The sequence below is a fragment of the Heterodontus francisci genome, chromosome 24 (genome assembly GCF_036365525.1).
Source record: "Heterodontus francisci isolate sHetFra1 chromosome 24, sHetFra1.hap1, whole genome shotgun sequence".
Taxonomy (NCBI): domain Eukaryota; kingdom Metazoa; phylum Chordata; class Chondrichthyes; order Heterodontiformes; family Heterodontidae; genus Heterodontus; species Heterodontus francisci.
Genome location: NC_090394.1, coordinates 28609659 through 28681747, shown reverse-complemented (window position 1 = coordinate 28681747; position 72089 = coordinate 28609659). Strand labels below are relative to the sequence as shown.

The 72089-nt window shown below is 44.1% G+C and overlaps 1 pseudogene; it reads left to right on the top strand.

Annotated features, from left to right (window-relative positions):
• Positions 1–24856: 24856 nt before the first annotated feature.
• Positions 24857–71562, top strand: LOC137383604 (cytochrome P450 3A9-like; annotated as a pseudogene).
• The last annotated feature ends 527 nt before the right edge of the window (positions 71563–72089 follow it).

The following is a 72089-nucleotide window of genomic DNA, read 5'->3' as shown; positions in this document are numbered from 1 at the left end:
TCCTGCAAGATGAATTTAAGGAGTTAGGAGCTAAATTAAAAAGAAGGACCTCAAAGGTAGTAATCTCAGGATTATTTCCTGTGCCACTTGTTAGTGAGTATAGGAACAGGAGAATAGACCAGATGAATGTGTGGCTGGAGAAATGGTGCAGGAGGGAGGGATTTAGATTCCTGGGACATCGGGATCGGTTCTGGGGAAGGTGGGACCTGTACAAGTGGGGGATGGGTTACACCCAGGCAGGACCTGAACCGATGTCCTTGCAGGGGTGTTTGCTAGTGCTGTTGGGGAGGATTTAAACTAGAATGGCGGGGGATGGGAACCTGAGCTGGGAGACTGAGGAGGAGGAAACAAGGATAGAAAGGAAAGACGGGAAACAAAAAGACAAAAATGTAAGGCATAGAAATCAAAGGCAAGAAGCAAATAGGGCCATAGTGCGAAATAATGCTAAGATGACTAAGAATGTTAAAAAGACAAGCCTAAAGATATTGTGTCTCAATGCGTGGAGTATTCGCAATAAGGTAGGTGAATTAACCACGCAAATAAATGTAAATGGATACGACATAATTGCGATTACGGAGACATGGCTGCAGGGTGGCCAAGGATGGGAACTGAACATCCAGGGGTATTCAATATTTAGGAAGGACAGGCAAAAAGGGAAAGAAGGTGGAGTAGCGTTGTTAGTAAAAGAGGAAATCAATACAATAGTGAGGAAGGATATTAGCTCAGGGAATCCTGATGTGGAATCTGAATGGGTGGAGCTAAGAAACACCAAGGGGCAGAAAACATTGGTGGGGGTTGTATATAGACCCCCAAACAGCAGTGGTGATGTAGAGGATGACATTAAACAGGAAACTAGAGATGCATGCAATAAGGGTGCAACTGTAATTATGGGTCAATTTAATCTACATATAGATTGGGCAAACCAAATTAGCAATAACATTGTGGAGGAGAAATTCCTGGATGCGTACGTGATGGTTTTTTGGACCAATACACTGAGGAACGAACTAGAGAACAGGCCATCCTAGACTGGGTATTGTGTAATGAGAAAGGATTAGTTAACAATCTTGTTGTGCGGAGTCCCTTGAGGAAGAGCGACCATAACATGATAGAATTTTTAATTAAGATGGAGAGTGAGAGAGTTAATTCTGAGATTAGGATCCTGAATCTAAATAAAGGAAACTATTAAGCGTGAGTTGGCTATGATAGATTGGGGAACATTACTTAAAGGCTTGACGGTGGTTAGGCAATGGCCAGCATTTAAAGAGCACGTGGATGAATTTCAACAATTGTTCATTCCTGTCTGGCGCAAAAATAAAACAGGAAGGGTGGTTCAACCGTGGCTTGCAAAAGAAATTAGGGATAGTATTAGATCCAAGGAGGAGAAATATAAAATGGCCAGAACAAGCAGCAAACCTGAGGATTGGGAGCAGTTTAGAATTCAGCAAAGGAGGACAAAGGGATTGATTAAGAAGGGGAAAATAGAGTATGAGAGTAAGCTTGCAGAGAACATAAAGACTGACTGTAAAAGCTTCGCTAGATATGTGAAAAGAAAAAGGTTAATGAAGACAAATGTGGGTCCCTTACAGTCAGAAATGGGGGAATTTATAATGGGGAACAAAGAAGTGGCAGACTAATTAAATACATACTTTGGTTCTGTCTTCACAAAGGAGGACACAAATTACCTCCCAGAAATGTTGGGGAAGATAGGGTCTAGTGAGAAGGAGGAACTGTATGAAATCAGTATTAGTAGGTAAATGGTGTTCGGGAAATTAATAGGATTGAAGGCCGATAAATCCCCAGGGCCTGATAATTTACATCCCAGAGTACTTAAGGAAGTGGCCCTAGAATTGGTAGATGCATTGCTGGTCATTTTTCAAGATTCTATATACTCTGGAACAGTTCCAACAGATTTGAGGGTAGCTAATGTAACACCACTATTTGAAAAAGGAGGTAGAGAGAAAACAGGGAATTATCGACCGGTTAGCCTTACATCAGTAGTGGGGAAAATGCTAGAGTCCATTATAAAAGATGTAATAGCAGAACACTTGGAAAACAATGACAGGATCGGATAAAGTCAACATGGATTTACGAAAGGGAAATCATAGAGTCGTAGAGCTATCCAGCACAGAAACAGGCCCTTCGGCTCATCGTGATCTGGAATTTTTTGGGGATGTAACCAGCAGAATAAATAAGGGACAACCAGTAGACGTGGTGTATTTGGATTTTCAGAAGGCTTTCGATAAGGTCCCACATAAGAGATTAGCGTGCAAAATTAAAGCACATGGAATTGGGGGTAAGGTACTGACCTGGATAGAGAACTGGTTGGCAGACAGGAAACAAAGAGCAGGAATAAACGGGTCTTTTTCCGAGTGGCAGGTAGTGACTAGTGGGGTACTGCAGGGATCAGTGCTAGGACCCAGCTATTCACAATATATCTTAATGATATAGATGAGGGAATTAAATGTAATATATCCAGTTTAGCAGGCGACACAAAGCTGGGTAGGAGTGTGAGCTGTAAGGAGGATGCAGAGAAGCTCCAGTGTGATTTGGACAGGTTGAGTGAATGGGCAAATACATGGCAGTTGCAGTATAATGTGGATAAATGTGAGGTTATCCACCTTGGTGGCAAAAACAGGAAGGCAGATTATTATCTGAATGGTGATAGATTGGGAAAGGGGGAAGTGCAGCAAAACCTGGGTGTCCTTGTGCACCAGTCGCTGAAAGTAAGCATGCAGGTGCAGCAGGCAGTTAAGAATGCAAATGATATGTTGGCCTTCATAGCGAGAGAATTTGAGTACAGGAGCAGGGATGGCTTGCTGCAATTAGACAAGGCCTTGGTGAGACCACATCTGGAGTATTGTGTGCAGTTTTGGTCTCCTTATCTGAGGAAGAATGTTCTTGCTATGGACGGAGTGCAGTGAAGGTTCACCAGACTGATTCCTGGGATGGTGGGACTGACATATGAAGAGAGGTTGAGTCGATTAGGATTGTATTCACTAGAGTTTAGAAGAATGAGAGGGGATCTCATAGAAACCTGCAAAATTCTAACAGGACTGCACAGACTAGATGCAGGAAGGATGTTTCCGATGGCGGGGGAGTCCAGGACCAGGGGCCACAGTCTAAGGGTAAGGGATAAGCCATTTAGGACTGAGATGAGGAGAGATTTCTTCATCCAGAGAGTGGTGAACCTCTGAAATTCTCTATCAGGGAAAGCAGTTGAGGCCAAATCATTAAATATATTCAAGAAAGAGTTAGATATAATTCTTAGGGCTAATGGGATCAAAGGATATGGGGAGAAAGCGGGAACAGGTTGCTGAGTTTGGATGATCAGCCATGATCATATTGAATGGCGGAGCAGGCTCAAAGGGCCGAATGGCCTACTCCTGCTCCTATTTTTCTATGTTTCTATGTTTCTAAATGCATATGAGCTGGTACCAGAAGCATTTAGACAGACATTCCGACACACAGACTTACTTTCAATTTGAAAGAATTGAACATATTGCTTTTGATTGCTGGATATGATCTCCAAAGCTAGAACCTTCTTATGAAAATTTGAGAGAAGTGATATTGCTGGAAGAATTTTTCAAAAATCCCTAATAGTATAAGAACCCACAATGAAAAACAAAGAGTCACAAGAGTAAGAGAAGCAGCTAAAAGGGCCGACGACAATGAATTAATGCACAAATCCCTAACTCCGAATAAATTTGGGTCTAGTAACTTGTACAAACAAAGGAGAGATAGCAGGGATGCAGAGGAAGCAGAAATGGGCTCGAGAAAAAAAGGAGAGTAGGGAAGGAAAACCCAAACAGTCTCTAACTTTTAAAAGAGGGAATCCAGGGGATAAACCAGTAGGGGTCTGCCCGACATGTTTCCAGCGTGGCAAATCTGGGCATGGCAGGCCAATTGTTGGTATGGTAAAATCCAGCAGGAAGTACTGCAGTGAAAGCCGTGTTTTTTTTAAATTCATTCATGGGATGTGGGCGTCGCTGGCCAGGCCAGCATTTATTGCCCATCCCTAATTGCCCTTGAGAAGGTGGTGGTGAACTGCCTTCTTGAACCGCTGCAGTCCATTTGGGGTAGGTATGCCCGCAGTGCTGTTAGGAAGGGAGTTCCAGGATTTTGACCCAGCGACAGTGAAGGAACGGCAATATAGTTCCAAATCAGGATGGTGTGTGACTTGGAGGGGAACTTGCAGGTGGTGGTGTTCCCATGCATTTGCTGCCCTCGTCCTTCTAGTTGGTAGAGGTCGCGGGTTTGGAAGGTGCTGCAAAGCATCTTGCAGATGGTACACACTGCTGTCACTGTGCGTCGGTGGTGGAGGGAGTGAATGTTTGTACATGGGGTGCCAATCAAGTGGGCTGCTTTGTCCTGGATGGTATCAAACTTCTTGAGTGTTGTTGGAGCTGCACCCATCCAGGCAAGTGGAGAGTATTCCATCACACTCCTGACTTGTGCCTTGTAGATGGTGGACAGGCTTTGGGGAGTCAGGAGGCAGGAGCCGTGTCTGTGGCTTTGAAAGTGGTAAGCCTGTGTGCTGATATAGTCATAGAGTTTTACAACACAGAAACAGGCCCTTCGGCCCAATGTGCCTGCGCCGACCATCAAGCACCCGTCCAAACTATCCCATTTCCCCGCACTTGGCCCATAGCCTTGTATGCTATGGTGTTTTAAGTGCTCATCTAAATAATTCTTAAATGTTGTGAGTGTTCCTGCCTCTACCACCCTTTCAAGCAGTGTGTTCCAGATTACAACCACCCTCTGGGTGAAAGAATTCTTCCTCAACTCCCCTCTAAACCTCCTGCCCCTTACCTTAAATCTATGCCCCCTGGTTATTGACCTCTCTGCTAAGGGAAAACGTTTCTTCCTATCTATCCCATCAATGCCCCTCATAATTTTGTATACCTCAATCAGGTCCCCCCTCAGCCTTCTCCGCTCCAAGGAAAACAACCCTAGCCTATCCAGTCTCTCTTCATAATTGAAATGCTCCAGCCCAGGCAACATCTGGCGAATCTCCTCTGCACCTTCTCCATTGCAATCACATCCTTCCTATAGTGTGGTGACCAGAACTGTACACAGTACTCCAGCTGTGGCCTAACCAGCATTTTATACAGCTCCATCATAACCTCCCTGCTCTTATATTCTATGCCTCGGCTAATAAAGGCAAGTATCCTATATGCCTTCCAATGGACAAGCACCCCAAGGTCCCTCTGACCCTCTATTCTCCCTAGGGTCCTACCATCCATTGTATATTCCATTGCCTTGTTCGACCTCTCAAAATGCATCACCTCACACTTCTCAGGATTAAACTCCATTTGCCACTGCTCTGCCCATCTTACCAACCCATCTATATCATCCTGTAATCTAAGGCTTTCCTCCTCACTATTTACGACACCACCAATTTTCGTGTCCTCCGTGAACTTACTGATCATACCTCCTATATTCACATTTTAAATCATGAATGTACACTAAAAACTGTAAGGGTTCCAGCACCGATCCCTGCAGTACCCCACTGGTTGCAGGCCTCCATTCACAAAAACAACCCTGGACCATCACCCTCTGCCTCCTGCCACTAAGTCAATTTTGAATCCAGTTTGCTAAATTCCCCTGGATCCCATGGGCTCTTACTTTCTTAACCAATCTCTCATGTGGGACCTTATCAAAAGCCTTACTGAAGTCTATGTAGATGACATCAACTGCTTTACCCTCATCTACTCCTCTAGTCACCTCCTTGAAAAATTCAATCAAATTTGTTAGACACGATCTCCCCCTGACAAAGCCATGCCGACTATCCCTGATCAATCCCTGCCTCTCCAAGTGGAGATTAATCCTGTCTCTCAGAATTTTTTCCAATAATTTCCCTACCACTGACATTAGACTCACTGGTCTATAATTACCTGGTTTATCACTGCTACCCTTCTTGAATAATGGTACCACATTCGCTGTCCTCCAGTCCTCTGGCACCTGTCCTGTGGCCAGAGAGGATCTGAAAATTTGTGTCAGAGCCCCTGCCATCTCCTCCCTTGCCTCACCTAGCAGCCTGGGATACATCTCATCTGGGCCTGGGGATTTATCCACCTTTAAGCCTGCTAATACAGCTAATACTTCCTCCTTTTTGATGCGAATTTGATCAAGTATATCACAGTCCCCCTCCCTGATCACTACAGCTACATTGTCCCTCTCCATAATGAACACAGATGAAAAGTAATCATTCAAAACTTCACCTATGCCCTCCAGCTCCATACACAGATTGCCTCTTTGATCTCTAATGGGCTCCACTTTTTCCCTGGTTATCCTCTTGCCCCTAACATACTTATAACATGCCTTGGGATTTTCCTTTATCTTGTTTGCCAGTGATTTTTCATGCTCCCTCTTCGCTCTCCTAATTACTTTTTTAAGTATTCCCCTATACTTTCTATACTCCTCTAGGGCCTCCGCTGTTTTCAGCACTCTGAATCTGCCATACACCTTTTTTTTCCTTATCCAATCCTCTATATCCCTTGACATCCAGGGTTCCCTTGACCTGTTGGTCCTACTCTTCACCTTTACAAGAACATGCTGCACCTGAACCCTCACAATTTCCCTTCTAAATGACTCCCACTGGTCTGACACAGACTTTTCTATAAGAAGCTGCTCCCAGTTCACTTTGGGCAGATCCTATTTTATCATATTGAAATCTGCCTTCCCCCAATTCAGTACTCTTATTTCTGGTCCCTCTATGTCCTTTTCCATAACAGCCTTAATCCTTACAGAGTTATGGTCACTATTCCCGAAATGCACCCCCACTGCCACTTCTACCACTTGTTCATTCCCTAGGTTTAAGTTCAGTACTGCTCCCCCTTTTGTAGGACTCTCTATGTGCTGGCTCAAAAAGCTCTCCTGTTTGCACTTGAAGAATTCCACCCCCTTTAAGCTTTTTATACTAATACTATCCCCTCGAATATAGGGGGAGTTGAAATCCCCTACTATTATTACCCTATTATTTTTGTACCTCTCTGAGATTCGCCGACATATGTGCTCCTCTACCACTGCCTGACTGGAGGCCTGTAGTACTCACCCAGCCAAGTGATAGCCCCCTTTTTGTTTTTAAGTTCTACCCATATGGCCTCGTTAGAGGAACCTTCTAAGATATCATCCCTCCTTACTGCAGTAATTGTCTCTTTAATCAACAGTGCAATGCCACCACCTCTTTTACCCCCTCCTCTATCACGTCTGAAGATTTTATACCCAGGGATATTAAGCTGCCAGTCCTGCCCTTCCCTCAACCATGTCTCAGTAATAGCAATAATATCATATTCTCATGTGTTGATCAACGCCCTCAATTCATCTGCCTTACTAGTAAGACTCCTTGCATTAAAATAGATACAATCCAGCCTTGCATTATTTGCCTGAGCTTTAACAGATCTACATTTACTCTGTCCTATGGACTGACTTAGCTTCACATTTATATTTGATTGTACATCACCCCTACTGTGCTTCCACTCTGTATCCCATCCCCCTGCCAAATTCGTTTAAACCCCCCCAACAGCACTAGCAAACCTTCCAGCAAGGATGTTGGTCCCGTTCCTGTTCAGGTGCAACCCGTCCATCTTATACAGATCACACCTTCGCCAGAAACAGGTCCAGTGATCCAAGAATCTAAAGCCTTCCCTCCTGCACCATCTCCCCAACCATGCATTCATCTGTTCTAACCTCCTATTCATATACTCACTAGCCCGTGGCACTGGAAGAAACCCAGAGATTACAACCTTTGAGGTCCTACTTTTTAATCTGCTGCCTAACTCCCTAAATTCTTTTTGCAGGACCTCATCCCTCTTTCTACCTATGTCATTGGTACCAATGTGGATCACGACCTCCGGCTGTTCACCCTCACCTTCAAGAATACTTTGTAGACGTTCAGTGATATCCAAGACCTTTGCACCAGGGAGGCAACATACCATCCTGGAATCACTTCTGTGACCACAGAAACGTCTATCTGTTCCTCTAACCATAGAAACCTCTACCAATATTGCCTTCTTGTCCCTTTTTCTCTATCACAGCACAGCTGTCAGCCATGACATTCTGGTCATGACTGTCGGTGCATTCTCCAGAGGAACACTCTCTCTCATCGGTACTCAGAACTGAATACCGGTTAGAAAGTGGGATGTCCTCTGGGGACTCCTGCACGACCTGCCCTGACTTCTTTGTCCATCCAGCAGCCACCCAGTCACCCCCCGACTGTGCTCGCTTAGGCACCAGCTTGACAACCTCTTGAAACGTGCCATCCACGTAGTCCTCCACCTCGCGGATGCGCCACAATGACTCCAGCCACCGCTCGAGCTCTGAAACCCGAAGCTCAAGCTTCTGCAACTGGAGACACTTTCCACAGACATGTTCACCAAGGTCACATCGTACGTCCACGACTTCCCACATTGCATAGGAGGTACATTCACTTGGCCAAGCTGCCTTGCCATTACTTACTTTTACAATGAGAAAAAAAAAACTTGCTAGTGTAATAACTTACCAACTATTTACAATCAACTTATATCCCCTGTACCTTTGAGGCTGAGAAAGAAAAAGACCAAAGAATACCTTCCACCGTCCCCAGCCAATGAAAAAACCCATACTTAACTTACAGCCTCACTCCATGCAAACAATGCTAGTATAGCCAGTAAATACTAAAAATTTACAGGTAGCTATCCTAGGGCTTTAATTTAAAAGGAACCTTTTCTTTAACTCCAATCAATCTCAGTTTTTCTCTAGGCAATAACAGCTGCTGCCCACTGACCAATTAGTGCAGAGAACTTCAGTGATGTCACTGTTCGTTTTTTTTTACACCAAATCCAAACAGAGCGCGTGCAGAAACAGTCACAGAGTTCACAGCTGCCCCAGACTTCAGGTTAGTGAAGGGCCTCGAGCCCCGCTCTTTATATAACTCAAGAGCAGAGCACATATCAGAACTTTTTACACAAAGGAAAAAATGACTCCTTTTGTGTCCCAGGTACCAGACAGGCGATAACCATCCTCACAGACAACAGTTGTTTTCAAACCCTACTGGCAGCCAAACGGACAGAAATGCCACCTGAAAGCAATACAAATACCATGTATTGGTAAACGGGCTTACTGGCAAATGCTTGAAGGCTCCCTTAGTTACAAATTAGCTACAGAGTAAGTTGGTCAATGGGGTAGCGACAGTCAGAATCATTCCAAGCTTGCCCATGCAGCGGATAGATGGATAGACCTATTGCTGGGCAATGGCTTGGCAGGAAGCATAGTATTGCACCCAGAGGGTCCAGAGCAGTCCACGAAGGCTGGAGAAACTGAGGGGAGAAAACAAAATTCTGTGCAACTGCAGAGGGCTAGGGAAGTATCAAAATCCCACTGGGGCCGATAGAGCCAGATGAATTTAAAAGGGCTTAGGTCGAGTCAAAAAGACTTAAAGGAGCTAAGATAAAAGCCACAAAGTTGAAGGAAAAGCAACCAAGATATGGTTAGCTGAAACCATTTTTAAAGATTTAAATAGGCATTAGGAAACTTCCCAAACAGGAAAACCAAGAGTGAGGGAGATGCCTCACTTAGTTGAAATGCCACAGGGGCATGCAGTGGAAGCTGGACAACCACCTGTGAGCAGTAGTATCCCAGAGGACATGGGGAAGCTTAGGGAAAACACCTATCTCTGAAGTGAAAGGGAAGGTAACAATCCCTAAAATGAACCACACTTGTGAAAATCACAAGAAAACTAAAAGTGAAGTTGGTATGGATCTACCCACTAAAGAAACACACGATCTGGTTCCAAATCCAAAACTAGCCAAACCCAACAATTTGTAGTCAGAACTGAGCAAAAACAAGGGACAGGAAATAACCCCAGGTGCCTCGCAGGGGCTAAAAAACAACAGATCGCCCACTATCACCCTAAAAATAAGAACTATCAATGTGCCAGAACCTGAATGGTTAATGCCATGTATTGTGGAAGCAGTAATTAATGGGTTAAAGCTGGTACAAACAGGGAACATTGCCTTAAGCAGTAACAGAAATTTGCATGCTACAAACTTCACCAACGATCACCTGGTTCTGATGATTAACATTCCTAAAGTAGTACAAACTGGTGTGGGAAAAACTACAACCCGATTTGACATGTAACCAAAAAAAATACAATTTTAATAGTGTCTCATCCAAAGGAAGGAAAAACTTAAACTTGAACCTCGAATGGGTGCCACAAACAATGCCAACTGGAGCAGTTGTTAGATGGAGGAGTGAATGAAATGACTGTGTATGGTGGTGTGACCCTAAACATTCTTACTGTTTCTTTTTCCATCTTGCTGAAGCCAAAAACCAAACGTAAAAATGAAATCCAAGGAATTTTTTTTCCCTTTTAGGGGAGGTGTCACACACGGAAGTATGATGATGCAGCAATCATGGACTAACTCTGAATAGTTATGAAAAATAGACTTTGTGTTTGAAAAAAATGAATTTTATTTTAAAAAGAGAAAGGTGGTCCAAAATGGCCACCCAAGATAAAGGGATTGGCCTTCTGTGTATTCAAACTATCTGACAAAGGACAAATCTTCAAATCTAGGAGGTGTCAATTGAACCCATCCTGTACCTATCCTAAAACATTCCAGAATGGAATACCTTCTTCTGAAACAAAGGAGGTGTGAAGTAGCGACATCCTGGGCCATTGTGCAATCACCATGGTGAAGAGACCAGAGTGTCTCCTAACAGGAAGTGAGAGATAACAGCTTTGCCTTAAAAAAAGAGAGCCCGAGAGAGAGTGAAGCAACATCCTGACAGCTTGTGTTTGGCCTAGCCAGAAAAAGCTTGTGCCCTGCTGAAGAATTCAACATCTACATTACACAGCAGTGAGATCTAGAAGTAACCCATTGACTTCAATTGAACCTTCAATAAAGAGAGAAATCTACACTCATCTCAGGCCAGCATACATCTAGCACATGATTTCTAAGAGAATTAAACAAGTTTATCATAACCTTTCCCCCCACTAAAAGTCACCTTTTTTCCCTTCTCTATCTGTTTCTTCTTGTGCATGTATGTGTCTGTGCGCATGAGCAAATGCATAATTGGATGCAGTTGTGACAATTTTGGGATAAGCCATATCGATCAATAAACAATTGATTTTCTATTTTTAAAACTTAGAAGAAAACCTGTCGCTGTCTATTTATCTGGCAAATAAAACACCAAGGGGCTAAACTCTAATGCAAATACATTTGCTGCAGTCGGGTGGGGAGTGGGAACTGTGGGAACCACCCACGTCGCACCATGTGGTAGTAACACATGTAATCAAAAGAAACTGATGATACAATGAATTGCATAACTCACATGTGAAGCGTGCCCATTTCCTATTGAAATAATTTGCTTTAGCTTAGATCCAGTCCAGGGGTGGGGTGGGAACCAACATCTTGAGGGCAAATTCTTGATTTGAGTGTATGAGGCGGTTGCATCTTGTCCACTATTTAAAGGGGCTACTCCTCAGTTTCTGGCTGCACTTCAGTCTCCTGCACTCCTGATCTTTGTCCACTTGTTGTGGGGTTGGGGGTTGAGAATAGGTGGGATGGGTAAGTCAAAGGACCTGCTTGTGAGTCTGGGCCTGGTAGCCATTGTGATGTTGTGAGGAGCAAGGTTTGGCCGAATTTAGTAAAAATTATGAGGCAAGGAGCGAGCCAACATGATGTTGAACATAATTCTTTATTCTGTTTTTACTTTCATTTTCTCTTTTGGCTCCCTCTGCTGGTTCATCTGTGCATGGTAGCCTCAAGTTAACAATATGTACAATGCAATTGTCAAAACACTATGCCATCCATGTTGGACATGGCTGATAGGAGTGGCACTCTGCCTCACTCCCTTCTACAGTCTTGTCCGGGCCCAGGAGCCTGGAGCAGGAACACACAGTGTCCATCGGTACAGTTGAGGCCTTCCGTGGCTGCTGGGCAATGCATGGACTGGACAGTGCAGTCAACACTGGGAATAATAATATTATTTAAATGTAATGGAGTTTGCAAGTTCTCCCTGTGTCTGCATGGGTTTCCTCCGGTTTCCTCCCACATGCCAAAGACTTGTAGGTTGATAGGTTAATTGGCCATTATAAATTGCCCCTAGTATAGGTAGGTGGTAGGGAAATATAGAGACAGGTGGGGATGTGGTAGGAATATGGGATTAGTGTAGGATTAGTAAAAATGGGTGGTTGATGGTCGGCACAGACTCGGTGGGCCGAAGGGCCTGTTTCAGTGCTGTATCTCTAAACTAAACTAAAACTAATCATGTTTCCTTTCTTTTGTATGATTTGGGTTTTATCAGTTGTGCATTTCTAAAAAGGAGAAACTTGTTTTTTTTTTAACTTGATACTGGGGCACAATTGGGTAGATTGAAAGAAGCACCTTGTCCATATGTAATGTTTCAGGACCTCACATTGCAAAACACAGATATCGGATATCAACCAATAACTCATTGCCTCCATGGAGAATATTCAGGCATTAGAGAGGCTGCAGAAAAGATTCACGAGAATGGTCCCAAGGATGAGGAACTTCAGTTATGTGATAGGTTGGAGAAGCTGCAGCTGTTCTCTTAGGAGAAAAGATTGAGGTGATTTGATGGAGGTGTTCAAAATCATGAGGGGTCTGGACAGAGTATATCGGGAGAAACTGTTCCCCTGGTGGAAGGGTCGAGAACCAGAGGACACTGATTGAAGGTGCTTGGCAAAAGAAACAATGATGACATGAGGAAAAACTTGTTTATGTCGCGTGCGTGGTTAGGATCTGGAATGCACTGCCTGAGAGTGTGGTGGAGGCAGATTCAATTGAGCCATTGAAAAGAGAACTGGATAATTATCTGGGGAGAAAAAAATTGCAGGGCTACAGGGGGAAAGGCAGGGGAGTGGGACTAGGTGAGTTGCTCTTGTAGAGAGCTAGCAGGAGACGACAGGCCGAATGACCTCCTCCTGTGCTGTATCCAGTTACGAAGTAAACATCCCGCTCTCTCTCTCCCTGCTTTGTGACTGACACTCCCTTTAAATACACCAAAATCCCAGGTCAGGCTCCCAGTCGCTCTCTGACTTCTCTCAGGATGACTGTCCTTTTCCCAGAGAGTCTGGGGCTGATCCGGGGCGCTCTGTCCGACCAGACCTGGATCCTTCTCCTCACTTTCCTGCTCCTGCTCGCTTGGTAAGTGTCTGATTGATTTCTTTAATCGCTGTCCTGTTTCCAACCATGTGAGAAATAGTCACAAAGTTTAACTGCATTCACTGTTTGAATGAGGAAGGTTGACAGCATTTGTCACTAGTTTCTGTTTGTTTCTAAGTGTGTGTGTGTGGGGTGGGGGCTCCTCAGTCTCCCCCCTCCCCCAATGCCCACAGAGTGGGTGTGGGCTGAGCCGCGGACGGTGCTGGAGAATCGGTGCTGATTCCGGGGCATTTCCCCCTCCTCCTGCTCACTGCCCGCGGCTCACAGCACATCAGCCTTTTGGGGCTGGACCTCCGAGTTAATGCAAGTGATGCCAGGGTGGAGGTGGCATGGAAGCTGATCCCAGTGGGATTTTATGGGGGCGGGGGGAGAGGCTGATTTTAATGGGATTTTGCGGGACAGACAGTGTTTGGGGTGGGCGGGGTCTTCAATGATATCAGAGAGTGTCTGTCCCGGAAATCCATGGAAATCTGCAGCGCCGGGAGAAGCAATTTCACCCCCTTTATTATTTTTATTGGAGGGGAAGCTGATCCTGGTGGGATTTTATTTTGGGGGAGGAGGATATCGATTCACATGGGATTTAAATGTAGGTGGGAATTGGTCGCTTTTTACTTGTTTTTCCAGTTTCCACTTTAGGACAAAATGAACCTCAGGACTGGTGAGATTGAAATCCTGCTGCTTTATTGCTATTTACACCAAACTGGGAAATCTTGTAATCTCAAGTCTGCTCTGTATAAAAGGGATATATTTCATTTCTGTACAAACAGGGGCGATCACAATAAGAAATACAAGACACTGTGTAGGTGTGCAAGGACTGTTTTACCTGGGTTCAAAATTACATAATGCACTAGCAAGGGGTAGGTTGAAGGTTACAGAGAGGGATTTGAGGCCACGCTGTTAAAAAAAAATGAAACCTTTGTGCAGTACATAGTGAAATTTTATTTTATTCTTTCATGGGATGTGGGTGTCACTGGCAAGGCCAGCATTTGTTGCTATCCCTCATTGTACTTGAGAAGGTTTTAGCTGGTATGAAATGCTTTCGTTAGGGGTCATGACAGTGTAGTGGTGTATGGTGCATTGGAGGAATGATCTCGATAGGCTGAATGGCCTTTTCCCACTTCATGATTTCATGTTCATGTGAAAACTTGTCGAAGTATAATAAATGTAACTTGATATAGAAAATCTATAATTGATAGTTTTTGAGGGTAATTTACTTCAGGCGTTAAAGAGCCTCCAAGGTGGCCTTAAACTGGCTTAGTTTAGAGCACAAGATGCCACCTTCACAGAATCATTGCAGCACAGAAGGAGGCCATTCGGCCTGTCGTGTCTGCACTGGCTCTTCGAAAGAGCAATTTACCTATTGCCACTCGCCCACCTTTTCCCCGTAGCCCTGCATATTCTTCCTTTTCAGATAACAATCCAATTCCCTCTTGAATGCCTCGATTGAATCCCCTGTGGCACTTCAACTAGGTGAGGAATTTCCCTCACTCTTGGCTTTCCTGTTTGGGAACTTTCCTCGTCCCTATTTAAGTCTTTAAAAATGGTATCAGCTAACCATATTTCGATTGCTTTTCCTTCAGCTTTTGTGGCTTTAATCTTAGCTTATTTAAATCTTTTTAGCTCTATCTGGGCCCTTTTTAAATTCCCCTGGCTCTATCGCCGGCTGTGGGATTTCTGGGACTTCCCCACCCCTCAGAGTTTTGTTTGTTCCCCTCGGTTTCTCCAGCCTCCTTGGACTGGTCTGAACCCTCTGGGTACAATATTGTGCTTCCTGCCAAGTGATTGCCCAGCAATAGGTCTACCGCCTGCATGGGTAAGCTCGGAATGATTCCGACTGTCACTACCCCGGTGACCAACTTACGCTGTAGGTAAATTTTAAGTAAGGGAACCATCAAGCATTTGCCTGTAAGCCATTTAGCCAATACCATGGTATTTGCTCTGCTTTCCAGTTGCATTTCTGTCAGTTTGGCTGCCAGTAGGGTTTGAAAACAGCAGTTATCTCTGAGGATGGTTATCTCCTTATCTTGTGCCTGGGACACAAAGGGAGTCAATTTTCCTTTGTGTAAAAATGTTCTAATATGTGCTGTGCTCTTGAGTTATTTTAGAACACAGGCTTACCACTTTCAAAGCCACAGACGCAGGCTTGACTGCAGCACCTCCTGCTGGTTTTATTGGCATACCAACAATTGGCCTGGACATGCTCAGGTTTGCCACACTGGAAACGTGTTGGGCAGACCCCGACTGGTTTATCCCCTGGGTTCCTTCTTTTAAAAGTTGGAAACTAGTCGGGCTTTCCTTCCCTATTCTCCTTTTATGTCAAGCCAATTTCTGATTCCTCTGCATCCCTGCTATATTTCCTTAGCTTATATGAGTTTCTAGACCCAAATTTATTCAGAGATAGGGATTTGTGTATTAATTCATAGTTGTCGACCATTTTATCTGCTTCCCTTACTCTTGTGACTCTTTGTTCTTCGATATGGGTTCTTATACTACTTGGGATGCTATTTTTTAAGTCATCCAGCAACATCACTTCTCTCAGATTTTCATGAGGGTTCTAGCTTGAGAAATCTTATCCAGCGACCAAAGCCATATGTTTGATTCTTTGGAATTTAGTGTAGATCTGTATGGATCTTTTCCAGGTGTGTCACAATTTCTATCTATATGCTTCCAGTGCCAGCTCATATGCATTTAGAATTGCAGTTGTAGTTTGTTCATAATCAGAAGAATTTTTTTCTGATACTGGGAAATAAAATCACGAGCCCTACTCACGAGCTCACCTTGTAAGAAGAGAGTCCAGAATTATTTTGGCCATTTTGGCCTGGTAGCTATTTTCTCAAATGAGATAACATATGTCTCAACTTTCTCCTCATTAAATGTTGGCGCTAGTGTTGAGTGTCTCAGCACATCAAAGTTTTGCTTTGAATTGGGGATAAGGTTTGAGTGGCTGGTAACATGTTCACCTTGTGCTTGTAGCCTTTCTAGCTCAAACTTTCTGGCTGCGTCCTCTCCTTCTGAAACTGCATCTTTTCCCTTTTCAACTGCAACTGGATTCTAGCGAGAATTATTTCTTCAAACTCTGGTTCTAGTCTTTCTTCTTCTAGTTTAGGGTTAAGTTTAAAATGGTTGACTAGACTTTTCAGCAATTCAAGTTTCTTTGTGTTTTGTCTGAAAGTGTCTCTGTAACTAAGCTTTTTCATTCTTCAACGCTCAGTTTGTTTTACTTATCATGGGCTATCTCTTCCTGCTCTACAAACACCTTAGCAATAAATGTGACCATGTCTTTTGTTTCTAGCATTGTACAGAAAAAACAGAAGAATACAAGAAAACCTGTTTGTTTATTTTTCCACAATTTTTCGAAGTCAATTTTAGTCCCATTTTCCAAATCTCTCATTTGTCTGGCGGTTCAGATCCCGGACGAGCCCCGAATTTGCTGCAACCACGTGGTGTGGCATTGGTGGTTACCAATGTTCAACTCCTCACCTGACTGCAGCAAGTGTACTTGTACTAGAGTCTAGCCCCTTAGTGTTTTATTTTTTCAAATAAACAGACAGCGACAGGTTTTCTTGTAGGTTTTAAAAACAGAAAATCAATTGTATATTGATCAGTACGCCTATCCCAAAATTGTTGCAGCCGCATCCAGCCACACATTCGCCGTACACACACATACGAGAGGAAACTGATAGAGAAGGGAAAAAGGAAGGTGGCTTTTAGTGGTGGTGGCGTGGGTAAGGTTATGATAGACCTGTTGAATTCTCTTGGAAATCAAGGTCTAGATGGATGCAGGCCAGAGAGAGGAGTAGATTTCTCTCTTGATTGAAGGTTCTATTGAGGACGGTGGGTTACTTCTAGCTCTCACTGCGATATAATGTAGATGTCGGATTTTTCAGCAGGGCATGTGCTTTCTATCTTGCTGGAATGCAAGCTGTTAGATGTTGCTTTTCTCTTGGATGAGTCACTCTCTCACTCTCTGGCAGTCTTTTTTGAAAGGTTAAACTATGTCACCACTCACTTCCTGGTATGAGACATTCTCATCTCCCTCCCATGGTGATCAGACAATGGCCCAGGACATGGCTACCTCACACCTCCTTTGTTTCAAAAGAAGACATTCAATTCTGGAATATTTTCGCATGGGTGCAGGATGAGTTCAATTGACAGCTTGAAGATTTGTTCTTTGTCAAACAGTTTGAATACACAAAGGGCCAATCCCTTTTTCTTTGGTGGCCATTTTGGATCAATGTTCACTTTTTAAAATAAAGGTTCTTTTTTTTTAAAGACAAAGGCAGTTTTTCATAACTCTTCAGAGTTAATCCATGATTGTTGTATCATTGCACTTCCAGTGCATGACACTGGGCTTATCTTTACACCCTTTTCTGAATAAGGATGTAACATTTGCAATTCTTCAGTCTTCTAGCACTACCTCAGAATCTAGAGAATCTAAGGAAGACTGGAAAATTATGGCCAGTACCTCCGCAATTTCCATTCTTCATTCTCACTTCCCTCAGTATCCTTGGATGCATCTCATCCGGTCCTGGTGTCTTATCAACCTTCAGTACAGCTAGCCTATCCAGTACCACCTCCTTTATCAAGTTAAACCTGAATTACCACCTCTTTCACCATGACCGCAGCATCTTCTTCTTTGGTAAAGACAGATGCAAAGTATTTATTTAATACCATGATCGTGTTGAATGGCAGAGCAGGCTCGAGGGGCCGAGTGGCCTACTCTTGCTCCTAATTTGTACGTTCATACCTTGCGTATGGTCCCTCCCTCCATGTGTAAATCCCTTTTTGGTCCCTAATTAGCCCCACTCCTCCTTTCACCACCCTTTTGCTATTAATACTTCAATAGAAGACTTTTGCATTGCCTTTTTTATTAGTCGTCAGTGTCTTTTCATACTCTCTCTTTGTTTCTCTTATTTGCTTTTTCACTTCCCCTCTGAACCTTCTATATTCAGCCTGGTTCTCAGTTGTATTATCCACCTGACATCTGTCCTAAGTGCACTTGTCCTTCTTCATCTTAATCTCTATCTCTTTCGTCATCCAGTGAGCTCTGGATTTGTTTCCCCTACCTTTCCCCTTCATGGAAATATACCTTGACCTTGCCCAAACAATCACTTGTTTAAAGGCAGCCCATTGTTCAGTTACCATTTTGCCCGCCAAACTTTGATTCCAGTTTATCTGGATCAGATCCATTCTTGCCCCATTGAAGTTGCCTTTCACCTAGTTAATTATTCTTACTCTGGATTGTTCCCTGACCTTTTTTATAGCCAACATAAACCTTATGATAGAAAGATCACTATCCCCTAATTGTTCCCCTGCAGACACTTGATCCATCTGTCCCACCTCATTCCCAAGAATCAGGTCTAACAGTGCCTCCTTTCTCATTGGGCTGGAAACATACTGCTGTAGCAAATTCTCATGAACACATTCTAGGAACTCTTGCCCCTCTCTGCCCTTTACACTACTACTATCCCAGCCTATATTTGGATAATGTAAGTCCCCCATTATAACCGCCCTATAATTGTTGCACCTCTCCGGAGTTTCCTTGCAAATCTGTTCCTCTACATCTTTCCTGCTAGCTGGTGGCCTATAGACTAGACCAAGCAATGTAATTTCACCTTTTTTGATCCTCAGTTCCAGTCAAATAGATTCAGTCCTTGACCCCTCTGGGACAGCCTCTCTCTCCAGCACTGCAATGCTCTCCTTAATCAAAACACCCCACCTGCTCTCCTTCCTTTCCTGTCTTTCCTGAGCAGCTTGTATCCAGAAATATTTAGTACCCAGCCCTGCTCTTCTTTGAGCCAGGTCTCCGTTATTGCCACAACATCATACTTCCACGTGGCTATCTGCACCTACAGCTCACCAACCTTATTTACAGCACTTTGTGTATTCACATGCATGCACAGTAACCCAAACTTAAACTTTATTACTTTCCCTCTTACTCCGACCCCACCTAATAACTTACTGTTTTCTATTCAGCCGTGAACTTATTGAATGGCAGAGTAGGCACGAGGGGTCGAGTGCCTACTCCTGCTCCTAATTCCTATGTTCATATCCTCGTGCAATCTGTCTGTCACAGTTCTCTGTGCACCATTGTGTTCTTCTCTTGTATTATCTCCTGGTTTCCATGCCCCGCCATGTTAGTTTAAACCCTCCCCAATACCACTAGCAAATCGCCCCGCAAGGAAATTTGTCCCAGCTCTGTTCAGGTACATCCCGTCACAAGATCACAAGAAATAGGAGCAGGAGTAGACCACAGGGCCCATCGAGCCTGCTGCGCCACTCAATACGATCATGGCTGATCTCGGGCTTCAATTCCACTTTCCTGCCCGCTCTCCATATCCCTTGATTCCCTGCGAGACCAAAAATCTATCTATCCCAGCCTTAAATGTACTCAACGATGGAGCATCCACAACCCTCTGGGGTAGAGAATTCCAAAGATTCACAACCCTTTGAGTGAGGTAATTTATCCTCATCTCAGACCTGAATGATTGATCCCTTATCCTGAGACTGTGTCCCCGTGTTCTAGATTCCCTGACCAGAGGGAACAATCTCACAGCTTCTACCCTATCAAGCTCTTTCAGAATCTTGTATGTCTCAATTAGATCACCTCTCATTCTTCTAAACTCCAGGGAATATAGGCCCAATTTATTCCGCCTCCCATCATAGGAGAACCCCCTCACCCCGGGACCAATTTAGTAAATCTTTGCTGCACTGCCTCCAGTACAAGTATATCCTTTCTTAAATATGGAGACCAAAACTGCACACAGTATTCCAGGTGCGGTCTCACCAAAGCCCCGTACAATTTTAATAAGACTTCTTTATTCCTGTACTCCAATCCCCTTGCAATAAAGGCCAACATACCATTTGCCTTTCTAATAGCCTGCTGCACCTGCATGCTAACTTTGTGCGATCCTTGTACGAGTACCCCCAAGTCTCTCTGAACAGCAACACTTACCAGTTTCACACCTTTTAAAGCAATATTCTGCTTTTCTATTTTTACGACCAAAGTGAACAACTTCACACTTCCCTACATCATACTACAGTTGCCATCTTGTTGCCTACTCACTTAACCTGTCTATATCTCTTTGCAGCCTCTCTATGACCTCACCGCAACTTACCTTTCCACTGAACTTTGTATGATCAGCAAACCCAGATACATTACTCACTGTCTCTTGATCCAAGTCATTAATATAGAGTGTAATCCGGTCTGTACAGGTCCCATCTCCTCCAGAACTGGTCCCAGTGTCCCAGGCATCGAAAGCCCTCCCTTCTGTACCATCTTTTCAGCTACGCATTCATCTACACTATCCTCCTATTTCTATACTCATTTGCACATGGCATTGGGAGTAATCCGGAGATTACTATTTTTGAGGTCCTGCTTGCTAGCTTCTTACCTAGCTCACTAAACTCTTTCTGCAGGACCACATCTCTCTTCCTACCTATGTTGCTACCGATGTGGACCACGACTGCTGGCTGTTCACCCTCCCCCTTCAGGGTGCTCTGTAGCTGTTCAGTTTGATCCTGAACCCTGGCAGCAGGAAGGCAACACACCATCCTGCATTCATGTCCTCAGCCACAAAAACACCTGTCTATTCCTGTAACCATCGAATCTCCTGTCACTATTGCTCTTCCAGTCTTCCTTGTGCAGCTGAACCAGCCATGGTGCCATGTACTTAAAACTTTCTGGGACACTTTCTGTCAAGTTTTCACCAACATTCTATCAACATTTATTTTAGAAATTCTCTGGGGACTTCACGTAAAAAAGAGTGAGTGCTGTGCTAGTCTACCTTATTGGGCACTTTGTTGGAGTCACCAAGAGAAATGTCATTGACATCTTGCTAGGGGTCCTCGTTGATCTGCAGGAGGAATGTGAGGAGGAGATGAGGCCAGGCAGAGCAGCACGAGCTGCTGCAGGGTAGAGGGACAGGAGAGTGAGGTGGATTACTTTTGTACCACCCCCTCCCCATCTTAATGTTGCTTCCAAGTGTGACACATACAAGGATTATGAGTTATCCTTTAACATTTGCTTGATCTACACTAACTTGCTCTTCATAATAAAGCAGGCTAAAATGGCTGAAAGAATTTTGGACTCCCCTCTTACGAGGCGAGTTCATGGGGAGCCTTGTGAAGCTTTTTTCCTGTTATCAGAAGTTCCTCTGATTATGAACAACTAAAACTGTAATTCTAAATGCATATGAGCTGGTACTGGAAGCATATAGACAGAAATTCTGACCCACCTGGAAAAGACCCACACAGACTTTTACATTGAATTTGAAAGAATTAAACATATGGCTTTTGATCGCTGGATATGATCTCTTAAGCTAGAACCCTCATATGAAAATTTGAGAAAAGTGCTGTTGCTGGAAGAATTTCAAAATAACATCCAAAGTAGTATAAGAACCTACATCGAAGAACAAAGAGTCACAAAGGTAAAGGAAGCAGCTATAATGGCCAACGACTATGAATTAATACACAAATCCCTAACTCAGAATAAATTTGGGTCTAGTAAACCATTCAAGCTAGGGAAAGATAGCAGGGATGCAAAGGAAGCAGAAATGAGCTTGAGAGAAAAGGAGAGCAAAGGAAGCAGAAATGAGCTTGAGAGAAAAGGAGAGCAGGGGAGGAAAACCCGACCTGTCTTTAACTTTTAAAAGAAGGAACCCAGGGGATAAATCAGTAGGGGTCCACTCGATATGTTTCCAGTGTGGCAAATCTGGGCATATCCAGGAAAATTGTTGGTATGCCAAAATATCAGCAGGAGGTGCTGCAGTCAAGCCTATGTCTGTGGCTTTAAAAGTAGTAAGCCTGTGTTCTGATATAACTGAAGAGCAGAGCACATATCAAAACTTTTTACACAAAGGGAAACTGATTCCTTTTTGTGTCCCAGGCACCAGACAAAGTGACAGCCATCCTCAGGGTTGCTGGATGTTTTCAAACACTTCTGGCAGCCAAACTGACAGAAATACCACTGGAAAGCAGAACAAATAACATGGTATTAGTAAAAGGGCTTACTGGCAAATGCTTGACGGTTCCCTTACTTAAAATCTATCCACAGACTAAGTTGGTCACCGGGGTAGTGACAGTCGGATTCATTCCGAGCTTACCCATGCTGGGGGTGGACCTATTACTGGGCAATGACTTGGCAGGAAGCACAGTATTGTACCCAGAGGGTCCAGAACAATCCACGAAGACTGGAGAAACTGAGAGGAGCAAACAAAACTCTGTACAGATGCAGAGGGGTGGGGAGACCAAAAATTCAAACAGGAGGCAAAAGAGCCAGAGGAATTTAAAAGGGCCCAGATAGAGCCAAAAAGATTTAAAGAAGCTAAGATAAAAGCTGCAAACATTGAAGGAAAGACAACCCATATATGGTTGGCTGAAACCATTCTTAAAGATTTAAATAGGGTGGAGAAATTTGCCAAACAGGAAAGCCAAGCGTGAGGGAGATGCTTCACCTAGTTGAAGTGCCACAGCGGAGTGCAGTGGAAGCTGGACAAACACCTACAAGCAGTAGTGTCCCAGAGGACATGGGACAGATTAGGAAAGTGCCCATCTCCTGAAGTAAAAGGAAAAGGGAAGGTAACATACCCTGAAGTGAACCACACTTGTGAAAATCAGAAAAAAATTAAAAGGTCAGTATGGATTTACCCACTGAAGAACCGAAAGATCAAGTTACAAATCCAAAACTAATCAAACCCAACAAATTTAGAGTCAGAACTCAGCAAGAACAAGAGGCAGAGGGAAATCCCAGATGTCCACTGTCACACTAGAGATGAGAATGAATAATGTGCCAGAACCTGAATGGTGAACGCCAGGTATTGTGGAAGCAGTAGTTAAGGGGTTAACACGTGTACAGACAGGGAACTTTGCAACAAGCAGTAACAGAAATTTGCACTGTGCAAGCTTCACCAACAATCACACGGTCTTGGAGATTAACATTCCTAAAGTAGTGGTGTGAGAGAAACTACAGCCCCATTTGACAACATGTAACCAAATATTTCAGGGCATCAGGTCAAACATGGGCAAGGAAACCTCCTGCTGATTACCACCTACCATCCTCCCTCAGCTGATGAGTCAGTACTCCTCCATGCTGAACACCACTTGGATGAGGGTGGCAAGGGCGCAGAATGTACTTTGCATGGGGGACTTCAATGTCCATCACCAAGAGTGGCTACCGCGGTAGCACCACTACTGACTGAGCTGGCCGAGTCCGAAAGGACATATCTGCTAGACTGGGTATGCGGCAGGTGGTGGGGGAACTAACACGACGGAAAAACATACTTGACCTTGTCCTCACCAATCTGCCTGCCACAGATGCATCTGTCAATGACAGTATTGGTAGGAGTAACCATCGCACAATTCTTTTGGAGACTAAGTCCCGCCTTCACATTGAGGATACCTCTCATCATGTTGTGTGGCACTATCACCGTGCTAAATGGGATAGATTTCGAACAGATCTAGCAGTGCAAAACTGGGCATCCATGAGGCACTGTGGACCATCAGCAGCAGCAGAATTGTACTCAAACACAATCTGTAACTCACAGTCTGGCATATTCCCCACTCTACCGTTACCATCAAGCCAGGAGACCAACCTTGGTTCAATGAAGAGTGCAGGAAGGCATACCTCAAAATGAGGTGTCAACCTGGTGAAGCTACAACACAGGACTGCTTGTGTTCCAAACTTCATAAGCAGCATGCAATAAACAGAGCTAAGCGATCCCATAATCAACGGATCGGATCTAAGCTCTGCAGTCCCGCCACATCCAGCCGTGAATGGTGGTGGACAATTAAACAACTAACTGGAGGAGGTACCTCCACAAATATCCCCATCCTCAATGATGGGGGAGCCCAGCACATCAGTGCCACAGATGAGGCTGAAGCATTTACAGCAATCTTCAGCCAGAAGTCCCGAGTTGAATATCCATCTTGGCCTCCTCCTGAGGTCCCCAGCATCACAGATGCCAGACTTCAGCCAATTCAATTCACTCCGCGTGATATTAAGAAACGACTGAAGGCACTGGATACTGCAAAGGCTATGGGCCCTGACAATATTCCAGCAATAGTACTGAAGACCTGTGCCCCGGAATTTGCCGCGTCCCTAGCCAAGCTGTTCCAGTACAGCTACAACACTGGCATCTTCCTAGCAATGTGAAAAATTGCCCAGGTATGTCCTGTACACAAAAAGCAGGACAAGTCCAACCCGACCAATTACCGCCCCATCACCCTACTCTCAATCATCAGTAAAGTGATGGAAGGTGTCATCGACAGTGCGATCAAGCGGTACTTGCTTAGCAATAACTGCTCAGTGACGCTCAGTTTGGGTCCCGCCAGGGCCACTCAGCTCCTGAACTCATTGCAGCCTTGGTTCAAACATGGACAAAAGAGCTGAACTCAAGAGGTGAGAGTGACTGCCCTTGACATCAAAGCAGCATTTAACCGAGTATGGCATCAAGGAGCCCTAGCAAAACTGACGTCAATGGGAATCCGGGGGAAAACTCTCCTCGGTTTCAGTCATACCTAGTGCAAAGGAAGATGGTTGCGGTTGTTGGAGGTCAATCATTTCAGCTCCAGGACATCACTGCAGGAGTTCCTCAGGGTAGTGTCCTAGACCCAACCATCTTCAACTGCTTCATCAATGACCTTCCTTCAATCATAAGGGCAGAAAGGGGATGTTTGCTGATGATTGCACAATGTTCAGCACCATTCATGACTCCTCAGATACTGAAGCAGTCCGTGTAGAAATGCAGCAAGAGTTGGACGATATTCAAGCTTGGGCTGAAAGGTGACAAGTAACATTGGTGCCAGGCAATGACCATCTCCAACAAGAGAGAATCTAACCATCTCCCCTTGACATTCAGCTGCATTACCATCGCTGAATTCCACACTATCAACATCATAGGGGTTACCTTTGACCAGAAACTGAACTGGAGTAGCCATATAAATACCGTGGCTACAAGAGCAGGTTAGAGGCTAGGAATCCTGCGGTGAGTAACTCACCTCCTGACTTCCCAAAGCCTGTCCACCATCTACAAGGCACAAATCAGGAGCGTGATGGAATACTGTCCACTTGCCAGGATGGGTGCAGCTCCAACAACACTCAAGAAGCTCGACACCATCCAGGACAAAGCAGCCTGCTTGATTGTCATCCCATGCACAAACATGTGACTCCAGACCCACAGCAATGTGGTTGACTCTTACATGCCCTCTGAAATGGCCTAGCAAGCCATTCAGTTGTACCTAACCGCTACAAAGTCAATAAAAAGGAATGAAACCGGACGGACCACCCGGCATCGACCTCGGCACCAGAAATGACAACGGCAAACCCAGCCTTGTTGACCCTGCAAAGTCCTTCTTACTAACATCTGGGGGCTTGTGCCAAAGTTGGGAGAGCTGTCCCACAGACTAGTCAAGCAACAGCCTGACATAGTCATACTCACGGAATCAGACCTTACAGACAATGTCCCAGACACTGCCATCACCATCCCTGGGTATGTCCTGTCCCACCGGCAGGACAGACCTACCAGAGGTGGTGGCACACTGGTATACAGTAGGGAGGGAGTTGCCCTGGGAGTCCTCAACATCGCCTCCGGACTTCATGAAGTCTCATGTCATCAGGTCAAACATGGGCAAGGTAACCTCCTACTGATTATCACCTACCGCCCACCCTCAGCTGATGACTCAGTACTCCTCCATGTTGAACACCACTTGGAGGAAGCACTGAGGGTGGCAAGGGCACAAAATGTACTCTGGGTGGGTGACTTCAATGTCTCGATAGCACCACTACTGACCGAGCTGGCCGAGTCCGAAAGGACATAGCTGTTAGACTGGGTCTGCGGCAGGTGGTGGGGGAACCAACACGAGGGAAAAACATACTTGACCTCGTCCTCACCAATCTGCCTGCCGCAGATACTTCTGTCCATGACAGTATTGGTAGGAGTGACCACCGCACAGTCCTTGTGGAGACGAAGTCCCGCCTTCACATTGAGGATACCCTCCATCGTGTTGTGTGGCACTATCACCGTGCTAAATGGGATAGATTTCAAACAGATCTAGCAATGCAAAACTGGGCATCCATGAGGCGCTGTGGGCCATCAGCAGCAGCAGAATTGTACTCAACCACAATCTGTAACCTCACGGCCCGGCATATCCCCCACTCTACCATTACCATCAAGCCAGGAGACCAACCGTGGTTCAATGAAGAGTGCAGGAGGGCATGCCAGGAGCAGCACCAGGCATACCTCAAAATGAGGTGTCAACCTGGTGAAGCTACAACCCAGGACTACTTGCATGCCCAAACTGCGTAAGCAGCATGCGATAGACAGAGCGAAGTGATCCCATAACAAATGGATCAGATCTAAGCTCTGCAGTCCTGCCACATCCAGCCGTGAATGGTGGTGGACAATTAAACAACTAACTGGAGGAGGTGGCTCCACAAATATCCCCATCCTCAATGATGGGGGAGCCCAGCAAATCAGTGCGAAGGGTAAGGCTGAAGCATTTGCAACAATCTTCAGCCAGAAGTGCCGAGTTGAATATCCATCTTGGCCACCTCCTGAAGTCCCCAACATCACAGAGCCAGACTTCAGCCAATTCGATTCAATCCACGTGATAGCAAGAAATGACTGAAGGCACTGGATACTGCAAAAGCTATGGGTCCTGACGGTACTCTGGCAATAGTACTGAAGAACTGTGTTCCAGTACTTGCTGCACCCCTAGCCAAGCTGTTCCAGTACAGCTACAACACTGGCATCTACCCTGCAATGTGGAAAATTGCCCAGGTATGTCCTGTACACAAAAAGCAGGACAAGTCCAACCCGGCCAATTACCGCCCCATCAGCCTACTCTCAATCATCAGTACAGTAATGGAAGGTGTCATCAACAGTGCCATCAAGCGGCACTTCCTTAGCAATAACCTGCTCAGTGACGCTCAGTTTGGGTTGCGCCAGGGCCACTCAGCTCCTGACCTCATTACAGCCTTGGTTCAAACATGGACAAAAGAGTTGAACTCAAGAGGTGAGGTGAGAGTGACTGCCCTTGACATCAAGGCAGCATTTGACCGAGTATGGCATCAAGGAGCCCTAGCAAAACTGAGATCAATGGGAATCAGGGAAAACCCTCCGCTGGCTGGAGTCATACCTAGCACAAAGGAAGATGGTTGTGGTTGTTGGAGGTCAATCATCTGAGCTCCAGGACATCACTGCAGGAGTTCCTCAGGGTAGTGTCCTAGGCCCAATCATCTTCAGCTGCTTCATCAATGACCTTCTTTCAATCATCAGGTCAGAAGTGGGGATGTTCACTGATGATTGCACAATGTTCAGCACCATTCGTGACTCCTCAGATACTGAAGCAGTCCATGTCAAAATGCAGCAAGACCTGGACAATATCCAGGCTTGGGCTGATAAGTGGCAAGTAACATTCGCGCCACACAAGTGCCAGGCAATGACCATCTCCAACAAGAGAGAATCTAACCATCTACCCTTGACATTCAACAGCATTACTGTCGCTGAATCCCCCACAATCAACATCCTCGGGGCTACTATTGATCAGAAACTGAACTGGAGTAGCCATATAAATACCGGGGCTACAAGAGCAGGTCAGAGGCTAGGAATCCTGAGGCGAGTAACTCCCCTCCTGACTCCCCAAAGCCTGTCCACCATCTACAAGGCACAAATCAGGAGTGTGATGGAATACTCTCCACTTGCGTGGATGGGTGCAGCTCCAACAACACTCAAGAAGCTCGACACCATCCAGGACAAAGCAGCCCGCTTGATTGGCACCCCATCTACAAACATTCACTCCGTCCACCACCGATGCACAGTGGCAGCAGTGTGTACCATCTACAAGATGCACTGCAGCAATGCACCAGGGCTCCTTAGACTGCAGCTTCCAAACCCCCGACCTCTAAAAACTAGAAGGAGAAGGGCAGCAAATACATGGGAACACCACAACCTGCAAGTTCCCCTCCAAGTCACACACCATCCTGACTTGGAACTATGTCGCCGTTCCTTTACTGTCGCTGGGTCAAAATCCTGGAACTCCCTTCTCAACAGCACTGTGGGTATATCTACCCCAAATGGACTGCAGCGGTTCAAGAAGGCAGCTCACCACCACCTTCTCAAGGGCAATTAGGGATGGGCAATAAATGCTGGCCTGGCCAGTGACGCCCACATCCCATGAATGAATTTTAAAAAAATTCTTGTCTCATTGCACAACACCAGGTCTAATATAGCCTGCTCCCTGGTTGGCTTCAGAACGTATTGTTCCAAGAAATTATCCCGAAAACATCCTTTGTCCTCCTCAACTTTCTACCTCTGCCCATCTGATTTTTCCAGTCGATCTGTAGGTTAAAATCCCCCTTAATTATCGCTGTACCTTTCTGACAAGCTGCCATTATTTCTTCCTTTGTACCCCGTCCCACAGTGTGTTCGGTGGCCTGTACACCACTCCCACAAGTGACTTTTTGCCTTTATGATTTCTCATCTCTACCCAAACTGTTTTTACATCCTGGTCTCCTAAACTTAGCTCATCTCTCTCTATTGCGCTAATACCATCATTAACTAACAGAGCTACCGATCCACCTTTTCCTAGCTTCCTGACCTTCCTAAATGCCATGTATATTTACATTGTTGTACACTGTTGGCAGGAGTACCTTCACTTTCATCATTGCGCTCAAGGATGTTACATTTATATTGAGTTGTGCAGTTTTCAGCAGGGAGGGGTTGTTAAACCTTAATAGATTTGGTTCCTTTGCAAACATTCAAACTGAAGAAATGTCTCCAATGGTGCATTTACACTGAGTCTGAAATTCACTCTGTTTGGGTTTAGACACAGGTGGGGCACTTCTCCCTTCAAGGAACTGGAAAGATGGGGGTGAAGCCCCACTCTGCTGGGAATTGGCCCATTTCCACTATTGCCAAAAATTCTGGCAGTGGGTGGGAGGGTTGCCTGAATCTTCTGTCCGTGCTCCCTACAGCAAGGGATTGTGTCTGGGAGATCTTCCCAGGCGTTGTGGGTGGGGGAGGTGGTGGGGGGTGGGGGGCGGGGGGTGGCGGGGAGGAGCGGTGTTTGGGTAGGTGGGGGCAACGAATGTACTCTCGGGGTGGGTCATGTGGTAAAAGCTTTTAAGGAGGCTACGTGCCTCCATTTCTTTACATGCATTTTATTTATAACCCATTTTTGACTGGGTATCCTGGACATCAACTATTCCAATGCTATACTGTCTGTCTCTCCCCCCTCCCTCCCCACACTATGTCCTTTTTTCCCTACCTGCTGTCGGCTCCTTGGCTGCGGCCTGTCAGTCGGGCTCGCTGTTGGGAGGGAAAACCGGTGACAAAAGTTTTAGATACATTCTGCAGTTAATTTCTGGTGGCATGTCCCAATTATGTGAATACCCTGTCCCTGCAATTTCACACAGGATCTGTGACTCTGGCAATTAGCAGGGCAGAACAATTGGAGTTTTAACTCCTATAAATTGAACAAGTGCAGTTTTGGCTTTGCACTTACAGGAAACCTGTGGATTGTAAATTGGTTGTCAGGGTCTGAATTGAAGCAGAGCGAGGTTGCTCATCTTCATTCTGGTGTCAGTTGGAGTCTAACTCCTGACTCGGGCTGCACTTGTGCTGCAGCTGCAATACCAACGTGAAACAAGACTGCTTCCCATTGATCTGGTTGCAGTGTAACTACAGCCTGGATTAAATACTGAAATTTGAGACATTGGCCATTATTATAGTAAGGATATATCTACAAATGCTCATGTGATGTCATTATAGTGATGGAGACCTGGCTGTCAAGAGCTCCCAAAGTTGTTGCAGTAAGTCTGGATTAGTGGGGTTTGCCCAGGCCACTCCCCTAGTCAGACAATGCACTTTTTCCAATGCCCAGATTCACTTTGTCACACTTCTGTGTTTTCCTTTAGGATTTATGATGGGCGGCAGCCCATTCTCTCCATCATGGATACTGACCTGATTAAAACCGTCTTCATAAAAGAGTTTTATACTTTGTTTACCAACAGACGGGTAAGTATTCACCTGCACTGAGGGATATTTGCTCTTTACTGCTTTTTTTCATGACTACAATTAGCCCTTGTTTTCTTTATCTATTTAGACTTACTTTGGTGGTCCAGCTAGACATGCAGGGTAAAGGTCAAGCTTACGAAACAAAAGCTGCATGTCTGGGGGGAGAAGAATATGTTTGATAGGGAAAACCTAATGGGCCGATGCTGTGAGTTAGTGTCCTACCTCTAGCTCTATCTTTGGGTTCAACCAACTTCCTAGTGATTCCCTGCCCAAGTTTGCCCTTTGGAAGTTTGGACTGAACCATATAATTGAGGTAGAGTAGAAGGTGCATCTCACCCAAGCTTTATCTGACTTGTTGCTTGGAACTTGCACCCCTCACCTTGGAGAGTGGATTCTGTAATTGTCTTGAATTCTGACACAATTTTCACAGCTTGATTTGTGTTACACAGGAGAGGGATTTATTAACAGCAAACGAAAACAGGTACAATATCCTGCATGGTCTGTGAAGAACCCTAATCACTGTTATTTTTATGGAAGCCTGGAGATGGACTTTTCCTCTTTCGGGGTGGGGGGGAAACAGAGTGAAATGCCCATTTATAGTTTACAACTCACTGAGTGTTGTGGCAATGTTTGGGTTTCAAATGTGTAATTTCATTAATAGTACTGAAAAAATAGCAAGAGGAGGAAGTGATAAATCCGATGATGTGAAACAAATGGATACATATGGAAACAACAGTTGATTTTATGTTTATTGTGGAGATTGGAGGGATGTGTGCAACTCATGCTATGTAGCAAACTAATAACCCATGATTTATATTTGTACTCTGTCTATGGTGCATACAATGGCAATAATCTATTGAAATGGAATACTTCAGTTTGTTTGTGAATATCTAAACTCTCATCTGCTCTTTGCAAGCAAAGGAAACCCAATAAACTACAAGTCCTAGCAAGAGTTGATCAGCTGTGTGTGTTGTACAACTGCTTCCTCCTGGAATCCCAATTAGAGCATGGATTTTTTTTTAATTAAAGGCAAAAACGGGATTTAAATAATTTTGTGGAAGGTGGGATTATTTGATGTGAAGTTGTGCCCTAGAATCCTCGGTGCCAAAGGGGAATAATTCACACTGTGAGGAGCAGCTGTAGAATGATCACATTTCTGGCTATTCATTAAACTGACAGTTTAGAGGAGCAAGAAACATTCACTTTTGTGCAGTTAACCAGAGCAAATTAATTATTAAATGTACACATTTTATACATTATCTGCAAAGCTGTAAACCACATCATTGTGGGCAGCCATAGTGCAGAGAAATGATGATGGGGTGGGGGTTCAGGGTTGACGGCAGGGTTGTGGCAGGGGTGGGCGCGGGGGGGTGGAAGTGGAGATTAAGTTTTAAAATGAAATCTGTGCACTTAATTGGTATTCATTTAGGAACAGTTTATTTATACAGAAAATCGATGGAAGGAACACACCAAACCTGAACCCACAGTGAGAGGATGATGCAGTTCAATGTGTACACCTGACCTCACTACACAGTCAGTGACTCACTCTGGTAACCTCTTGAAATGCATAAAATTTATGTCATAGGTGGAGGCCATTGGGCCCATCGTGTCTGTGCCAGCCAAAAAAGAGTTATCCAGCCTAATCCCACTTACTAGCTCTGGGTTTGTAACCTTGTAGGTTACAGCACTTCAAATGAATATCAAAGTTTTTTTTTAAAATGTGATGAGGGTTTCTGTCTCTACCACTCTTTTCAGGTAGTGAGTTCTAGATTCCCTACCACGAACTGGGTGAAAACATTTTGCTTCAACTTCCCTCTATTCCCTCTGCCAATTACTTTGCCCCTGCTTATTAACCTCTCTGCTAAAGGAAATAAGTCATTCCTATCCACTCTATCTAGGCCCCTCAGTTTTGTAAACCTGAATTAAATCTCACCTCAGTCTCATCTATTCCAAAGAAAACAACTCTAGCCCATCTAATCTTTCCTCATAGCTAAAATTCTCTAGTTCTGGCAACACTCTCGTAAATTTCCTCCATACCCTCTCTAGTGTGATCACATCCTTCCTGTAATGTCCAATGGCACCAAGGCACAAAGGGGTAGAAATTAGTTTAGGAGGATGGGAATATAGGAACACTCAGGGACATGGTCACAGAAGACTTAGAAACTCATGATATAAAGAAGAGACAACACAGATTTATGAAAGAGAAATCGTGTTTGAAAAATCCGTTTTTTTAAGATATAACTAGTAAGATGGATAACAGGGAACAAGTGGATGAAGTGTATTTGGATTTTCAAAAAGCATTCAATATGTTGCTACACAAGAAAGTATTACCCAAAATTAGGACTCATGCCATTGGGGATAAAATATTAGCATGGATTGAGGATTCATTAAAGAACAGAAGACAGGGAGTAAGAAAAATGGGGCATTTTCAGATTGGCAGGCTGTAGCTAATGGAGTATCACAAGTATCAGTACTTGGGCCTCCGCTATTTACAATCTATATTAATGATATAGATGAAGGGGATTGAGTGTAATGTATCCAAGCTGGTTGACGAAACAAAGTTAGCGAGGTGGGAAAGTAATCAGTGAGGAAGATGCAAAGAGGCTGCAGTGGGATATAGACAGGTTAGGTGATTAGACAAGAACATGGCAGATGGAATACAATGTGATGAAGTGTGAGGCTATCCAATGTGGTAGGAAAAATAAAAAAGCAGAATATTTTTTGAATGGTGAAGAGATTGGGAAATGTTTACATTCAAGGGGACCTGGGTGGTCTTGTACATGAAACACAGAAAGTTAACATACAGGTACAGCAAGGAAAGCAAATGTTTCGTTAACTTTCATTATAAAGGGATTAGAGAATAATAATAAAGAAGTCTCAGTGCCATTGTACATAGCATTGGTGAGGCCACACCTGGAGTACTGTGTGCAGTTTTGATCTCCTTCCCTCAGGAGGGACATATTTAGACTGGAGGGAGTACAACAAAAGTTCACGAGACTCGTTCCTGGGATGAGGGTACTGTCCTCTAAGCAAAGACTAGTCCTATATTCCCTGTAGTTTAGAAGAATGAGAGGTGATCTAATTGAAGTATAAAAAATTCTTAAAGGTCTTAACAGGGTAGATGCTGAGAAAATGTTTCCCCTGTCTGGGGAATCTAGAACACAGGGTCACCGTCTCGGAATAAGGGGTCGACCCATTCAGGCCTGAGATGAGGAGAAATTTCTTCATTTAAAGGGTTGGGAATCTTTGGAATTCTCTGCCCCAGAGTGCTTGGATGTTTTGTTGTTGAGTATCTTCAAGAGAGAGATCAATAGATTTTTGGAAATTAAGGGATATAGGGATCGTGCAGGAAGGTGGAATTGAGGTAGAAGATCAGCCTTGATCTTGTTGAATGGTGGAACACACTCGAAAGACCAAATGAGCTTCTCCTGCTCCTATTTTTTATGTTCTTGAGCCTGCTCCACCATTCAATCACATCATGGCTCATCTGTATCTCGAATCAATTTATCTGCCTTGGCTCCATGATTCCTTGATACCTTAACTTAAATATTAATCTCAGTCTTATAATTGTCCCAGCTTCCACAGTATTTTAGATGAGAGAATTCCAGATTTCTGCTCGGCTCATTTTAGGATCTGAAATAGACAGTGTAATTAGAGGCCAGATTATTGTCCCAAGCTGGGCCTCAGGCTTCATTGGAGTAATTTCGTGATCTGCTGATGCTGGGTGCCGAATACTGACATGGATTGCCTGCGATTCCAGCAGTGACTCTTTGGTAGTTTGGTTGGGGGGAAGCGGGTGAATGGGGGAAGGTGGGCAGGCAGTGTTGCTGTGGAGCCAGAAGGTGCACTCCTGCTCCCGCTGGCTCTACATTAATGTAATTTGCAACAAAGAAAAGTGCCTTTTGTTGCCAGCCCCTGGATTGTCCAGTTCTGGATCTCTGCTTCGTCCACATATGGAACCAAAGAACTGAGGCCTAGTGTACGTGAATCAGTTCTGGTGGATTTCCGGAATTAGTCCAAAATGGGAATTAAGCCCCTGCTGATGTATTAAGTGGCCACCAGGGAGGCCTGAGGATCGCCTTGTCCAATATTACATTGGACGCATTTCAGGGGCCCTTGGGATGCAGGAAACAACTCTGAGATCTTGCCACATTTTGCCCTTGTCCTGTGCCCCAAAAAAGACACAGTGCAATCCAATTGTTCTCCCTCCTCCACACACAATATCCCTCCCAATGCAGCCTGAGTCCACTGTGCATTTTGAGCAGAATTCCGTTTATGAATTAATATGTAATTGAACCCCATAGGTAATTTAAAAAATGATATTGTCTTCCTACTTTTTCTGTAGAACCTTGGTATGGATGGGCCAATGGAAAAGTCTATTCTGATTGTGGAAAATGACCTTTAGAAGAGAGTGTGCTTTCACCAAACTTCAACAGTGGGAGACTGAAAGAGGTAAAGACCCCCAATCCCGCTCCCCAATAGATCGAATCCTTTTTCTGTGCTTCTACTTGTGATGTGTAAGATTAGATATTTAGACAAGATTCAAAATCATGCAATAATTATTGACTTCTTATGATGTTGAAGGAGTAGCTGCTGATACACACGGAGGAACGATAATATAAGACGTTAAAATACAAAGTAATTAAGACATTGATAGACAACTTGTTCACATCGACAAGGGTTCAAGGTGATCAGACTCTGTGTTAACTTCACTTGAGCATGTCCAGTACCACTTCGAGAACATTCTGATAATCTCGGCTTTACCGTTTCCTTGTGTAAATTAAAAAGACACCCTTATTCCTAACTAAGATTGTTCCCTTGAAAGGCCTCCCATCAATTGTGATCTTTGTCTTAGCCTAACAGCCATCTGTTTTACTACCTCGTCAGAGATACCTGACTCTCCTGGCCTTTATAAAACCATTCTATAAAACATATGGTAACCTGATTGCCTCCTTACTTAGAATGCTGCAAAGACAGGCTTCACTAGACACAGTTTCAATCTTTAGCTGGCCATTTGTTAAGTATACCATCTTTACATAGAAAGCCTTATTATAAAATTGAAGCCTTCCTCTTGCATGCTGAGGTTCAGCTGGGGCAGCTAGTTATTAGATTATTGAGTCACAGATTACCAACAGTCTCAGCTGATGCTATGGTCTGATTACTATTACTGAGACTTTCATCTGTATCGTGTGGTAATGATGTTTTAAAGAGGGAAACATTCTAAAGGATCAGCTGCCAATCCTTGAGGGGAGATGTACCTGAAAAATTGATCAACAAGATGGTCTTCAAGAAAGCATTTAATGGCAGAAACCTCCAGAATGTAGAAGTGAGGCTCTTTCCCCAATGTTTGGATGATGGAAAGGAGAGATAGAAGCCCAGAGTTGACCTATTGGAGGGGATGTAAGGTAGGCTGAGGTTGCAAAGTCATGTAGGGTGAGGCCATGGAGGGATTTGAAGGCGTGGATAAGATTTTAGGTTTATATATTGGGAGATGCAACCAGTGTAGATCAACAAGTCCGGGTGATGGGTATGGGATATGCATGGTTGAGTTTTGAAGGAGTGTGCAGATGGACTCACAGATGAAGTGCATGTGTTCTTCACGCCTGGTGTGGCTTCGGGGACTGGGAAAGGGCTGTGAGGAAGTAGTTTCTGTTTGGAGTTGAAGGAGCCATGGATTGCTTCTGCCTGCCAAGGTAATCCTGAAGTGATGGGAAGACTATAGCTGAAGAGTGTGAAGTAGCGTAGAAATGTTTCACTGCTCCAGAATCATTCTGGAGAACAAAGATAACTCCTGGATTTTATCTGCAATGTCAACCTTCTCCTTAAACCCCTTTCCCTGCCTCTCCACCCTCATCTCCAAGTCTGAGGAGGTCGGGGCATTCTTTGTCACTGAGATTCAGACCATCCATTCAACTGCCTCTGCTTCACCTCCCCACCCCCGCTCCTCTCCATATACTAACCCTGAGCCCAGACTGTTTCTAGTTTCCCTTCGTTCTCCCCTCATGTCCTCTCCAAGTTCATCTCATCCATGAGACCCACCTCCTGCTCCCTTGACCCAATTCCCATCACTTGCTGACCACCCAACTTCCTCTCCTGCCCCCGATGCTCATTGAGATTGTAATTCACTCCTTTTCGAGCAATGCTTTTATCCCCACTCCCCATTTCAAAACTGCTGTCATCATGCACTACCCCCAATAAACCCCAGGCCCCTTTGTCCTTGCTAACTATCACCCCATGCCCAACATCCCAAGTCCTCCATTATGGAGTTTTCTCTCAATCTGTGTTACTCTTTTTTCCGCAGCTTGATGTTTGCATCTCCTCAATCAGGTGTTCTCCCCACCTCTCCTCTATTGTCCAGTTGAGTAGTACTACGCTCATGCAGTTCCACTCTTAACCAATCCGATGGTAGCCAGAGCATCTCCAGCAATGGCTTGTCTTCCCGTGAAATGCAACATTACCTCTGGAGTCCTCTGAAGATGAACCATCATCTACAGTCCCTGCCACACTCTGTAAACTTCATATCATCTGGAATTCCACTATCCATATCCTGCACCAAGTACCACTGCTCTTCCCATCCCTCCCAGTGCCTTCAATGTAAATATTTGCCCTTGGGCTTAAATCTCATCTTGGCTTCATTCCTCCCCATCTCTGCAACCTCCTGCAACACCACCACCCAACTGCACCCCCGCTCAACACCGACCTCTCTGTTTCACTGACTCTGGCCTTTTGTGCATCTTCCCCATTCCATCCCCCTCATCTCACTGTTGGCAGCCATGTTTTCAGCTGCCTTGACTCCACACTGGAATTCACTGCCTTAGCTTCACTGCCTCTCCACATTCCCCCTCCTCCTTTTAAATCCCATCTGTTTGACTGAGCCTTAGGCCACCCCTCTGAATATTTCCTCCTTTGGTTTGGCATCCATTTGTTTTTGATTCAACCTTGGGACTTTTCCTACATTTAAAGACACAATATAAATGCAAGTTATTTGCTTTTATTTTTTCTTGTAGATGTACCGAAAGAAGGTTTTTAAACAAAACCAAACCCAATGGGTGGCTGAAGAAAGGCCACCAATGGTGGGACAAAGAAAATTGATGATGCACTAGAGGCTAGAATTGGGGAACGCAGAGATCTCTGAGGACTGTACAGCCGGAGGAGCTTACAGAGATAGAGAGGGGCGAGGTCATGGAGGGATTTGAATAGCAGGATGAGAATTTTAAATTTGAGACATAAGATTGTGAGACCATGCAGGGTACGAGTGCAGTGATGATGAATGAATGGGACCTGATACAAGTTCGAACATGGGCAGAGTTTTTGTTGAGTTCAAATTTATGGAGAGTTGAAGGTGGAAGACTGGCCAATAAGAGATTTGGAATAGCCAAGTCTGGAGCTAAGAAATGACATGATAACCATTCAACCTTATTATTATATATTATTATTATAGTCTGGTCTGCCTGCTTCTGATTTCAGAGTGAAGTCAGCAATTTTCGAAGGGATCTACTCCTGACCAAGAATTCATTGAGGTGGCCAGTATGGATACAAACCTCAGTATGAGCAAGAGTTTTAAGAAGGAATTCACTAAATTCAAGATCATTTTTGTCTCAAGTTGCTAATCCCCCAGGATTACCCTGGAGTCTCCAGGAATTTGAGACAAATCTCCAGGAGCAGTGAGCAACTCGAGAAAAATCAGAAGGGCTTTTTATTTAAGGAATTCTTTGGACACTTTGTTTACTCGTTATAAAAATATTGGACATGGGATAATATGCTGATTGGCAGTCAAAAATTATCCAATCTGGGAATGAAGGGTCTGTTCACTTTCTGATTGGATAGGAAGATGGAGCACCACGAGATGGACATGACAAGTGACCAATGGCCAGAGTGTGGCAGTGGGGGGGTGCGAGGGGGGCAGGGGTGTTGGAGACAAGTGGTCATGTAATGAAATCTCCAGTAATATGTACAACCATATTTGGGTCCAGTCCAGCTTTGTGTACATCCCTTACTTTAGTTGCACATTTTCCTCCCCAGATGTGTTCAATAATCAATCACTACATAGAAAATCTTGTAAAAAATGCAGAAAAGAAAGCAAAGCTGAATGAACCTGCCGACATGAAGAATGGGGTAATTTGTCTGTCTGATTACAGATCTGCAATCCTCCACAACAAACCTTTCCGAGCCCATCAAATCATTTTCACTTTCACTAATTTACACTGTTCTTGGAGTGAAATTAACGAGACATTCACTGACTCTTCCGTGAACTGATTGATTGTTCTGTGTTAACCAGTTTTACCTGCTTATCAGCTGGTTGTGATGGGACATAATAACTTCTCATTGCAGCTCATAAACATACAGCTTCCATACTGGAGAACCTTATATGCACTTAGATACGAGCATACCTACATACAAACATACGAATTAGGAGCTGGAGTAGGCCACTCGGCCCCTTGAGCCTGCTCCACCATTCAATAAGATCATGGCTGATCTGATTGTAACCTCGACTCCAAATTCTCACCTACCCCCCGATAATCTTTTGCCGCCTTGCTTATCAAGAATCTATCTACATTTGCCTTAAAAATATTCAAAGACTCTGCTTCCATTGGCTTTTGAGGAAGAGAGTTCCAAAGACTCACGACCCTCAGAGAAAAAATTTATCCTCATCTCTGTTTTAAATGGGTGACCCCTTATTTTAAAATAGTGTCCCGTAGTTCTAGATTCTCCCACAAAAGGAAACATCCTTTTCACATCCACCCTGTCAAGACCCCTCAGGATCTTATGTGTTTCAGTCAAGTCACCTCTTACTCTTCTAAACTCCAGTGGATACAAGCCTAGCCTGTCCAACCTTTCCTCTTAAGACAACCTGCCCATTCCAGGTATTGGTCTAGTAAACCCTCTGTTCTGTACCTGTCAGTTTCTGCTTTGTGAGTTTATACTGTACCAGTCAGTTTCTGTTATGTAAATTTGTATTTTGTTATGTACCTATCAGTTTTTGCAATGTGTGTGGATTTTGCTTCATTCCTGCCAGTTTCTGGTATGGCAGCATGGTTTTGTTTTTTTCTGGTAGGTGAGTGTTGCTTTCTTTCTTTTTCTATTCTATCATTCAATTTCTGGTATGAGAGTGTGAGTTTCATTCTCTATCTCTGGTCTACGGCTTCTCTGTATCTGGCAGTTTCTGATTTTAAGTGTGGCGTTATCTGTACCTGTTAGTTTCTTTTATGTGAGAAATGTCTTACTCTGTATCTTTCAGCTTCAGATATGTGTGTATGGCTTGTACTCTGTCATGGTCAGTTTCTGGTGTGTGTGGGTTTAATCTTTATCTTTCATTCTCTGGTTTATAGGTGTGGATTCATTTTTTATCTTTCATTGTCTGGAATTTGAACTTTGACTTGTACCCTTCCATTTCTAATATGTGGGTGTAGTTTTTAATCCATGTATGTCATTCTCTGATATATGAGCATGGGTTCTATTCTGGAATATGAGTGTGGATTTTATACTGTGTCTCTCATTGGCCAGGATGTGATGGTGATTTTTAATTTCTGTGTCAGTTTCTGACATGTGGGTGTGATTTTTTTTTTGTGCTCCATACATATCATTCATTGGAATCTAAGTGTAGATTTTATTCTGTACCTGTCAGTTTCTTATATGAGAGTGCGGGTTTTAGTCTGTATCTATCTGGTATATGAATCTGCTTAATTGTGTGTGGGTTTTACTCTGTAACTGTCAGTGTCTGATGCATAAGAATAGGGTTTTCGTTGTACATGCCAGTTTCTGGTATGCTTGAGAGATTTTCACTTTATACCTGTCAATTTCCAATATTTCAGTATGGATTTCACTCTGTATGTAAGTCTCTGGTGTGTAAATATGTGTTTTATTCTGCAGCCCTCATTTTCTGGGATGTGAATGTGGATTTTACTCTGTACTTGCCTGTTTCTGGTATGTGAGTCTGGGTTTCAATCTGTATCTGCCAGTTTCTCGTATGTGAGGGTTGCTTTTATTATGTGCCTATCAATTTCTGTGAATGGAATGGACTTTCTGTTCAGATTTAATCTGTACTTGTCCGTTGATAGTATATGAATGTAGGTTTTACTCTGTACCTGTCAGTTTATGGGCAATGAATATGGGTTTATTCTATACCGACCAGATTCTGGTATGCGTCTGCTGTTTTATTCTGTACTTGTCATTTTCTGGTATATCGTTGTGGCTTTTGATCTGTACCTATCAGTATCTGTTACTTGAGTAGGTTTTACTTTATACCTGTCAGTTTCTGGTACATGAGTGTCAGTTTTAATCTGTACCTGTAGGTTTTGGGTATGTGAGTGTGGGTTTATTCTGTATCATTCAATCTCTATCATGTGAGCAGCGGCTCTTCTCTGTATCTGTTGGTTTCTGGGATGCGACTGTGTGTTTTATCTGCATCTTTCAGTTTCTGATACTTGTGTGTTTTTTTTCTGTACCTGTCAATGTCTGCTATCTGAGTATGTGTGTTATTCCTACCTTTCAATTTCTGTTATGGAGGAATTGATTTTACTCTGGACCTCTTTGTTTTTGGTAGATGTCTGTGGGTTTTACGTTGTATTTGTCCATCTTTGTTATCGGAGTCTGACCAGAGGCTGACACAGATAAATCAATCAATGGTTTTATTTTATTCTCTGTACATGCCAGTTTCTGTTCTGTGAGTGAGGGTTTTAATCTTTATTTAAACTTTTTAAAGACTTTCTAACGTGTTTTTCATTCTGTATCTGTCAGTTTCCAGTTGATGAGTGCGCTTTTTATTGTGTACCCATCAGTTTCTTGTACGTGAAATTGAGGTTCACTCTCTATCGTTCTTGCTCTGTATCTGTCAGTCTCTGGTGTGGGCATGTTTATTTTAATCTGTGTCTGTCAGTCTCATTTAAGTGATTGTTGTGTATCTGTGTGCGTGTGTGTTCAGTGTTTAGTTTCAGTAACCGGATCACCAATGCTATCTACACCCAACCCCTCACCTATCCTAATTCTTGCATTTGTCAAAATATCTAAATTCAATTTACATTTACAGTGTCCTGCTAATTTCCAGCTGTTTGATTTATGAATTACTACCACAACTTCTGTCCATTAAATACCAACCCAGCTTTCAGTTGTTTGATAATGACACAGTTCAATATCTGATACTCATTGAGGCAGCTTGTGTATGTGAGAGTTATTAAGTTTCAGTCAGCCCCTTAAGATTTATCTATTCTGTGTCTCTCTGTGTTAACGTTGTCAGACTGTGAATATTTTTATATTTGCCAGTCTGTATTGCTATGTGTCGTTGTGGGATTAATTTTAATCTTGTCAGTCTCTGGTACTGTATGTAAATGTGTGAATGAATATGTAATTGCCAGTCTCCAGTACTTTGTGAGTGTTCGATTAAATCTGTACGTCACAGTCTCTGGTGTTGTACATCGGTGCAAAATTGAATCTGTACCTGTCCGCAGTGTGCTGTATATGAGTCTGGCACTCATTGTTCCAAATGTTCTTCTCTGCTACTGTATGTTAATACATCATTCATTTTGTATCTGTCAATCTATGATGGTGTATGTCAATATCGTATTTATTCTCCAACTGTCATTTTCTGCTACTGCGTGTTTTGTGGGATTATTTCTGTGCCTGCCAGTCTCTGGTACTCTGTGAAACTTTTAAATTTTGATGTTCAGAGACTTGGGTGTACTCGTAAAAGGAACACAGAAGCTTGCAAGTACAGGCAGATGGCATGTTAGCCTTTATTGCAAGGGCAATGGAGTACAAGAATAAGGAAGACTTGCTACAATTGTGTAGGGCTTTGGTGAGACTACACATATGGCTCTGTATAATGTGGGAAAATGTGAACTTGTCCACTTTGGCAGGAAGAATAGAAAAGCAGTATATTATTTGAATGGAGAGAGACTGCAGGGCTCTGCAGTACAGAGGGATCTGGGTGTCCTGGTGCATGAATCAAAAAAGTTGGTATGCAGATACAGCAAGTGATTATAAAGGCAAATGAAATGTTGCCATTTATTCTGAGGGGAATTGAGTACAAAAGTAGGGAAGTGTTGCTACAGCTGGACAGGGTCTTAGTTAGACCACATCTGCAGTACTGTGTACAGTTTTGGTGTCCTCACATAAGAAAAAAAATAATTGTATTAGAAACATAGAAAATAGAAGCAGGAGTAGGCCATTCGACCCTTCGAGCCTGCTCCGCCATTCATTATGATCATGGCTGATCATCCAACTCAGTAACCTGTTCCTGCTTTCCTCCCATATCCTTTGATCCTTTTCGCCCCAAGAGCTGTATCTAACTCCTTCTTGAAAACATACAATGTTTTGGCCTCAACTGCTTTCTGTGGCAGCAAATTCCCCAGGTTCACCACTCTCTGGGTGAAGAGATTTCTCCTCATCTCAGTCCTGAAAGGTTTACCCCATATTCTTAGACTATGACCCCTAGTTCTGGACTCCCCCACCATTGGGAACATCCTTCCTGCATCTACCCTGTCAAGTCCTGTTAGAATTTTATAAGTTTCTATGAGATTCGCCCCTCACTCTTCTGAACTCCAGCGAATATAATCCTAACCGACTCAATCTCTTCTCATGCGTCAGTCTCGCCATCCCAGGAATCAGTCTGGTAAACCTTCGCTGCACTCCTTCTATAGCAAGAAAATCCTTGCTCAGATAAGGAGACCAAAACTGCACACAATATTCCAGGTGTGGCCTCACCAAGGCTCTGTATAATTTCAGCAAGACATCCCTGCTCCTGTACTCGAATCCTCTCGCTAAGAAGGCCAACATGCCATTTGCCCATTTTACCGCCTGTTGCACCTGCATGCTTACCTTCAGTGACTGGTGTAGGAGAACACCTAGGTCTCATTGCATATTCCCCTCTCTCAGTTTATAGCCGTTCAGATAATAATCTGCCTTCCTGTTTTTGCTACCGAAGTGGATAACCTCACATTTATCCACATTATACTGCATCTGCCATGCATTTGCCCACTCACTCAACTTGTCCAAATCTCCCTGAAGCCTCTCTGAATCCTCCTCACAATTCACCCTCCCTCCCACTTTTGCGTCATCTGTAAATTTGGAGATATTACATTTAGTTACCTCATCAAATCATTAATATATATTGTGAATAGCTGGGGTCCTAGCACCAATTCCTGCGGTACCCCACTAGTCACTGCCTGCCATTCGGAAAAAGACCCGTTTATTCCTACTCTTTGTTTCCCGTCTGCCAACCAATTTTCTATCCATCGCAATACACCACCCCCAATCCCATGCGCTTTAATTTTACACGCTAACTTCTTATGTGGGACTTTGTCGAAAGCCTTCTGAAAGTCCAAATAAACCACATCCACTGGCTCCCCCTTATCAACTCTACTAGTTACATCCTCGAAGAATTCTAGTAGATTTGTCGAGCATGATTTCCCTTTCATAAATCCATGCTGACTCTGTCCAATTCTACCACTGTTCTCCCCCAAGTGCTTTGCTATAAAATCTTTGATAATGGACTCTAGAATTTTCTCCACTACTGACATCAGGCTGACTGGTGTATAATTCCCTGCTTTCTCTCTACCTCCCTTTTTAAATAGTGGGGTTACATTAGCTACCCTCCAATCTGTAGGAACTGTTCCAGAGTCTATAGAATCTTGAAAGATGACCACGAATGCATCCACTATTTCTAGGGCCACTTTCTTATGGACTCTGGGCTGTAGATTATCAGGCCCTAGGGATTTATCGGCCTTCAATCCCATCAATTTCCCCAACATCATTATTCACTAATACTGATTTCCTTCAGTTCCTGTCTCTCACTAATCCCTGTGTTCCCTGACATTTCTGGTATGTTATTTGTGTCCTCCTTTGTGAAGACAGAACCAAAGTATGCATTTAGTTAGTCAGCCATTTCTTTGTTCCCCATAATAAATTCCCCTGTTTCTGACTGTAAAGGACCTACATTTGTCTTCACCAATATTTTCTCGTCACATACCTATAGAAACATTTACAGTCAGTTTTTATGTTCCCCTCAAGCTTACTCTTGTACTCTATTTTCCCCTTCTCAATCAAACCCTTGGTCCTCCTTTACTGAATTCTAAACTGCTCACAATCCTCAGGTCTGTTGTTTTTTTCTGGCGAATTTGTGTGCCTCTTCCTTGGATCTAATGCTATCGCTAACTTCCCCTGTAAGCCATGGTTTGGCTACCTTTCCCATTTTATTTTTGCGCCAGACAGGAATAAACAATTGTTGCAGTTCATCCATGCGCTCTTTGAATGTTTGCCATTGCCTATCCACCGTCATCCCTTTAGGTAATGTTTCCCAATCTACCATAGCCAACTCGTGCCTCATACCTTCGTAGTTTCCTTTATTATGATTCAGGGCCCTAGATTCAGAATCAACGATGTCACTCTCCATCTTGATGAAGAATTCTATCATATCATGGCTGCTCATCCCCAAGGTGTCTCGCACAAGTAGATTGTCAATTATTCCTCTCTCATTACACAATACCCAGTCTAGGATGGCCTGTTCTCTAGCTGGTTCATCAACGTATTGGCCCAGAAAAACCATCCCATATATATACTCCATGAATTCCTCCTCTACGGTATTGTGACTAATTTGATTTTCCCAATCTATATGCAGATTAAACTCACCCATAATTACAGATGTTCCTTTATCGCATGTGTCTCTAATTTCCTGTTTAATGCCATTCCCAACATCACCACTACAGTTTGGGGGTCTATATACAACCCCCACTAATATTTTTTGCCCCTTAGTGATTCTCAACTCTACCCATACAGATTCTACATCGTCAGAGCTAATATTCATCCTCACTATTGCGTTAATTTCCTCTTTAACCAGCAATGCAGCTGCACTGCCTTTTAGTTTTTGTCTGTCCTTCCTAAATAGTGAATACCCCTGGATGTTCATTTCCTATCCCTGGTCACCCTGCAGCCAAGTCTCCGTAATCCTGACTATATCATACCCGTTTACATCTATTTTCACGATTAATTCATCCACTTTATTGCGAATGCTACACGCGTTAAGGCACAAAGCCTTAAGGCTTGACTTTTTAACATTACTTGTCCTCTTCCCACTATTTGTCACTGTGGCCCTGTTTGATTCTGGCCATTGATTTCTCTGCCTATCACTTTTCTTATTCCCCTTACTGTCTTTTGTTCTTGTCCTTGATCCCCCCCTCCTCCGACTCCTTGCAAAGTTTCCCATCCCCTGTCATTTTAGTTTAAACCCTGCCCAACCACTCTAACAAATACACCCCCTAGGACATCTGTCCCGGTCCTGCCCAGGTGTAACCTGTCCAGTTTGTACTGGTCCCACCTCCCCCAGAAGCAGTCCCAATGTCCCAGGAATCTAAAACCCTCCCCCTCACACCATCTCTTCAACCACGTATTCATCTGATATATCCTGCTATTTCTACTCTGACTAGCACGTGGCACTGGTAGTAATCCTGAGATCACTACCTTTGAGGTCCTACTTTTCAACTAACTTCCTAACTCCCCATATTCTGCCTTTAGGACCTCACCTATTTTTTTTTTACCTACGTTGTTTCTATCAATATGTACCCACGACCACTGGCTGTTCACCCTCCCCCTTCAGAGAAGATTCACTCAACTGATTTCTGGGATGAAGGGGTTATTGTATGTGGAAAGGTTGAGCCGGTGTTGGGTCTGTATTCATTGGAGTTTTAAAAAATGAGAAGTGATCTTATTCAAACACACAAGATCCTGAGGGAACATGACAGGGTAGATGCAGAGAGGACATTTCCCCTTGTGGGGTACTCTGGAACTAAGGGCACAGTTTAAAAATTAGGGGTCTCCCATTTAAAAATGAGATGAGGAGAATTTTTTTCTCTGAGGGTTGTATTTTATCCTTATGAGGAATTTAAATCATTTTATTTATTTTTCCCCCGTTGGATAACAGTGATGGCCAACAGTGCTAAGATTATCATGTCCATGCCAGCACTCTGCAGGAACAACTCAGCTAGTCCCATTTCCTGCCCTTTCCCTGCAGCCCTTCAAATTTTTCTCTTCAGGTATTTATCCAATTTCCTTTTGAAAGCCTTGATTGAATCTGCCTCCACCACACACTTTTCCACCACAGTGCTTTTCAGATCCTAACCACGCGCTGTGTAAAAAATAAAGTCTTTCCGCATCTCACTGTTTGGTTCTCTTGCCATTCACCTCAATGCGGTGGCCTCTGGTTCTCGAGCCTTCGATAGGTCTGCCAGGGCAGTCCTGTTAGTGGGCTGTTCGGGTTTGGGGGACTGTGAGGTTGGAGGCCATGGAGGGAAGATCTCCAGAGGAGATGAAGTCCCTGACTGTCCTGGAGACAATGTCTTGATGTTCAGTGGTGGGCTCACGTTCCGGGGGAGATGGGAAGAAGTGTCAGAGTAGACTTTCAGCCTCTGCTCGGTAGAGGTCGACACACCAGACGACAACAGCAACACCCTTGTCAGCAGGGTTGATGACAATGTTAGGGTTGGACTTGAGAGAATGGGTGGTGCAAGTTCAGAGGGAGATAGTTTAGAGCAAGTGAAGGGAGCACAGAAATTGAGACGATGAGAACTGCCACATGAAAATGTAAAGATCAAAAGAGGCTAAGAGGCCAGAGGGAGGGGTCCAGGTGGAAGGAGAGTACTGGCAATGGGTAAAAGGGTCACTTTTGCAGGGGGATGACTCCTGGCTAAAGAAGTAGGTGTAGGGGCAAAGACAATGGCAGCATCACGCCGAGCTCCAAATTCATTGCGGTGGGGAAGAAGAGGATGAAGCTGAGGCCTTTGCTAATGACAGAATCGTTCCGAGACAGAGAGGGGAAAGTCAGAGAGTATCATGACTACGCAGCAAGAAGTAAGATTAGAAGTTGGAGCTTGCGATCCATTGTGCCTGAAAGGAAAATAAAAAGTTTTTTGTGTTGTCTGATGATACAAAGGATGAAATGAAACTGTGGACTGGAACAGCTTTGAGATAAAGTGAGATAAAGCAGTTCAATGAATTCTGAATGTCTCGGAGATATTTGTAATCCTGTGTGGGTCCAAAACCTGAAGGATGGAATTTTAGTTGGAATCCATGTGGAATAAGCCCGAGCCGGAGACAGTAGCTGAGGAAGGAGTTGTGGCTGTGAAAGTGAGTTTTAGTAGTTACCTGATCAAATATGAGAAGGGAAATATCAATAAAGGTGAACAAAGTGAAAGAAACAAATGGAAATCCTATCAGAGAGAAGAGCAGAACTTCCTCAAGGTGGGCATTCCTGGAAGAGAAGTGGCAGTGAAATAAACACTAATCCAAGAGCAAAATACTGTAGATGCTGGAAATCGAAACAAAAGCAGAAAATGCTGGAAATACTCAGCAGGTCAGGCAGCATCTGTGCAGAGACAAACAGAGTTAATGTTTCAGGTCGATGGCCTTTTGTCAGAACTGGGAAAAGTTAGAGATGTAATAAATTTTAAGCAGGTAAAATGGGGAAGGTTGGGAAAAAGAACAAAAGGGAAAGTCTGTGATAGAGTGGAAGATAGAAGAGATTAAATCCCTGGGCCCTCGACCATGTCCATTTCATTTCCCACATTACTGCTGTCACTCCCTCCCTTCCATCCCAGAACCATGATCGGGTTCTCCTTGACCTCACCTTCCTCCCACCAGTCTCTGTATTCAATGGATCATCCTCCGCCATTTGGCCACCTCCCGCGTGATGCCATCACCAAACAAATCTTCCCCTCCCCTTTCAGCATTTCAAAGGGATTGTTCCCTCTGATACCCAGGTCCACTCCTCAGTTACCCCCAATACCCTCTCCCCTTCCCACGGCACCTTTCCATGCAAGCACAGGAGATGCAACACCTTTCCGTTTACCTCCTCACCTCTCACCATCCAAGGCTCCAAACACTCCTTCCAGTTAAACAGTGATTTACGTGTACTTTTTTTCAATTTAGTGTACTGTTTTCACAGCTAACCATGCAATTGACTGTATACCGGAGAGATCAAATGCAGATTTGTTAATCACTTTGTGGAACACCTCCCGATCTACGGGTCGTTTGCCATTATCAATGTCCACCTTGCTCTCATGCTAACCTCTCTGTCTTTGGCTTACTGCAATGTTCCAATGAAGCTCAATGTAAGCTTCAGGAACAGCACCTTTATCAGCACGTTAACTCTGTTTCTTTCTCCACAGATGCTCCCAGACCTGCTGAGTATTTCCAGCCTTTACTGTCTTTATTTCAGAGGACAGGCCATTGCAGAAGGTGTAATACCTGCCCATTTACCTCCTTTCTCCTCACTATCCAAGGCCCCAAATACTTCTTTCAGGTGAAGTAGTGATTTACTTGTACTTCTTTCAATTTAGTGTACTGTATTCGCTGCTCATAATGTGGTCTCCTGTACATTGGCGGGGCCAAATGCAGATTGGGTGACCGTTTTGCAGAACACCTCCGCTCAGTTCGAAAGCATGACCCCGAGCTTCCGGTTGCTTGCCATTTTAACGCCCCCACCCCCTGCTCTCATGCTGACATCTCTGTCCTGGGATTGCTGCAGTGTTCCAGTGAACATCAACGCAAGCTCGAGGGACAGCATCTCATTTACTGATTAGGCACACTACAGCCTGCCAGACTGAACATTGAGTTCAATGATTTCAGAGATTGACTGGCCCCTCTTTTTATTTTTAGTTATTTTTTCTTTTTTCTTTTTTCTTTTCTATTTGTTTTATTTTAGTTTGTTTCATCCTTCATTTTTTACCATGTGCCTACCCACTGTGTTTCTTTTCATGTTTGTGCTATGGGCCAGGGCTGTCAATTAACAATTAGCTGTCCGCACTAAACGCTTTGTCTTTCAGCACACATTAACATGCCATTTGCCAATGCTCCATGACCTTCTGGTCAGTTATTCTCTGTGACCCTCTGTCCTATCAGCACCTTCTACTTGGTAATCTCTTGTCCCACCCCCGCTTTATTTGCTTAAAACCTGTTACATTTCTAACCTTTTCCAGTTCTGATGAAGGGTCACTGACCTGAAATGTTAACTCTGCTTCTCTGTCTACAGATGCTGCCAGACCTGCTGAGTATGTCCAGAGTTTCTTTTTTTATTTCAGATTTCCAGCATCTGCAGTATTTTGCTTTTATTTTAGATTATCTCCCCTTCTTCAAGACTCATCAATTGATTCCCAATGTTTGGACCTTGTTGCAGTCTGTGTATTCTGATTTCAATTCAAATAATGTCAGCATATATAAAAAATATATAAGCTGCGAAACTGGACTCCATAGTAACTGAAGGTATAAAATGCCATAGGTTGCATAGTTAGCTACTTCTGGCACAGCATCCCATGCTCAGCAGGGTGCTGGTGTGGCCATACAATGCGTGTGCCAGCAGCATAAGAAGAGCTCTGTTAGTGACTTCAATCAGCCATTCCAGTTAATTTGACGCAAGTTCCTGAAACTTGGAGCACACAGGTCCAGTGGACACCTGTGCTACTCCCAGGTGAACATGCGTTCAGCTGCATGAGGAAGTTCCCACCAGCGCAATTTAAAGGCGAGCCATCTAACTTGCAGGTGAGGTGCTTTTGACTTACTTCTGCTTAGCCTGAGTTTGTGGAGGTACTGTGGCTTGTTTTTGGAGGTCTGTTGGTGAGCTTGTACATCCATTCAGGGAGGGCATTTGCTCACCTGTAGTCTACAAGAGAATTAGAGGCTGTCATTTCAGTGCCTCTGGGTCGACAACATGACCAACAAAGGCTGCAGAGAGGGGAAGCTCTGTAAAGAGGGAGGAGGAGTACTCTCAACAGAGGGCCTTACTCACCAAGGGTTCCTGGGATAACTTCTCACATCTCCATCTGAACCAGGAGCGATGTCTAAGATGACTCAGCTTCACCAAGGAGAAGGTTACAAATGGCTGAAGTCTGAGTCTGTGTTGCAGCAAGCATGGATCTCATGACCTCTGTCTGAGTTTCCACAGCAGCACTGAGATTTTTGGATGGCTTTCGCCTGTGCTGCAATGGAAGCTTAGACAGCGACGACTAGATGTTGCATCATGGCTGGGTCCGCATGGATGATGGAGTTGGCCACCACTTCTACGTTGAAAAGGATGGCTCCAAGCTCTGTGCAAAGCTCTCTACCACATTGGAGACTGGACTCTTCCATGCTCCTTGACAGTGACTGTCATTGCACCAAGCATCTCAGTGTGTATGTTCATCAGTGTTCTCCTGTATGCCGCCTCATCTAAATATCCTGTAGCAGAACTTGTCTGCGACCTCACTCTATGAAGAGCTGGTACACGAGCTATCCTTTCTGCCTGGCCTGGCTGCAGCCCACTCATACCCAGTGACTCGCCTCTCTAAACTAGCCTCTAAACTTTCACAGTGCTGCAATCTGAGCTGGTGGCTGTGATTGTCAGATCCAGTGACGGGGCTTCTTCATCAGTGATGTGCTGTTGCTCTCTCTCTTCCTCCTGGGTTTGCTGTGGTTGAGCAGGTGGCAGTTCTTGGGTTTCTGAAAGCAGAAAATCAGAAGGAGAGAATTGGGGTGATAGCGAGGGAGTGTAAAGCAAGAGGTCCATGGTCACACCATCTGCAGCTTGCTCATCACACCATTTTGCAGGATAAGGGTGAAGTGAGAGTTGAGAAGAGACATAAGGCAGGAACATAGCAACATCTTGAATGCTTTTGGTGACCCAAATGGTACTGGCTCTGTCACTGTCGGCCCCTTGATGTGCAGTACCATCTCCTCCAGGCTCAGGGGATGAAGGTGTGTCTGTCCCATGAGGGTTCAGTTTTGCGAATTTCAATTGTAGGCAACCTTGTCCTGCAAGAGAGAGGGCAGAATGTCAGTGATTGTTTTGCAGTGTTTTTAGGTGAAGTGTCTGCCACAGCTGAATATCTGGTTTTATGTGGAAGCAGTGAGAGGTAGGTGTGAGGCTGGCAGTATTGGAAGGTGTGTGAGGGTGAGGTGGAATATCTGAATGTTAGGTGTGTGTCCCGAGTGCTGGGGATTGCTGATGGCTGAATGATGGGAATGTGGTGCATTGAGCAACGTGAGAAATTAGCTATGCAGTGGGCAGGAGATGTCATTTGAACTTTGACGATCCACGTGAGGTCGTTGAACTTCTTCTGCAAGATCCTCGGGGCCAGACTCCCCTAGTTCACCTCTCTGGTCAACTGCTCTCATTCTCTTCAGATGGCGACTCATGGCCCTGGTGGATACTTGGCCTCTCTCCTCCTGTTCACCTCCATGACTAAGGCCTCCAGCGCCACACCCATGAACAGCAGAGCCCACACTCTGCCCTGGTGCTCCATTTCCCTTCTCTCCAATTACAGCAGCAGACTCCTTTCAGTCAGTTCTAAGAGAGGCAGTCTGCCGTTAAGTATTGAAAGCTAGCTGGATGTCATAATAGCCTCTGTTAGGCCCTGTGTAGAGCTTACAACCAGTCAGCAGCATGGGTCAGACTGGGCTGCAAGCTGAAATCATTCAAATGAGATGTTGGGGTGCTGCCTGACTCAACTGGAAAGGATACAGGTGGATTGTGAATCGCGACCCCGTGCCCAAAACAGGTGTGAATAAATTTTTAATCAACAGAGAGTCATTGGAGAAGATGCAGAAAAAATGATTTGCAAGGATGTTAGGAGAACTGAGATTTTATACTCATCAGGAAACATCTGGGCTCTTTCTCTCTCAGAGAAGGCTGAGGGGTAACCTAATAGGGGTCTTTAACATTATGAAGGGATTTGATAGGGTAAACATGGAGGCGATGTTTCCACTTGCAGGGCAGAGCAAAGGTAAGGGCTGTAAATATGATAATCACCAATAAATCTAATGGGAAACTCAGGAGAATTGTCAAAAAGTGTTCAGAAGGTGGAATTTGCTACCGTAAAGAGTAGTTGAGGCAACAAGAATAGTTGACTTTCAGGGGAAGCTAGATAAATACATGAAGGAGAAAGGAATAGAGGAACATGCTGATAGGGTTAGATGAAGATGAGTAGGAGGAGGTTCACATGAAGCAAAAACACTGGCACAGACCAGTTGGGCTGAATGGCCTGTTTCTCTGCTATACATTCTATGTTCTAGTTTAACTCTGCCTCAGCTGTCAATTGGGAAAAAAAAGTCTATCTTTCTTTCAGCTATTGACCAGTTGTAATAAACTCATTTCTCTTTTGCCAGTATCTTCGGAACATACAGCGTGGATGTGTCTACTAGCACTGCATTCAGTGTGGATGTCGACTCCATCAACAACCCCAGTGATCTGTTTGTCAGCAATGTCAAGAAACTAATAGATTTCAGCATCTCTAGCCCTGTACTTATCATTTCTTGTAAGTGTTTCAAAATGTTTATTTTGTTTAAGTTGAGCCAAGGTAGTGATTTTCTTTTTCCCTTTGGTTAAGGAGATATCCTATTGGTTGTTCTTTTCACTCGGGTCCCAGGTGCCCTGTTTCCCTCACTGCCCTTTTAGCAGCTCACACTTCCAGCAACCTTATGGGCAAATTTATTTGAGCTAAAGGTGGAGGGGAAAGTCTAACGGCAGATCCTGCTACATCTAAATCTGCTTCAATGAGTTTTATCTATGTGAACCCATCACTCTATAATTTCACAGTTTCACTGCCAGGTGGCTTTTCTCCAGTTTGCTCAAACTGGTTTCTGAGAATTGTTCAGGCCCGCGAAAGTTCAGGATCAGTCTCATTGGATAGCACGCTTGCCCTGAATCAGAAGACTGTGGTTTCAAGTTCCACTCCAGAGACTTGAGCACATAATCCAGGCTGATAGTTGAGTCCAGGACTCGGGGAGTGCTGCACTATCAGAGGTACCATCTTTTGGATGATATGTTTAACCAAAGTTCCATTTGCCCCCTCAGGTGGGTGTAAAAGATCCCATGTTGCTATTTTGAAGAACAGGGAAGTTCTCCAAGTTTCTTGGCCAATATTAATTCCTCATCACTGAAACAGTTTCTGTCATTACCACTTCATTGTATGTGGGGCCTTGCTGTCTGCAAATTGCTGTTTTCCTGCATCACAGCAGTGATTCCATTTCAGAAATATTTCATGATCTGTCAAGTGCTTTGGGATGTCCTAAGTTTGTGAAAGTTGGCTTTACAGAAGTCTCTCGCTATCTTTTTCTCTCCCTCTCTTTGTCTACTCTTTCTCTCTTTGTCTTTCTTTCCTTCTTGTCCTCCTTTCTAAACCTGTATATGCAGGGCTATTGCTATTATTCATGACTATGATTTTTGATTTTTTTTTCCTTTATTCCAGTTATTTGTCCTGCCCTTATTCCAAGCTTGGCAAAACTTGGTTTCACCTTCTTCCCTCGAGATGTGAATGAATTTTTTGTGAATGTTTTGGCAGATTTGATGGCAAAGAGACAAAAAGGAGTGCACACCGTGAGTGTTAAACTAACCATTGAAATGTTTCAGGTTCCTGCACCTGTTCTGCCGTTCTTCCTACCTCAACACTGACCATCCTTCTCTCCCTTCTTTCAATAACTAGAAAGGAAGTGACTATAACAATATTGGTATAATTAGAAGAGACGAGTACTTGGGGAATATTGTGTTCTATTGCAGTTGCTGAAGTTTACCAGCCAGGCGTGTAGTTTAAATGTTCAATCTGGTTGCAGATAGTTCTACAACCACACACCTGGGATTGTTGCTGGGGTTCTCCAATCTCCCAATGTAAAGTGGAAATGGCAGATACCATGGCTGCTTTTGCCCTTTCTCTTGGGCTTCTGCTGAGGTTACAGCAGGAGATCAGATGAAGTCTATGGAAATTCTACCCCATGGTGCTTTAGGATGTGTATTTTCTTCAGAACTAGGAGTCCAGTAGTTAGAAAAACACCTGATGACTTGTGAATAGAAGATCTCATTAAAAAAAGGTGGGGTGAGGGTAAGGGAGGAGAAGAGGTAACTATAACAGTAACCTTGGTGTGAGTGAAAGCAGTCTGATCTTTTCTCTTGGTCTGTGTTAATGTTGATTAGAAATCTTGTATATTTAAGAAGGCCTCTAACTATTCCATCTCCTTTCGGCATTTGTTTTATGATTGACAGCTATAGTGTATAATCCGTTTGACACTTGGTGCCCTGGAGCTTCACCACCTGTTTGGACTTTGCTCCATTAAATGTCCAGAGCAAAACTGGAATTTGTTTAGTTGATGGACAGTATTGGCTGTAATGAGACAAAGATATTCTTGCAGATAAATTGGATTAGAGGATATCGTCCGACACTGGGGATGCCTTTACAGCAGAGTTGCAGCTAATTAAAAGTCAGTGCCTGTCAGTGATTGTGCAGGAGAAACGCTGGAGTTTGTTTGTCAAGTTAAACATCTTGGATTCAAAGTAAAGTTGGTTAAATTGATTGAAGACCAAGAGTCTGAATTGATTCCAACCTGCTCAATGTGGAGTAAATGTCTCCTTGACGTGTTGAACAGACTCTGGTGAGGGTTTGGAGAGCTTCACTAGGAGGTTTGGCAAAATTATTTTTATGCAGAGGATTGTTAGGATGTAGAATGTCTGACCAGAAACAGAATCCATTACTGCTTCAAAAAGGGAAGTGGATGAATATTTTTAAAGAGATTTTTGGAAAGTATTGGGAATGGACAAAGTGGACAGCTCTGAGAGCCAATGTAACTGTGATGAGCTGAGTGATTTTCTGTGAAAAGCTATAGCCTTGGAATTCCATGACTCCTGCTCTGCCACCAGCAGATTGGAGTAGTGGGGATTCCCACTGGTCACCCGAGGCCATCAGTGTTGATCCTGTTCCAATTGTACAGGATGGAGTAATTTAAAGAGATGCTGTGAGTGACCTTGTCTGACTGCAGGATGTAAAATTGGAGCTGACCCCTGCTGCTCCAGTCAGGGGAGTAGGGAAACCTTGAAGGCCAAACTTCAAACTTGTTAGATTTTTGTCTTCTCCCCACAGGGATAGAATGATGATCCCTCTGGGATTGATTACCTTTCTCTCAGGTAGTCTTGGGGACCCTTCACTAAGTCCATAATCAGCTGACATGAGTTCCATTGGGCTTCGGGGAAATGTAATGGACAGAATACCCAGTGTAGATCAGGAAGTCCCTCCCACACACCCTGGAGGAGTCTTTGGGTATATATGGGTGAGTGGAAGGCTTGACTGCTCTTCTCTGACTAGAATTCAGGGTGAATTTTGATTCCCATCTCTCTGGAGGCAATATGTTCTACTTCCTACTTTCCAGCCCTCTGGAATTTCAGGATTGATGACTTTAATCCTGTTTCTGTGCCATCATAGCTGAGTTCTCACATGGTTCTTTTTTTTAACTCTCAGGATCGGGTGGATTTTCTGCAGTTGATGGTTGATTCTCAAATAACTGATACCAGCTCCGGGAAGCAGAATGGTGACGGCAAGTCAACGGACAAAGGTACCATTAGTGGAAAGCTTCCCATTCCCTTCATCCTTGTTTCTTTCTGCTCCTGAAGTTATTGCTCCCTGTTCAGTTATTGTTGTTCCTTTTTTATCACTATGGTCTACCCATACCCTACCTTGCTGGCAGTTGAGACATGTGACCTGCTCCTAGCCCCTTAAACCCCAGTGAGGGATTATTTGAGAACAGTCTGGGGAAGCATAACTCTGCTGGGATTTGTTACCTCTCTCGCCCGACTGGGAATTGTCTGGTTTCTGGTCGGTGTTTCCACACTGTCATGGGTCTGAGTTTGTAAACTTGGGGTAATGAGGGAAATTGCAGGCACACATTAATCATTGTTACACCCTTGTGTGACTGGGCAGTGGAGTTTCAGTGTGCACTACCTGCACATTAATCCTGTCAATGCTGACTATCCTGCAAAGGCATAAAAGTGGTGACATACCCAAGGATTAGAAAGTAGATTTCAACTGCCAATTGTCTTGTGTCCTCTCAATAAACTCTAGCTTGTAATCTATTCCACCGACGGTGCAGAGTATTTATTCAGTGATTTGAGTACAAGTATTTAATTTAATGTTCTAAGCACAGTTATTGGAAACAGTGAATTTAAGTATCTGGTGGTGGTAAAAGTTTTTAAGAGATACTTGCATTGAAAACCCAACATTTTAAGCCTCTGTGTTGCAAGATGAGGTTTGTGGTACAAAGTCTAATTATTCCAATTCTCTGCAGCTCTGACTGACACAGAGATTCTGGCACAGGCCATGACCTTTATCTTTGCCGAGTATGAGACCACCGGCAGTACATTGTCATTTGTCGCATACAATCTGGCTACGCACCCGGACGTACAGAAGAAACTGCAGCAGGAAATAGATGAGGCTTTTCCCAACAATGTGAGTCCATGAGAAAGAACGCAAAATAACTTGCATTTCTATAGTGCCTTTCATGATCTCAGGACATCCTGAAGCCCTTTAAAGCTAATTTTTGAAGTGCAGTCATTGGTGTAATGTAAAATGTGGCAGCCAATTTGCACCCAACAATGTGACAATGACCAAATAAATATTGGCCTGAGAACTTTCTTGCTGTTCAAAATCCTGCGATGGGATGTTTCACTTCCACCTGAGAAGGGCCTTGGTTTAATGTCTCATCTGAGAGACGACATCTCTGACAGTTCAGCATTCCTTCAGGACTGCATTGGAGTGTCTGCCTGGATTATTGTGCTCAAATCTCAGGTTTGGAATTAATACCACAACCTTCTGACTGAGGTGAGAGTGCTACCAGCTGAGCCATGGCTGATACCTAGAGAGCTGTGGTTACCTAATCGGGATCATTTCCTGCGTGCGTGCCGGTGATGGGGAAACTTCATCTGCTGGGAGCACTTATTGGGGAAAATAATGAGCAGGCTGCTTGCAATTTTCCACCTTTTGACTTCAACATTACTGGCATGTGTTCAGGGAATTCCCGCAGCCTCACAAGGCTTTGGTATCCGAGGCAATGAATGGAGTTCATTTCCTATGGTGTTCAATCACCAACAGCTGCTCTACTTTCCTGTGGCCTTCAAATGTCCACAAGGTGGTGAGTTTAATCTGCTTTGAAGTCAAATCCTTTCCAAGTCTTTGACGAACAACTGTTCAGTAAAATCTTTGTGGGGAGGGAGAGAACAGCCAGGAGAGCTCTCTTTGCTTCCAATTTCCACCCTTCTCTCACCTTTACATGGTCCATCTCTGACACTTCCCTTCCCTTCCTCGACTTCTCTGTCTCCATCTCTGGGGATAGGTTGTCTACCAATATCCATTATAAGCCCACCGACTCCCACAGCTACCTCGACTACACTTCTTCACACCCTACCTCCTGTAAGGACTCCATTCCATTCTCCCAGTTTCTCCATCTCCGACGCATCTGCTCTGATGATGCTACCTTCCATGACGGTGCTTCTGATATGACCTCCTTTTTCCTCAACCGAGGATTTCCCCCCACTGTGGTTGACAGGGCCCTCAACCGTGTCCGACCCATTCCCCGCACCTCTACCCTCACCCCTTCCCCTCCCTCCCAGAACCGTGACAGGGTTCCCCTTGTCCTCACTTTTCATCCCACCAGCCTCCATATCCAAAGGATCATCCTCTGCCATTTTCGCCACCTCCAGCGTGATGCCACTACCAGTCGCATCTTCCCCTCCCTTCCCCTGTCAGCATTCTGAAGGGATCGTTCCCTCCGCGACACCCTGGTCCACTCCTCCAATACCCCCACCACCTCGTCCCCGTCCCACGGCACCTTCCCCTGCAATCGCAGGAGGTGTAATACCTGCCCATTTACCTCCTCTCTCCTCACTATCCCAGGCCCCAAACACTCCTTTCAGGTGAAGCAGCGATTTACTTGTACTTCTTTCAATGTAGTATACTGTATTCGCTGCTCACAGTGTGGTCTCCTCTACATTGGGGAGACCAAGCGCAGACTGGGTGACCGCTTTGCGGAACATCTCCGCTCTGTCCGCAAGCAGGACCCTGAGCTTCCGGTTGCTTGCCATTTCAACACTCCCCCCTGCTCTCATGCTCACATCTCTGTCCTGGGATTGCTGCAGTGTTCCAGTGAACATTAACGCAAGCTTGAGGAACAGCATCTCATCTACCGATTAGGCACACTACAGCCTGCCGGACTGAACATTGAGTTCAATAATTTCAGAGCATGACAGCCCCCCATTTTACTTTCATTTTTAGTTATTTTTCCTTCCATTTTTTTTAAACTTCTTTTTTACATATTTGACAATCTTTTTTTTTAGCATTTATTTCATTTCATCTTAGTTTGTTCAGTTTGCTTACCCACTGTTTTTTTCAGGTTTGCACTTGCTGCTGTTCAATATTCAGTATATTCACACCTAATCTGTACTAATGCTTTGTCTTTCAACACACCATTAACATATTGTTTGCCTTTGCTCTGTGACCTTTTGGTCAGCTATGTGGCCTGGTCCAATCTGCACCTTCTCCTTTGTTATCTCTTGCCCCACCCCCACCTCACTTGCTTATAATCTGTGACTTTTGTAATATTTGTCAGTTCCGAAGAAGGGTCACTGACCCGAAACGTTAACTCTGCTTCTCTTTCCACAGATGCTGCCAGACCTGCTGAGTGATTCCAGCATTTCTTGTTTTTGTTGCAGGAGAGCTCTCTATTGTTTCCATCCTGATGATGATGATGATAATGAACTCACATGAAGTGAATGACCTCATTTACATTGCATTCTGTTCTGGACTCCGGATAATCTGAGAGTCATACATTCAGAGTCATTACAGCACAGGAAGCCATTCTGCCCATCGAGTCCATGCCAATCAGTCCTGTTCCCTCACTCTATTTCCATAGCCCTGTAAGTTTTATTTCCCTCAAGTGCCCTTCCAATTTCCTTTTGAAATCATTCATTGTCTCCACTTCCACCACCCTCGTAGGCAGTGAATTCCAAGCCACTATCACTCGCCGTGTTTAAAAAAAAACTCTTTCTCGCATCCCCCCTGCATCTCTTGCCCAAAACCTCAAATCTGTTCCTCTGTTCCTTGTACATCAGTGAATGGGAACAGCTTTTCTTTGTCTACTGTATCCAAACGTGTCATAATCTTGTACAGCTCTATCAAATTTCCTCTCAATCCCCTTTTGCTCCAAGGAGAACAACCCCAACTTCCTGTTGCTAAAATCCCTCATGCCTGGAACCATTCTGATCTATTTTCGCTGCACCCTCTCGAGGGTCCTCGCATCCTTCTAAAGTGTGGTGATCAGAACTGGATGCAATACTCCAATTGTGGCTGAAACAGAGCTTGAAAAAGGTGCTACTGCATGGAGGAGCCGCGGAGGGAGGAGAGCGGCATCCAGGTTGTTTAGTCATTGTTATTGATGCTGAAGCTGGCTGTGGGCATTTGGGGGGTTGGGGTTTGATTTGAGCATTATAGTAAACTGATGGTCATGTGGGCCTAAAGAGAGGGATGAGTGCTGTCCAAGTCGGGACCTTGTGGGGTGAAAGCAGGGCATTGGCTGGCAGAGGGAACAGTCACAGGGGGCAATTGGATTTTGTTGGGGGGCTGGGGGGGTGCGGAAGGTCGAGACTTGGGTTTGGGTATTCCGTGGCATCATAGGTGGGGATTGGGACTCGGCAGTTACATCAAGGTGGACTTTAGGAGGATTAAGGGTGAGAGTCAGCAGTTGGATCGTCACGGGAGTAGAACAGGCGGAGGGAGGGATGGAATACGTCCAAGGTAATAGAACATAGAATACAGAACAGTACAGCACAGTACAGGCCCTTCGGCCCACGATGTTGTGCCGACCCTTTAACCTACTCTAAGATCAAACTACCTACATACCCTTCATTCTACTATCATCCATGTACCTATCCAAGAGTCGCTTAACCGTCCCTAATGTATCTGCTTCTACTACCACCGTTGGCAGTGCATTCCACGCACCCACCACTCTCTGTGATAAAGAACCTACCTCTGACATCGCCCCTAAACCTTCCTCCAATCACCTTAAAATTATGCCCCCTGGTGATAGCCCTTTCCGCCCTGGGAAAAAGTCTCTGGTTATCCACTCTATCTATGCCTCTCATCATCTTGGACACCTCTATCAAGTCACCTCTCATCCTTCTTCACTCCAATGAGAAAAGCCCTAGCTCCCTCAACCTTTCTTCATAAGACATGCCCTCCAGTCCAGGCAGCATCCTGGTAAATCTCCTCCGCACCCTCTCTAAAGCTTCCACATTCTTCCTATAATGAGGCGACCAGAACTGAACACAATATTCCAAGTGTGGTCTAACCAGGGCTTTATAGAGCTGCAGCATAACCTCGCGGCTCTTAAACTCAATCCCCCTGTTAATGAAAGCCAACACCCCATACGCCTTCTTAACAACCATATCAACTTGGGTGGCGACTTTGAGGGATCTATGGACGTGGACCCCAAGATCCCTCTGTTCCTCCACACTGCCAAGAATCCTGTCTTTCAGCCTGTATTCTGCATTCAAATTCGACCTTCCAAAATGAATCACTTCACGCTTTTCTAGGTTGAACTCCATCTGCCACTTCTCAGCCCAGCTCTGCATCCTGTCAATGTCCCGTTGCAACCTACAACAGCCCTCCACACTATCCACAACTCCAGCAACCTTTGTGTCATCGGCAAACTTACTAACCCAGCCTTCCACTTCCTCATCCAAGTCATTTATAAAAATCACGAAGAGCAGAGGTCCCAGAACAGAACACCACTGGTCACCAAGCTCCAGGCTGAATACTTTCCATCTCCTACCACCCTCTGTCTTCTATGGGCCAGTCAATTCTGTATCCACACAGCCAAATTTCCCTGTATCCCATGCCTCCTTACTTTCTGAATGAGCCTACCATGGGGAACCTTATCAAACACCTTGCTAAAATCCATATACACCACATCCACTGCTCTTCCTTCATCAATGTGTTTTGTCACATCCTCAAAGAATTCAATAAGGCTTATGAGGCATGACCTGCCCCTCACAAAGCCATGCTGACTATCTCTAATCAAACTATGCTTTTCCAAATAATCATAAATCCTGTCTCTCAGAATCCTCTCCAATAATTTGCCCACCACCGACGTAAGACTGACTGGTCTGTAATTCCCAGGGTTATTGCTATTCCCTTTCTTGAACAAGGGAATAACATTTGCCACCCTCCAATCATCTGGTACTACTCCAGTGGACAGTGAGGATGCAAAGATCATCGCCAAAGGCACGGCAATCTCTTCCCTCGCTTCCCGTAATAACCTTGGGTATATCCCGTCTGGCCCCGGGGACTTATCTATCCTCATGTCTTTCAAAATTTCCAGCACATCCTCCTTCTTAACATCAACCTGTTCAAGCATATCAGCCTGTTTCACGCTGTCCTCACAAACATCCAGGTCCCTCTCACTAGTGAATACTGAAGCAAAGTCTTCATTAAAGACCTCCCCTACCTCCTCCGACTCCAGGCACAAGGTCCCTCCACTATCCCTGATCGGCCCTACCCTCACTCTGGCCATCCTCTTGTTCCTCACATAAGTGTAGAACGCCTTGGAATTTTCCTTAATCCTACCCGCCAAGACTTTATCATGTCCCCTTCTAGCTCTCCTAAGTCCATTCTTCAGTTCCTTCCTGGCTACCTTGTAACCCTCTAGAGCCCTGTCTGATCCTTGCTTCCTCAACCTTAAGTAAGCTTCCTTCTTCCTCTTGACTAGCTGTTGCACATCTCTTGTCATCCAAGTAATGGGGGGAGGTTCACTGAGGGAAGGTGTATGGTAACATTCAGTGGGTCAAGGGTGATGGGTGCAGGCTGGGAGAAGGTGGGGAAACGTGCCTGGAAGCACACACGCAACATTTTCTCAAAGAATAATACAAACCTTATGGCCACTCAAGAATTTAAACTTCATTGAAAGTGACCTGCATCTCCATGGAGATAGTATCCTGCAACCAGGTATTATCCCTCACACAGAGGATGCTACAACATTGCAGCACTTTGATCTGACAGGAAGATCATATCAGATCTGGGTTACGATGGAGCTGCAAGAACACCTATGCAAGGAACATAAGGGAGTGACCACATAACTAACATTGGAAGGCATATTTGTACGGAATAAAGGATAAAATCTTCAAGTGATAAGCAGCCATCATTGAAAACTGAAGGCTCAAATGTCAAGGATGAAAGCACACTGGACACTTTCAAAAATGCTATGCAAGCAACAATTTATGCCAGCCAAAAACCTCAAATACCATTTTCCTTTTCACTTGAAACAATTCAAATGATTGAGAGTGCATCAAAGATTAAAGCAAACAAATCTAATTTGAAACGTTATTCATCTATTAACAATATTTACAACACCTGTGCCACCTTTGTGCTCATTACTGCTTACTTTTTCTACAACTACATCTATTGCGACCCTGAAATACTCGCAACACCACTCATGCACCCATTCACTCATATGCACTCTCAAGAGAAAATAGAAGGTGAAGGGTAAGAGTTCAGGGTGTAGTAGATGTTCATGGTTTACGGTAAACCAGTTGAATCTTCTCAGTAGGACAGTTTCTTTTAAAGGTACAGGGCTGGGTTGTTGGTAGACTTGAACTTGTTGAGATGTTGTAGATTTCTGGTGGTTAAGACTGGAGGTGGCAGTCACTTTCAATTCTCTGCTGCAATAAGTTGAAGTGTAGAATTATCAGCAGGGCTGCTTCTTGTCTAGGCTGGATCTTTCCCTGGCTCTGCTGCCTCTGTAATGTCGCTGTCACCTCTCTCCTGTCTACAGAGGGATACATTTTAAGGTCAAAATACAACGCATTAGAGGCTCTCCTGTTGTGACCACACAATGGACCAGGATGTGGATGCATGGATATCTATTGATGGCTGGATGGTTATCATTAATTACAATGTGGCTACATCACATCTTTATTTCAGAAGACCATTCAATTCAGGAATGTCTCTTGATGGTTTCAAGATGGGTGTAATTAACACATCTCAGTTTGGAATGTGCCTTTTGTCCTTTTGAGATGGTGAGGCAATTTTTGAATACACAGGCCAGGTCATCTGATCTTTGGTAGCCATCTTTGCAGCACATTGTCCACTTTTTTAAAGGAAAAGTCAATTTTAAAGAGTTCATCTTGAATAAAGTTCATATCTTGAAAGTTAGGAATATAATATGTCTTTACTGGGCATGACACAAGTCATTGAGCCTCCGCCTATCCTCCTTCTTCTAATCTCATCAACATAACTATCTGTGCCACTTGCTTAAACCTCTCCTTGTGGTAGCGAGTTCCACATTCTAACCTGTCTCCATGTAAAGAAGTTTCTCCTGAATTCCCTTTTAGATTTATTAGTGACTATTTTATATTTATGGCCTCTAGTTTTGGTCTCCCCCACCAGTGGAATTATCTTCTCGATCAATAAGCAATAACAGAGAATGTTTGTTTCTCCTGCCCTGTGACAAAATATATTAACTTTCTGGATTGCCTCCCACCCATTTTTTTTTAAACTAATGTCCTGTTCAGTCGTTAAAGTGTTTTTCTGTGTGAAGGCTGCTCCCACATATGATGGGGTGATGCAGTTGCAGTATATGGAAATGGTGATATCTGAAACCCTGCGACTGTACCCTCCTGCACCCCGTATTGACAGAGTGTGCAAGAAAGATGTCCAGCTCAATGGGATATCCATTCCAAAAGGGACTGTAGTCATGGTGCCCGTCTACATCCTGCACCATGATCCAGCATACTGGCCAGAACCTGAGGAGTTCAGACCTGAAAGGTAGGTAGGACTAATTTTCCAGGGTTACCAGCACTGGGCAGAACAACATTCTCTTCAAATGTGAACATACACACCTACTTTCCGACAAGTATAATTATCAGGAACAGATACCAGTGATGTTTCTCTTGATTGTATTCCACTGATCTTGGGCTACTGAGACTCCTATCAAATATGACCATGACAGGTACTGCACCGGTTAGATAAAGAGTAAAGTTCCCTGTACACTGTCCTATCAAACCCTCCCCAGGGCAGGTACAGTACAGGTTAAATAAAGAGTAATCCCCCCTCTACATTCTCCCGCAAAACACTCCCGAGGCAGGTGCAACATAGGGTTAGATACAAATTAAAGCTGCTTCACAATATAGCAGTGTTATCACCACTCTGACTGAGGCCAACTAACTCAGCACTGAGCAGACATCAAATTTTGGACTTTGCCGTTTCATGTGTTAACCATCAAGAACCTTTTGTTTTTTAACTGAACCTGTACCATCAGTTTTCTTACTTATTTGCACATGCAAAAGCACTTTGGGGATGTTGGAAGTTGTATTGAAAGGGCTGCCTAACAGCACAGAACTGACCTGCCACTGAGGAAGAGCCAGTTGAGATAGCTTCAGAAGTCATCATCTTGTAATAGTATTAATACAAACCATGGCTAAATCTGACTAACCTCTTCCATGTCTTGAAGCCCAGATATAGGTTGTAACAAAACCTCCAAAAGGAATCTGGCAAAGGTCCATGCAAGAGCTTGTTGGCTCACCTGAAAACATTATCAATAAAAAGCTTATTAACTTTTAACAAATTTTATTAAAAGTTTATTTCATGGAGTCATAGAATGGTTACAGCACAGAAGGAGGCCATTTGACCCATCAAGTCTGTGCCAGCTCTCTGCAATGCAACTCAGCTGCTCCCACTCCCCTGTCCTTTCCCCATAGCTCTACAAATATTTTCTCTTCAGGTTCTTATTCATTCTTATTTGAAAGTCCTGATTGAATCTACCTCCACCAGACCCTCAGACTGTGCATTCCAGATCCTAACCACACACTGCGTAAAATGTTTTTTCTCATGTCCTTGTTGGTTCTTTTGCTATTGGTTCTTTTGCCAGTCACTTTAAATCAGTGTCTTCTGGTTTTCGACCCTTCCGCCAATGGGCACAGTTTCTCTCTGTCGACTGTCTAGACCCCTCATGACTTTGAACACCTCTATCAAATCTCTTCTTAATCTTCTCTAAGAACAGCTGCAGCTTCTTTAATCTGTCCACATAACTAAAATCTCTCATCTCTGGAACCATTCTTGCAAATCTTTTCTGCACTAAAATGTTCACATCCTTCCTAAAGTGTGTTGCTTAGAATTGGACACAACACTCCAGTTAAAGCCAAACTAGTGTTTTATAAAGGTTCACCATAAATTCCTTCCTTTTGTACTCTGTGCCTCTGTTTATTTCAGTCCAGGATCCCAAAACCACTTTCTCAACCTCCCCTGCCATCTTCATTGATTTATACACATATACAGCAGGTCCCTCTGCTCCTGCACCCCCTTTAGAATTGTATCCTTTATTTTATATTGCCCCTCCTCATTCTTCCTACCAAAATGTATCACTTTACATTTCCCTCATTAAATTTTGTCTGCCACATGTCCCGTCATTCCACCAGCCTGTATCTTCTCTTGAAGTCCATCACTATCTCTTCACCGTTCTCAGTACTTCCAAATTTTGAAATTGTGCCCTGCACTCCCAAGTCTAGGTCATTAATATATATCAAGAAAAGCAGTGGTCCTGTTCCTGAGCTGTGAGGAACACCATTGTATACCTTCTTCCAGTCTGAAAAACAACCATTCATCACTACTCTTTGTTTCCTGAAACTGAGCCAACTTTGTATCCATGCTGCCACTGTCCCTTTTATTCCATGGGCTTCAACTTTGCTGACAAGCCTGTTATGTGGTATTATGTCAAATGCCTTTTTGGAAGTCCATATCCACCACATCAACCACATTGCCCTCATCAAACCTCTCTGTTCACTCACCAAAAAACTCAGTCAAGTTAGTTAAACACGATTTGCCTTCAACAAGTCAGTGCTGGCTTTCCGTAATTATTCCACATTTGTCCAAGTGACTGTTAATGTTGTTCCAGATTGTCATTTCTAAAAGCTTTCCCAACACTGAGGTTAAACTGACTGCCTGTAGTTGCTCGGTTTATCCTTACACATTTTTTGAACAAGGGTGTAACGTTTGCAATTCTCCAGTTCTCTGGAACCACCCCTGTATTTAAGGATGGCCAAGTGGCAGTTCATGGGTGTCTGAAAAGAGAAAGGCACAAAGTTTGGGTTGCGGTCACGGAAGGTAGGGAAAACAAGAGGTGCATCCTTACACCATCTGCAGCTTGTCTAATCAGAAGAGATTGTGGGATGTGAGAAAGTGGATTCAGTAGGAACGTACTGTCACCATCTGCGATAGTTTCAGCCCCACTGCTGGCCATGGTCTCAGCAATGCCACTCCAAAGATTTCCAGCATCGTTTCCTCCAGTGGGGGGAGGGCGTGCTGCTCCCTGCCGGTTAAGTGCTGCTGTCTGTGGTTATGTGCCTGTCAAAGAGGGAAATAATGTCAGTGAATGCGGCGCAGTGTGTTTTGGTGATGTGCCTGTCATGATTGAATAACTGACAGTATGTGCAAGCTGTGAGATGTGGATGTGAGGCTTGCAGCAGTGTCAGTGTGTGAGGATGCGGTGAAGCTATGAATGTATGGTATGGGTTTGTGATCGTGGTTGATAGAGATTGTTGCTGGGTGAGTGAAAGGTGGGTATTGATTGGAGAAGTGTCTGAGGCTAGTGGTCTGAAGATGCATTCACTGACCTTGACCACTTGTGTGAGGTCACTGAACTTCTTGCAGCACTGCATCCAGGTCCTGGGGGCTCATCTGCGAGCATTGACTGCAATGACTATCTGCTCCTACTACCTTCTTAGTGCTTGTCTGGAGGGCCTCCTGTCCTCCTGTCCATCTCCTGCACCAGCAAGACAGTGGGTTGAACCAGATTTCTGATTGGTCTCCTTGCAGGACAAGACGCACCCAGCAGTTTGCCTGGAACATGTAATCTGATCCTGCCGACTGTATAGCAATTGAAGGTCTCTGCATTGTGTGACATAGAAACATTTACAACACAGAAGGAGGCCATTCAGCCCATCATTTTTGTACCATCTGAAAAAGAGCTATCCAGCCCAATTCCACTTTCCAGCTCTTGGTCCATAGCCCTGTAGGTTACAGCAGTTCAAGTGCATATCCAAGTACTTTTTTAAATGCAATGATAGTTTCTACCTCAACCACTCTGTTAGGCAGTGAGTTCCAGACCCTTACCGGTTGAACAATTGGGTGAAAAGGTTATTCCTCAGCTCTCCTCTCATCCTTCCACTAGTCACTTTAAATCTATGTCCCCTGGTTATTGGCCACTCTGCTAAAGGAAATAGGTCCTTCCTATCTACTGTGTCTGGGTCCCTCTTAATTTTATGCACCTCAAATTAAATCTCCCTTCAGCCTCCTCTGTTCTAATAAAAACAACCCCAGCCTATCCAATCTTTCTTCATTGCTAAAATTCTCCAGCTCTGGCAACATCCATATAAATCTCTGTCTATCCTCTCTAGTGCGATCACATCAACTGGAAAGTGGTGACTGGAACTGTACTTAGCTACGGCCTAACTCGTGTTTTATGCAATTCTCCCATAACGTCCCTGCTCTTACATTCTATGCCTCGGCCAATAAAGGAAAGTATCCCGCATGTCGTCTTTACCACCTTTTATCTACCTGTCCTGCTACCTTCAGGATCTCTGGACATGCACTCCAAGATCCCTCTATTCCTCTACACTTCTGGGAAACTTATCATTTATTGTATATTCTCTTTCCTTGTTTTGCTTCCCTAAAGCTCACACTTCTCTGGGTTGAATTCCATTTGCCACTTTTCTGCCCACCTGACCAGTCCATTGATACCTTCCTGCATTCTACAGCTTTTTTCCTCACTATCAGCCACACAGACAATTTTATATCATCTGCAGACTTCTTAATCATGCTCCATACATTTAAGTCTAAATTTTTGATATATAGCATGAACAGCAAGGGACCCAGTACTGAGCCCTGTGTAATTTGATCCATTGTCAGCCAGGCAGGCTATCGAGTTATGCTGTGATCCCATAGTATGGCTGAGCAAGATACAAATTCTGTGTGAATGGGGATGTGGTAAAATGTAGTTCGCTTTGTGAAGCTTCTCTGATCCACTCTTCTGCAATAGTAATTATAGTTGTCCATGGCTGGTAAAATAGAAGACTTTATAATCTAATTAGTGGCCTAGTTACTTCTTTGGACCTTTATGATTTTTTTCCCTTTCTGGAAGTGATAAAAATTCATTAATTCAGAATGACTGGGCCAAGGTCAATGTTACAACTTTAAGGCAGAAACGCTAATTAAAATTCAACAACCAGGCTAGCGGAATTCCAGTCCAGCACATGCGGCATGACCTTCCTACAAGATTTTGCAGGGTGTGCATTTGTTATTTCCTGTGCCGAGGTCGATGCTGGGTGCTCCGTCCGACTTTTCTATTTGATATAACGATATAACTGAGTGACTTGCTAGGCCATTTCAGGGGGTAATTAAGAGTCAACCACATTTCTATGGGTCTGAAGTCACATTTAGGCCAGACTGGGTAAGGACGGCAGATTTCCATCCATGAAGGACATTAGTGAACCAGATAGATTTTTATGACCAAATGTTAGTTTCATGATCATCATTAATGAGACTAGCTTTTTATTCTAGATTTATTAATTAATTGAATTAAAATTCCCCAGCTGCCATGGTGGGATTTAAACACCTGTGTAATTGAGCCTTAGTGCAGGCTCAGGATTACTGGTCCAGTGACATCACCACTGTGCGACCTGTTTGGGATCTGACTGAGCAGATGAATTGTGATGGCCAAATAGCCTTTCGCATCCCTAACTATCTTGTGATCCTGTAAAAACAAATCTCTGATGACCAAAGCGCAGATTTGAATTCCTGCAATCTTCCTTCTCGATCCTCTTTTCTGAGAGTTCCATACAATCTTGATTTTCACATTAAACTGAATGATGGGATATTGATACTGTGAACCAGATAGAGACAGAGATATATTTTGATTGTAAATTAACATGAACAGTCATCCTGGAAATCGTTGCAATTGTCAAAGGTGAGGATCTCAATTTGGGCTTGTTATCCAAACTCCTCAGCTCCCTGTTTCCGACAACAATCAGGCTGTTGCCACTTTTTGAGGGGCCAGCACTGTTTAGGTAGTCGGCTCATTTCAAATGCAAATGTGGGGTCCTATGACATGCGTGGCACCCCAGTTACCATCTTGAAATAGATCTCCACACAGGTGGATGTCAGGTGAGGACAGGATCAACCTTGGCTGTGCTGCTGTTGTCCACAGTTGATTAGTCTACCAACACTCCACAGTCTGGGATCACAGTTCTCAGGATTGGCACCCAGTGAGTGTGCAACAGCAACTCAAGAAACATCAGTAAGTGAAGGAGTTTCTGGGACAAATCTATAGTTGCAGTTTCAAACTGTGGTATTCTCCGACCATCTCTTTGATAAATGCAAACTATAAGAAAATTTGACTGATCTATTTCACTTGTTTTGCTTTTGCCAATATCACTAGGTTCAGTAAAGCGAATAGAGAGTCTCGGGATCCTTATATCTTCCTGCCATTTGGGGTGGGCCCTCGGAACTGCATCAGAATGCGATTTGCCCAACTCACGATGAAAATGGCTCTGACTTCAATCTTACAATGCATGACCTTTGTGACGTGCAAGAATACACCGGTGGGAATTCTAGAATATAAAAATTATCTGAGGTGTGAATGAATATTGTAAATTTGCATTTTTTTTTGTTTTTTTTAAGTTAATACTGATGACAGGGAATAATGGGATGGAACAGGACCATCTATCACTGTCGTCAAACCTTCCTTTGACTTCCTATCACCTTTACCCTTTCTATTCTGGATCCCAATAGAACTGGATGTGAAAGAAATCATGCAGCCTAAAGAATCCATAATCCTGAAATTCATGCCACGAGTGAATGCTGATTCAAAGGAGTAAAGCACACAGAATCCCAGAATTGTTACAGCGCAGAAGGAGGCCATTCAGCCCATCGTGTCTGCATTGGCTCTCCTCATGAGCAGTTCACCTAGTGCCATTCCTCTGCCTTCTCCCCGTAACCCTGCACATTCTTCTTGTTCATATAACTCTCTAATTCCCTTTTTAAATGCTTCAATTGAACCTGCCTCCACTGCACTCTCAGGCAGTGCATTCCAGATCTAACCACTCACTATGGTGAAAAAGTTTTTCCTCAAGTCTCTTTTGTTTTTACCAATGACATTAAATCTGTGCATTCTCGATCTCAATCCTTTCACGAGTGGGAACAGTTTCTCTCTATCTACTCTGTCCAGACTCCTCCCTGATTTTGAATACCTCTATCAGATCTCCCCTCTGCCTTCTCTTCTTGCCTTTTTAGGAACTTTCCTGTCTATGCAGACTTCTGTAAATGCTGTGAACAGCCTTGTGATGGCTTCTCTTTGTCCTGCACTGAAGTAGGAGAGTACAGTGTCTAATTTTCCTAACATTTCAGTGTTGGCTAACCAGACAGAAGGGGGTTTGATTTGGGAACTCTCCAGGCCTCCTTCTAACTCGTCCTCACTGTCCTTTTTGTCGTCCTCTGTTCTAACTGCCTGACAGACCTGGGCTTGATTGTCTCCTTCCCGGTTGTGATACTGTTTTAACATGTTAATGTGGCACAGCCTGTGCTTTTTCCTTCGGTCTGGGGTGTCAATTAAATAATTTACCTGGTTAATCCTTTTTGCTACTTGGTATAAGCCAGTGAACCAGGCTTTCAGGGGTTCACCCTAAATTGGAAGTAGCACTAACATATGGTCTCCGGGCTGAGATGTTCTGGCCTGAGCATGTTTATCCGCCTGCCTTTGTCTTGGCTGTCTGGGAGGTTTTTATGTGCTCCAGAGCGAGCCACTGCACAGGCCACTCCCAGAACATGGAAATGTAGTTTAGCATGGAAGACTCAACCCTGTGTCTCAAAAACATCTCTTTGATTAGTTTAAGACAGGGGTGTCCAACCTTTTTGCGTGGGGGGCCACATTACAATTTTTATCTTACATAGGGGGCCAGTGAGATAATTTCGGAATGATAAAGGCATTAATAATTTATCTTGCTATTAATCAAAAGAACAAATGCACATTTTTGTGAAGAAGCTTTAAATGAGAATAAATTATTGACTTACTTTCACTTCACTATGTTGGACACTGATTTCGTGAGATACCTGGCATTTTTTTGCTTGCACAAGTAGTCAATGTCTGCCCACACATTTGCTGTAGCGATGCGGGGTGTTCTGGTTAGATGTCATTCTGTCAGAAATGATCTTGATTATTCTGTGTCTCTCTCTGTCTCTCTCTCTGTCTCCTCTCTGTAACCTTCCCCCCACCCCCCGGCCCCCAGATGGTTCATCTGTGTTTTGAAAAACAAATCACGCTGTGTTTCACAACTAACAATTGCTGACATCAGAAACAGCTGTTTCCCAACTTCGGACAGATATGAGGTTTTCCGACAGGCTCAGACTTTTCTTCAGAAAGCTGTCAGGAAAACCCTGAATTTGTCTGAAGTTGGGAAACTGCTGTTCCCAATGTCAGCAACTGTCTGCTGTGAAACTGACTTCCGATGTTTTTTAAAAGCCGGTCTGACAATGGGAAATTTCTTCTCTCCATTCACGGGCCCCTGGTGATGATGAGGAATGGCCTGGGTACAGTTTACACCTGCGTGCTGGATGGAAATCTTTGGCAGGCCAGATCCTGTCCCGTGAGCTGTATGTTGAACAACCTTGGTTTAAGAGGACCTCTCGCCTCGCGTCCGTAAACTAAGTCAAAGGGACTAAAGCCATTGGATTCATTGGGTGAGTCTCTGGTAGCAAACAGGAGAAATCCCAGCTCTTTGTCGCAGTCATGGGGGTACTCGTAGCAGTATGCCCTGATCATTGTTTTATGGATCTGGTTGTAACATTCCACAGTCCCTCGTGACTGCGGGTGGTAGGCTAAGGACTTTTGCTGGGTTATGCTCAGATTACCCAGATCATTTTTGAAAGATCCCAGACATGAAATTCATGGCCTGATCTGTCTGGACCTCCAGCAGGCAGCCCATATCAGGTAAAGAATTGGATTAGCCCCTGCGCCACTACCTTGGCAGAGATAGTTCTCAGAGGAATGGCTCTGGGAATCAGATAGCCTCATTCATAATGGTGAGAAGGTACTGGTA